Raw genomic sequence first — 72,089 nt, forward strand, 5'->3', positions numbered from 1 at the left:
GAACAGAAGTAGAGTCTGGAGAGACAATAAATGATTGACATTGTTCTTTGTTATTTTGCATTGCTCCCTGAAAGGTTTATAAATTGAACTTGAAGTTAAGGGCTGAGCTAGAATCCTTGGGTTAATTATCTGCTCAAAGAGCAGAGTGGGGCTACAATTATTGATTCAACACAACTTTGATATTGAATCAGACATTGTTTAAGTTTCCTTATGCACAACCTCAGATCCAAGGGAAACACAAGGAAGTTGGATTGAATAGCTTAAGCACATGACTGAATAAAGGAATCTTGAAATAAATCAGTGCAGGACATGTGCCTATTTGACCCACATATCCTTTGGGTAGGGAAGGAGTGCTAACGTCGCAAAAGATTTGATTGATTGACCTAACTGAAGAGACACATTTCCCCGCTTAAGTCATGAGATCAGTGGAAGGACAAAACATCATTCCTGGTTAAAGAATTCACCTTTCTCACCAGGTAATGAAGGCACACTGTCTCTGTGGATCGAGTCGTTGGTCACTGTTTGAACCACCTCCCCAATAGAGCTATTTCCCTTTTGTGTGGCCAGAGGTTCTGCTTTTCTCCAAGAATGGTAAGGGTGAGCTGCCTTGTTTACTGCTGCCGCTGCTGCTCCTATAGAAATGTCACAGAACAACACAGATGTATCGTTTCAGGACACAAAAACAGGTTCTCAGCATTTGTGATTTACACAGACTTCCTTCTCAACCTAAACCCATCAACATAGTTTTCTTCGATTTCTTGTATTCCAAGGTCCTCCTTGAATTCATCTGTTATTTGCTTCAATTATTCCTGATGAAGTAAGTTTTACATTCAAACCCCTTTTTGGTAAAGACTTTGTCGCTCTCTGCAAATTCGCCATTAGATTTAATAGTGATTACAATTATATCCCCAGATCCAGTGGATTCTGTCATTCGCAAGCAGAAACATCTTTTCCATGTCTACTCGATCAAACGTAACTGGACCATGTCACTCTTTTTCAATGAGACAAGACTGCCCAATCTTACTTGATGAATTCAAATTCAGTTTGGATATAATTCCAGTAACTATTCTTTATCTTCCCTACTGCCTCTACATCCATATTACAATATGAAGATCAGAACTGTTTGCAGTGCTCCAAGGGTGATCTGTCCATGGTTCTACACATATCTCACACATTTCCATTCTGTCGCCCCAGAAATAAACGCATGATCTACTTCTCTATCTAACCTCACAAACCGGTGCCATTTGCTGCCAGTGACTTATTCCTATCTCCAGATCCCTCTGCCCTATTTAAGGACATATTTCCAAAGAGGAAGTGGTCTCTTTATTCTTTTGATCACCTCACACATAGGTGGAGGTTAATCTTCCACAGCTTTGACTGCAATATTCCCTTAACCAAATCCTCCCAACAGTAAGTCTTCCTAAAAACAAAACTCCAATATATTAATGCACTTAATCTCGTCAACTATTTCTTATTTGAAAAGTACTAACTGTCCAGCTTAGTTTTGAAAAAACATCCTCTGCCACAGTTATTAAAATGTCACAAGCTGAACTACAACCACTATTTGCATTCATATTCATTGCAGCTCAAGAATGAGAGGTGGTATCATTGAGAGTCTATAAAATGATCCAGGGATTGATCAAGTAGATGCAGAGAAGATGATTCAATCTACAATGAGTCGTGGTAAGTTTACAATAAAGGGAAAGTTGGAGGAATTACTTCTCTCAGAGGATGGTGAATCTTGGGAATTCACTACCTCAGAACAATGTGGATTCTGGGACATGAAGTAAATTTAAATAGGAGACACACAGGGTTTTAATTAGTAATGGGTTGAAGAGTTAAGGAAGGCTGGCAGAAAAGTGGTGTTCAGGCCAAGATGAGATTCACCATGACTGTATCAAATGGCAGAGCAGGTACAAGGGGCTGGATTAATAATCCTGCTCCTAATTATGATGATCTTATGTTCTTATTTCAAAAGGAGGAAGTAAGAGGAATGGACAAATACAAGGTGTTTAATGGGCATGGTATTGGAAAGACTATGGTGAGAGGCTGTTTGATTCGGTGAGGAAAGGCACAATATCTCTACAGTAGTGTCAGCAGACCAGCTGTGCCCAGCACAGAGAAAAGACTGTGATGTCTCCTTTGCAGCATCTTACCCCACCTATCCATTTCTAGCCTCTACCTTATTCCCCCCTCCCTAGCTTTCAACCTGAAGCCCCTTCACCAAAAACCTTGCAGCCTCTTTCTTCAAACCCACCATCACCGAATCCCCCACCATCAACATTCTGGGGGTTTACCATTGACTAGACATTGAAGTGGACTTTCCATATAACTACAGTAAGTAAACCACCCTCCAAATCTCTGAAGCCTGTCCACCATCTACAAGAATCAACTCAGGAGGGCAATAGGATATTCACTACTTGGCTAGGTTTGGGCACAGCTCCAAGGACACTCAAGAAGCTTGACAGTGTCAGGAAAAAGCAAACTGCTTGATTGGCACCACATTCACTCCCTTGTCCACTGATGCCCAGAGCAACACTATGTTCTATCTACAAGATACATTACATCAGTTCATAACACTTCAATAGCATTTTCCGAACCTATGACCAATACCAACTAAAAGGAAAAGGGAAGCAGATTCATGCCAACATCACCTCCAGCAGGTTCCCTTCCAAGCCACTACCATCTGGAGTTGAAAATCTTTCAGCAGTCCTGAAGTGTCATTGAGCCAAAATTCTGGAATTCCTTCCCAACAGCACTACCAATAGGCCTACAACCCACACGGACTGCAGTGATTCAAAGAGGGGGCACACAACCACCTTCTCAAGGGCATTAGAATGAGGCAATAAATGTTCGCACAGCCAGTGACACCCATATTCTATAAATTCTTTAATTCCTTAACACCTCCTCCTTCCTTCCACAACACCCTACCCATATACAGCTGCACTGCGCAAACACAAAGCCTTGAGCAGCATGTGGTAACCCACAAGGAGGCCCAAGCTACATTCAAGCGGTGCTCAGACAGGGTTTGTCCTGAACGAACAATCATCCCCAGTGATTCACACACAGTAGTCAACAGTGAAACTATCAGTTGCCAACGTTTTCACAAAGAGATTGGTTGGGACATGGGATGAACGGCCAGTGGAAGTGGTAGATGCAAGTAGAATTACAACATTTAAAAGACATTTGGAAAGGTACATGAATAGGAAAGGTTGAGGAATATGAGCCAAATGCAGGCAAACCGCACTGGCATAGCTTGGGAAATTTGATTGACATGGATGAGTTGGACCGAAGGGTTCATTTCCATGTTGATGACTATGATTCTATTCTTTTCAGCCACAGTGCATTTTGAAATTGTCCTGAACTATGGTGTAATTGAACAAGTTAATGGAGGCTTTTGACACCAGGGCCATATTACTCTGTAGGGAAGGTGTTGAGTAGTAGCTGCAATTTAGTGGACATTTAATAAACAACATAATGAAGAAGTATAGAAGGAAATAACTACAGGTGGTGGAACCTGTACTGAAAACAGCAAATGCTGGAGCTGACAGCAGGTCAGAAAGCATCCATGGAGACCAAGCAAGCTAACGATGTGTCTCGATGACTCGATCAGAGATCTGATGTAGAATCATCTGGACTCAAAATGTTAGCTTGGTCTCTCCATCGATTTTTTTTTAAAGAAGTTCGTGGGATGAGGGTGTCATTGGCTCAGCAGCATTCATTGTTCATCCCTAATTGCCCAATGGGCAGTTAAGAGTCAAGCTCATTGCTGTGTGTCTGGAGTCACATGTAGGACAAATTAGGTAAGGATGGTAGCTTCTTACTTCAAGCACGTTAGTGAACCAGATGGGTTTTCCGTAACCCGATAAAGGATTCATGGTCATGAGATTCTTAATTCCAGATATTCACTGAATTCAAATTCCACCATTTCCTGTGGCACGATTCGAACCTGGTTCTCCAGAATGCAACCTGGATCTTTGGATAAACAGTCTAGCAGTAATACCACTCAGCCATCGGCTCCCTCCTGTGATCATCAGTATTAGTTGTTTTCAGTTCTCAAGAAATATGTTATGCATTAATTTTGAACTCTGTAAAAGCATCCACAGTGAACACAAAAAGTCCATCTCCAGTTATGATGTTTGAGTCTGGATGACTCAGTCAGACTGGCTAATGAAGCATTTTAATATCTGGCAGTTTCTCCGCAGTTTTGGCTGGCGTTGGGCTGGTCTCATTAAATCTGCGATGAAACAAACAAAGAGATAACAGTCGATACTCCCCACTAAATCTCTAAATTCAATTGCACCACAACCAAAGTAATTTATTTTAATTCAAAAATGTTTCAGTGAAAGACATTTCAGCAAGCTCACCACCTCCTGTCTCAGTTTAATGGGAAATGGGATCAATTCTGTAGCGCCTACTGTCCCAGTGGAAAAGGCCACTGGTTTAAGCCCTTGAACAGGCTATCAGCTGATCGGAGTTTTCAATCTTGTTCTTTGACAGATTGCAACATGTTTTGCACAAGGGGGCATGCAGACAGGACAAACTTCAATTATATTCAACACAAGAAAAGGCAATTCCATTTAAGTGAGGCAGATTAATTGAGATCAGGCCTCAGGTGAGGATACAAAACAGTCAAGTTTGGAATTCCCAGAGACCATCAAGACTGTCCATTCAATTACTGAAGTTTGTCTCAGTATTGCTTTCCCAATCAACCTATTTCAATGCATTATGACACCTCTGCAGCAGGTGGGACAGTTCCAGGCCTTCTGGCTCAAAGTTGGAGACACTAACACAGCATCACAAGAGCACTGTGTTTTAGGCTGAGTAACTGGTGGATTAATTTACCCAATTATCTTACTAATTCGGAAGATACTGTTACCATCCTAATGCTGGGAAATAAGCAAGGTATTAATGGGAGCAAAGATGTTACAACAGTCTCTCTGACAAGGGACAACATATCTTCCATCTGTTGTTTTGTTCATCCTTCGATAGTTTGAAATTTTTAAACCTTCTGGTCAACTATCATCTTTGCAGTTTTGTACATCTTTTCTTTCAATTTGATGTCACTCATAATTCCCTCAGCTATGCACCGCTGTTCATCGTGCATTTATTTTACAAGTTAATATATATTGTTGAGAATAATAAAATAACTGAATATATTCTTCTGCTTTAACATTCTAACTATAGTCCCATTCCAGTTTAGCGAACTACTACCTTATCCCCTTGTCACTGCCTTTCAGTTTAGATACTAGTTGAAGAACCAAATTCCTCACCCTAAAGCTAGATTCTATCATGCTGCATTGCATCTTACCAAAAGGGTCTTTTACTCTGAGCTCATTAATCAATCATATTATCAGGTCTAAAATAGCTGTTCCATGATTGGTTCCAGAGCATCTGTTCTGTGAAATTGCACAGAGCAGTCGACCTCAAACTGCTTCAGAAGGTAATGTACAATACTATTTTAACAAACAGAGAACCCTCTGAATACCAGGATTCTGTTAGATCCCCAAAATTACTCAGAGCATGGAATCCCTACATTGTGGAAACAGGCCTTTCAGCCCAACAAATCCACACAAACCCCCCAACGAGTATCCCAACCAAACCTATTCCTCAATGTTTACCCCTGATTAATGCACCGAAACTGTGCATCGCTGGGCACTATGGCAATTTAGCATGACCAATTCACCTAACCTGCAATTCATCGGATTGTGGTTTTGCAGCCCTGGTTCGCAGTTGCTTCATGAAGTCTGAATGTTGTTGCCTCTATTAGTCCAACAGCACTGTCACTGACACAGGAGCTGTTCCCCCAGATGGGTTTGTAGCAGTCAGAGATCCTGCAACAACCTGCCCACATGCCAACCCAGTCAACTCAATCAAAAAGAATTAGTACAGCACAGATTAGAAGACAACTTGCATCACATTGTGCTTTTGAAATCAGAGGCCCATATTCAACCCATCACAACTGTGCCACCTTTTTAAAATAGCTATTTGGCTAGATCCCTGCTCTCACAGTAATGCAAATAATTTCTTTTTGCAAGTATTCAAATTAATTTTGAAAATTAACAGTGAATCAGCTGCCACCTCCTTTGCAGATGATCTCAGCTCTTCCTTGAAACAGGAAAAACCCAGTGAGAACATTAAGGCATCCAATGTTTAAAAAAATCACATGCTCAGTCACTGTAATATGATGAGTTTTGTTTTACATATTTCTTAGCAAAAGTTAATTTGAAGCAAAAAGGAGAACGCGAAGAGAAAGGTGAACCGCCCATGGGTAACAAAGGCAGTCAAAAGCAGTATCCACAAGGAAAAGAATGACATAGCCGCGGATGACTGAAAAGGGAGAAAACTGATCATGTAATAAAATTGACAAGAAACAAAAATGAATGGCAAGAGTTGTACAGGTATATAAAAATTGAGTATCTAAAATCAGCATCGAACCCTTGGAGGTTCTGACTGTGGAATTGATAATGGGTACAAGGAAACAGGAGATAATTTAAACCGATATTTTACATTGATCTTCATGAAGGAGGATACCGTTATCATCCTAAAGGTAGCAAATAAGCAAGTTAATCGTGAGTAGAAAAATGTTATAACAGTCTTTGTCACAAGGGACAACGTATTGACCAACTAATAGGACTAATGGCAGACAGGGCCTAATGGCCTGGATCAAACACTTTTAGGGCAACTGACTGCAGAGATATTCAAGGCATCAATTGGAATATTCCAGAATCAAGGGATACAGGAAAAATCCGGTGGATTGATGCGCCTGTTCAAGAAGGGAAGGGAGACAGAAATCAGGAAACTATAGACTAGTTAGTTTAATATCTGTTTTTGTAATATGGCAGAGTCGAATATTAAAATAATAAATCGCAGGACATTTATAAAAGCTTATCATTGAACATGGTAGACTGGGTTTTGTGAAAGAGACACTATGACAAATTTGCGACAGTTCATTGTGGAGATAACAAGCAGGGCTGATAAAGGGCAATCCAATGATGTTCTGTATTTGGATTTTAAAAATGCAAATGATAAGGTGCTACAGAAAAGTTAATTCCATAATACAGGAGCTCACTGTTTCAGGGGTAACGTACTTGCATGGAGTGAGGATTGGTTAACCACACTGGCTGTTGCCGAGACCTCACTTGGAGTACTGTATACAATGTTAGTTCCCATATTTAATAAGGGATAAACCAGTAATCGAGACCACTCAAAAAATGATTCAGCTAGCTGCTTCTAGGATGAAAAGGTTGACCTATCAAGAATAGCTAAACAGGTTAGGTCATTATTCAATAGAATCTCGACAAACAGATTACATACAGTGTGGAAACAGGCGCTTTGGCCCAACAAGTCCACACCGATCTGACGAACCACAACCCACTCAGACCAATTCCCCTACATTTACCCCTTCACCTAACATTACAGGCAATTTAGCATTGCCAATTCACCTAACCTGCACTTTTTTTTGGATTGTGGGAGGATACCGGAGCACCCTGAGGAAACCCACGCAGACAACGTGCAAACTCCACACAGAGAGTCACTCGAGGCAGGAATTAAACCCAGGTCTTTGGCACTGTGAGACATCAGTGCTAACCACTGTGCCACCCACATAATATAAGGGGTGATCTTATGGAAACAAGATTCTGAGGAGCTTGACAGGGTAGATGTTGACTCGATCTTCTAGCACCAATGAAGTCTCAAACTAAACATTACATAAGGGAACATTCATTTTGCAAAAAATGTAAAGAATTTTTTTCTCTCAGTGAATGGCCAGGATTTTCTAGCCCAAACAATTGTGAAATGTTAAATGTGGTAGGGGAATGGATCTGGTTGGGTTACTCTTCAGAGGGTTAGTATGGCTTGTTGGGCTGAAGGGCCTGTTTCCACACAGTACGGAATTTATGATTCTGTCTCAAATTATTCTAAAAGAGGGCAGATAGATTTTTGAAATATTGAGCAGTTGAGGGCTATGCGGATCAAGCATAAAAGAGGTGTTGAGGTCTGGGTTGGCCCAGCCATGATCTGACAGAATGGGGGAACAAGCTGAAGGGAATGAATGCCCTACTCCTGCTCTGATTCCTTGAGGCTCCATTTCATGCTTTTTTTTATCTCCAAAGAAGAGTGTGATACGATGTGCTGAAGACCTCAGATGTTGTGAAAATGGTGTATTTATTTTCTGGTTCAGATGGCATTGGTTCATCAATCACAGCTATGCAGTCATGAGAGGGAAGGCAATTCCCTCCATGAATAAAGGAAATCTACTGCAGAGCTCACACAAAGCGATCCTTCCCCTCAGTGAACTCTCCCATCACATCACCCAACATATCAGCAAAAGCAGGACGCACTGCGCATGCTTTAGCCAACAATGGGACCCGGGTTGATTGATGTCAGCACCGGACCAATGAAAGGACGGTGGGCGGATCTGGAGGACCTGGCGGGAGGTTGGTCCTCCAACCAATCAAAGCGAACTAGGGGCAGAACTAGATAAACCACGTGATCACCATCGCGCGCAGTGGAGAGTCGCTGTAATGAATTCTCAGGAAGTTATGGAGCGAAAGGATATGGTAAGGAAAGAAACAAATAAACAGAGGGAAACGGGAGAAAAACTGTGTTGCTATGAGGGGAGAGGTTTTACAAACATGTTGTGTACGTCGGAAAACACAAAGTTAAACGTCCCAGTCCCGTGTTTGTAGTAAACGGGAAATTGCCTCAGTGTGGCTGTCGGCCTGAGTGAGGGCCGCCATCTTTATTGGGGACATTGATTCACTGGATACGTGCGCGGCCGCCATTTTTGTAGGGGTAAAGGTGCAGCCAGGCGCATGTGCAGCCTTTAACTGGTACAGAGTCATTGGGCAGGATTTACACAAAGCACATTCAAACTCAGAGAAATGGATGTTTATTTCTGGATTTGTTTCGTCATTCATTTAAATGACTTGCTATTGGAACTGTGTTTGCAGGTCATTCAAAATTGGAGGTATTGTGCATCGTGAAGAAGGTCACCTCAGGTTACAGTGAGATATTGATCAGATACGGATTAATTTAGATCAATGTGAGGTGCTGCATTTTGGAAAAGCAAGTCACGGCAGAACTTATACACTAGGGGAAAGTGAAGACTGCAGATGCTGGAGATCAGAACTGAAAAATGTGTTGCTGGAAAATCACAGCAGATCAAGCAGCATCCAAAGATCAGGAGAATCGACATTTCGGGCATGAGCCATTCTTCAGGATTCTTGAAGAAGGGCTCATGGCTGAAATGTCTATTATCCTGCTCTTTGGATGCTGCCTGACCTGCTGTGCTTTTCCAGCTACACGTTTTTCAGCCCAGGACTTGTACACTGAATAGCAAGGCCCTGGAGACGTTTGCGGAACAAAGAGACCTTGGATTGCAGGTTCATAGTCCTTGCAATTCAAGTTGCAGGTAGATAGGATGATGAAGAAGGTGTTCAGTATATTTTCCTTTATTGGCTAGAGCATTGAGTATAGGATGTGGGAGGTCATGTTGCTGTACAGGACATTCGTTAGGCCACTTTTAGGAATATTGTGTGCAATTCTGGCCTGTTTCCTATCAAAAGGGTGCTGTGAAACTTGAAATGTTTCCAAAAAGACTTACAAGGATGTTGTTAGGGTTGGAGGATTTGAGCTACAGGATGAGTCATAAAAGGCTGGGGCTGTTTTCCCTGGAGTGCCATAGGCTGAGTGGTGATGTTATGGAGGTTTATACAATCATGACGAGCATGAACAGGGTAAATGAACAAGGTATTTTTCCTAGAGTAGTGGTGTCCAAAAGTAGAGGACATTGCTTTAGGGTGAACGGGGCAAAAATTCAAAGGGGGCTAAAGGGCAACTCTTTCATGCGGTGGGTGGAATGAGCTGCCAGAGGAAGTGGTGGAGGCTAGTACAATTAAAACTTGTTGAAGGCATCTAAATAGACACATGATATGATTAGGAAGCGTTTACAGGGATATGGGCCAAGTGCTGGCAAATGGGAACAGATTCGGTTCGGATACCTGGTTGGCATGGATGCGTTAAACTGAAGGGTCTGTATCGGTGCTATACATCTGAGTGTGGGATCATAATAGCCTATACATCTCTGCTTCATCTCTGGGCTCCCTTATGAGCACTTTGTCAATATCTAGCTTGCTCAGTATCGAACAATGTGTGTATTTTTGGTCTGTTTAGTATTTTATGATTACTTTTACAGACATTTTTGTAAGTTAATTTTTCTCTGCCGCCCAGCCCCTGACCATGTGTTGCTTATTAAATTTTTTTCTGGAAAATCGTTGACAGTCAAGAATTCTTTTTTCCAATAAGCAAGTGTATTTTCCTTCCATTTCTGACTATCAAATTCTGCACAATTTTCATTCCCTGTAATCTGTTTTGCACTCCCTGAAACAACAATTGTGTTTCTACTTCCACAGAAACCAGTGATTAATGCCAAAGCCCTGTTGCTTGTGGAGAGGGTGATGTTTGACTTTCTTGTACAGCTGCAGTTTGTGTGGTGAAGGTACTCCAACAATGTGGTTAGGTAAGAGACATTACAGAGTATTCATTACAGCAACAGTGATGATTTGAAGCTAATATCCAAATCAAGAACAGTTTGTAGTTTTATCATCATGCTAAAAATTTCACAAAAATATTATTGGGAACTTTAGACAGAAGGTCTGATGATATTAGGTCAGGTGACCAAAAGCATTGCCAAATAAGCAGGCTTTGAGGAATGTCGTAAAGGGGGAATGCAGACCTGTGAGGTTTTGGTTGCGAATTTCAGAAAATGATGCTTTGGCAACTGTAAAAGCAGCCATACATGTGAAGTAATGAATTAACAGATCATTGGGAGTCTCGAACAGAATGGGTTGTCGAGGTCTTCAAGGATGTGTGGTGTGGCGAGCTAGGGATGATCACAACATGGAATTAAATCTAGGGTGAGAATTTTAAATTGAGGGATGTGGGCCAGATGCTAGCAGCTGGGACGGAATTGGGATGGAATATCTGGTCGGCATGGACGGGTTGGATTGAAGGGTCTGTTTCCATGCTGTACATCTCTGTGGCTCTATGTTGTTGATTATGAATAGGAGCCTTTTGATGGATCAATAAGTTTTGGTACGAGGGAGTACTTGGGCAGCAGAGATTTAGTTTTTCTTAAGATTACAGGGAGATTGAATGTGAGAAGCTGGCCAGGAGTGTGTTTGGATACTGAAGTCTGGAGATAACACAAGGCAGATGAGAGTATATGAGCTGAGACAAGGGTAGAATCAGCGAGAAATCTTACATCTTGGAGTGGGACTAGTCTGTCACCCTCACCTTGCCTCTGGGATTCAGTTAGTTGCCAGATTGTGAATCAGGGCGGTAACACTGAGTGGCCCTGGTGGAGCCTAAGATGAGTGTCACTCAGCTGGCTGTTGCAGAGCAGCTGCTGCTCGATAGCCCTGTTAATTACATCTTCCATCACTTTACTGCTGATCGAGTGTGGACTGATAGATGGAAATTGGCTGGGTTGGATTGCCCTGTGTTTTTGTGTTGAACATTCCTGGGCAATGTTTCACATTGTCAGTAGATGCCAGTGCTGGAGTGGTACTTGGCTTGGTGGGTGGCAAGTTCTAGAGCTCAAACCATCAGTAATATTGCCAGAATATTGGTAGGGCCCGTAGCCTTTGCACTACTTAACCATTTCTTGATGTTATTCAAACTGAATCAAACTGGCTTAAAACTCACATCTGTGATGTTAGAAACCACTGGTTAAGATGGATCATCCCACTTTGCACTTCTGGCTGCAGATTGCTGCACATGCTGTCATCTGATCTGGTGCGTGGATGTATGAGGCCCCTCCATCAGTAAGAGTGGGGATATCTGTGATGCTTCCTGCAGTGAGTTGTTTAATTGTCCATCACCATTCACTACTGGGTGTGGCAGAACTGCAGAGCTCCGATCTGTTCCATTGGATGTAGGATCACTTAGCTGTGTTGGTTTCTGCTGATGCTGTTTGATATGAAATAGCTTCAGGAAATGGTTTAAGTAGAATCCAAAGAGATTAAACAAATATATGACGGACAAAAGAACTGGACCAGAGAATAGGACCCCTTAAAGATTAACGAGGCTGTTTATGGAACCACCGGGGGGTGGGAAAGATATGCAAATATTTCACGTCATTTTTACTGGTGAAAGATATGGAAGCTCGAGAGGTTGGAAAAATAAACAGAGAGAACTTGAAAAGTATCCATGTTACAGTGGAGGTGTTACTGGTAATCTTGAATCGCATCAAGGTGGATAAAGCCCTGGGACCTGATCAGATGTAACCCGGAACTTTCTGGAAATCTAGGGAAGTGATTGTTGGGCCTCTCCTGAGGTATTTGTATCATTGGTAGTGACAGGTGAGGTGCCATTATTTTTAAAAGGTGGGAAGGAGAGGCAATGGAACAAGAAAACAGTGAGCCTGAAGTCAGTGGCAGGCAAGTTGTTGGAAGGGATTCTGAGAGACAGGATATCCATCTATTTGGAAAAGTAAGGAATAATCATTGACTGTTGTCAATGTGGAGCTGAAAATGTGTTGCTGGAAAAGCGCAGCAGGTCAGGTAGCATCCAAAGAACAGGAGAATCGACGTTTCGGGCATCAGCCCTTCTCGAAACGTCGATTCTCCTGTTCCTTGGGTGCTGCCTGACCTGCTGCGCTTTTCCAGCAACACATTTTCAGCTCTGATCTCCAGTGTCTGCAGTCCTCACTTACTCCTGTTGTCAATGTGGCTTTGTACGTGCACAATCGTGTCTCACTAACTTGAGTGAATGTTTTTAAGTGACAAAGAAAATTGATTAAACCAGGCTGTGAACGTTGTTTATATGGACATTCGACAAGGTTCCACAAAGCAGACTGGTTAGCAAGGTTACATAACATGGAATGAAGGGAGAACAAGCCATTTGGGTACAAAACTGGCTTGATGGTCGGAGACAGAGAGTGATAATGGAGATTTGCTTTGTGGACTGGAGGACTGTGAGCAGCAGTGTGCTACAAGGATCGATTATTGGGTCCTTAAATAAATGACTTGGATGTGAATATGAGGTATGGTTAGTGGCTTTACACAAGACACCAAAATTGGAGTTGTAGTGTACAGCGAAGAAGGTTAGTTCAGAATACAACAGGATCTTGATCAGATGGGCCAGTGGAGCAAGGAATGGCAGATAGAGTTCAATTTAGATAAATGGTAACTGTTGGATTTTGTAAAGGCAAATCGGGGCAGGACTTATACACTTCCTGGTAAGGTCCTGGGGAGTGTTGCTGAGCAAAGAGACCTTGGAGTGCAGGTTCATAGTTCCTTGAAAGTAGAGTCACAGGTAGGTAAGGGAGTGAATGCAGCGTTTGTTATGCTCTCTGTCATGTGTGGCTGTTCAGGACATTGATTAAGGCTCTTCTGGAATTCTGTTTTCAGTTTGAATTTCCCTGTTCTGGGAAGGATGTTGTGAAACGTGAAAAGGTTCGGACAAGATTTACAAAAACGTTGCCAGGTTTGGAGGATTTGGGTGACAGGGAGAGGCTGAATAGGCTGGGGTTAATTTCCCTGGAGAGTCCAAGACTGAGAGGTGACTACATGGAGATTTATAAAATCACGAGGGGCATGGATAAGGTGAGCATCCGGGGTTCTTTTTCCTGAGGTTAGGTGGGTCCAAAACTAGAGCACATGGTTGAGAGGGCAATGATTTAAAAGGAATCTAAGGGCAACGCTTTCAAGCTGAGTTGTGGTGTGTGAATGGAAGGAGCTGCCCGACGCAGTAGTGGAGGCTGAAAAATCACAACATTTAAAAGGCATCCGATTAGGTACGTGAACAGTAATTGTTTTGATGGATACAGGCCAATAGCTGGCAAATGGGTCTTCAGTAGTTTAGGATTCCGAGTTGGCATGGACGAAGTGGACCGAAGTTCTGTTTCTGTGCTGTATATGTCTATGACGTTAATAAACTAAGATGCGTTCCTCTTTTGTGGAGAGGAAGCTGCAGCATAGATAATTGTCCTTGGAGCTGAGAAGGTGAAGCAGTGATTTCGACCTGGTGCAGATTTGGTTCCATGGTCTTGAATTTGTGGAGAGAGATGAATTGTTAGCACTGTCACAACGTTTAGTAACTACTTTCAATTAATTGGCAAATAATACAAAGTGAAAATGTGAACATTATTGTACTCAGTAAGTTCTGAGCATCTGGAACATTCTGAACGACACAGATTCAGCAGTTATTCTGAAAGAGACTTGGAATTTTAATTTTTAAGGAAAGGTTTGGGGGGCTGTGGGCAAATAGGAGGGGAATTGGGACAGATTTGCAGCATCTCCAGAGGAAGAGAGTACAGCCCCAATGGGCTGAATAGCACCCAGGCCCTGTCATCTGTGATACTGCACCATTCACTATGAATGATGAAGCTCATACCAGGGCAGAGAGAGGGATTAGCCCTCCAATCTCGTCACAATGGGGCCCGGCTGATTGATGGCAGCTCCAGACCAATGGGAGGAGAGTCTGTATGGTCTTGCAGCCAATGGGAGTGAATGAGAGGTGTGGCCAGCAAGATGACACATATCCATGAGCTGTGCAGGTGCAATGTCACTGGGTTGGGGTGGGAGAGACAGCAGAGACTGGGACAGAGGCTGTTGGACCTGAAGTACAAACTCCCGGTAAATTAAAACCAAAAGAACTGCAGATGCTGTAACTCAGAAACAACAACCAGGAGGTTCTGGAAAAGCTCAGCAGGTCTGACAGTATCTGTGATGAAAAATCAGAGTTAAAGTTTCAGACCCAGTGTCCCTTCCTCAGAACTGATACAGAGAGAAAAAAAATGTTGGTTTATATGCAGAAGGTAGGGTTTAGGGGAGGATGTAAGGAGTAAAGGATAGGTGGGGATAGAGCGAGAAGAAGGGTTGGATACAGGAGTGGATAACAATCTGGCTGGGGGAGGGCGACTAGCTGTTAGTGGAAACTGTTAGTGGCTAACCATAGGTAGTGTGTAATGACAGGCTGTGAGAACAAGGACTGGTGTGTGGGGTAGGGGGGCAAGGACATGAAGTTGCTAAAATATGGTAAGCCACTGACTGTCTCCGTTGTAAGCTGTTCTCCACAGACATCACTCCATGATTGGAGCTGCAGAGGACACAGCTGCAGATGGGCGGCACTGTGGCACAATGGTTAGCACTGCTGCCTCACAGCGCCAGAGACCCGGGTTCTATTCCGACCTCAGGCAACTGTCTGTGTGGAGTTTGCACTTTCTCCCAGTGTCTGCGTGGGTTACCTCCGGGTGCTCCGGTTTCCTCCCACAGTCCAAAAATGTACAGGGTATGTGAATTGGCCATGCTAAATTGCCCATAGTGTTAGATGTAGGGGAATGGGTCTGGGTGGGTTACTCTTTAGACGGTTTGTCTGATCTAAAAACGTCTTCAATATCCTTCCCAACCCCCTCTGTACTCCTCAAAGATGTATCTTAAAATTGTTCTCGTAAATCAACGTTTCCAGCATTCGTGAACCACTTCAGGAGATTTGTCGGTGTGAAAGGCTCCATACAATGCAGTCGTTGTTGTTAATGTCTGACATTATGAGAAACAGGAATGCCGCGCTCTCTTATACCTGATGAACAGCAGCAAAAGCAGGAAGCACTGAGCATGCTCCAGCCCACAAAGGGCCTCTGGTGATTGATCTCAGTGCAGGACCAATAAGAGGATGGGGACGGGGCTGGAAGACAAGGTAGTGCCGGTTGGTCTGAGTGAATGAGGGGCGTGGCTACACTCAACCACGTGATAAGCTTCTGGATTAGTAGTGCTGGAAGAGCACAGCAGTTCAGGCAGCATCCAAGGAGCAGCGAAATCGACGTTTCGGGCAAAAGCCCTTCATCAGGAATAAAGTGATACCACGTGATAAGCTTCACTGGCAGCACTGTGATGTTGTGACCAAGGCATTGGAAATGTGTAAAGTTGCAGGGCATGGTTAAGGAAAGACATATTAACCAGGAAGAGAAGGAAATTTTAATGGAACGTGCTGAGACGTTTTACAGAACTTAGTGCACATTGGAAAACACAAATTTGAAAATCCCAGGCCTGTGTTTGTGGCAAATGGCAAAATGCTTCAAATGGTGAAAGGTGTGAGTGATCGCCGCCATCTTTATTGGGGGCAGTGATCCACGGGACACGTGTGTGGCTGCCAACTTTGAGAGGGGCAAGCTGTAGGGGGACGCATGCGCAGCCTTCCTTGGCAGGGAGTGATAGGGCAGGATTTACACAGTGTCAGAGTCAGGATGTTTTCAATGTCAAACAGTGTGATGCTAGAAAAGCACAGCATGTCAGGCAGCAGCCGATTGGTGGGAAGGATTATTGAAACGTAGGACAGGTCAAAAGGGCAGTGCCGAGTTGGAAGGCTGGATCTGGGATAAGTTGGGTGGAGTGGAAATGAGGAAACTGGTGAAATCCACATTGATCCCATGTGGTTGGAGGATCTGAACACAGATGATGAGGCGTTCTTCGTCCAGGCATCAGATGCCTGGGATTTGGCGGTGGAGGTGGCCCAGGACCTGCATATCTTTGGTGGAGCGGGAACGGGAGTTAAAGTCTTTGGGCACAGGCTGTTTGGCTTGTTTAGTGTTTTTTACTGTTACTTTCACAGACCTTTTGTAAGTTAATTTTCCTCTGCTGCCCAACCCCTGACAATGTGCTGCTCTCTCAACGGACTAAATTTTCCACATTATCTTTGACAGTGAATCATTCTTTTTTTCAACAAAAGAGTGCATTTTCCTTCCATTTCTGACCATCAAATTCTGCAACATTCTCACTTCCTGTAATGCATTTAGCACTCCCTGAAATATCAACGATGTGTTTCTCTCTCCAGAGACCCCAGTGATTAATGCCAGAGTCCCATTGCCTGTGGAGAGCGTGATGTTTGACTTCCTTGTACAGCTGCAGTTGGTGTGGTGAATGTGCTCCCACAACTAACTTGGGTAAGAGATGTTACAGATTCTTCACTCAGCGACAGTGAAGAGTTGACAATGTGTGTGCAAATCAACCATGGTTTGTATTTTTATCATTTTTATAATTTCACAGAAATTGAGAATTTCTGACATATCCCCATTCTGATGGGGATATTGGGTCAGGTGATCAAAAGTATTGCCAAATAAGCAGGTTTTCAGGAATACCTTAAAGGAGGAAAGCAAGTCTGAGAGGGTCAGGGTGCGAATTCCAGACTGTGTTCCCTTGACCGGGTCGAAACAGCCAGACCGGTGAAGCAATGAATAAATGCATATTTGGGAGTCTGAAAGAAAATCAGTTGTCAAGGTCTCTCAGGTTGTGTGGTGCAGGGAGACAGGGATGTTCACAGCCAGGAATTACATCAAGGGAGAGAATTTTAAATTGTTGCTTGTTAATAGGAGCCTTTTGATGGATCAACAAGTTTTGGTACAAGTGAGCACTTGGGCAGTAGGGTTTTAGATACTCTTGAGATTACATGTAAGTTGAGTGTGGGAGGCTGGCCAGGAGTGTGTTTGGATAATGAAGTCTGGAGATGACACAGGGATGGACGAGTGTTTCAGTAAATGACCTGAGACCAGGGTGGAGTTGGGTGATGTCACAGATGTAGAAATACCAGTTTTGGAGTCGGACTCCTCCTCATCACTCCCCCTCACCAATTCACAAATACTGTTCCTTGTTCTGTCTGTCTTTTCTTGTTATGTACTTCTCTCCAATTCTGCTAAGAACTAATATTTGACCTCACGGTTATTGGAAAATCCTGCTCCATCTCCACTCTCCCTTTCCTTTCTGAATTCCTCATATGTGGTGTCCATCCAGGATCTATCTTTGTCCCCCCCCTGTATCTCACCTACACACTGCCAGGAGGTGACATCGTATTGGTTTCCCATGTACACTGACAATGCCCAGCTCTCTCTCCCGATCATCCCTCTCCATTGCTCCACTGTTACCCATTCATTAAACTGCTTACCACACGCCTACAACTCGATTGGCTGCAATTTCCTCCAATGAAACACTTCAATGGTTAAACCCATTGCCTTCAGTTGCTATTACAAATTCCTTTCCCTTACTGCTGAGCCCCTCACTCTTACTGGGAAATGCTTGAGGCAGAACTTCACAATATTGCTCTCATATTCTGAGCCCAAGGTGACCTTCTGATCAGACATCTACACAGTTGCAAACACCAGGAATTCAATCTCTAAAATGTTGCTATTCTCCACCTCACCCCAGCTCCATTGCTACTGAAACACCTTACCCATGTCTCTGTTACATTAAAGTTGACAAATCTAAAACAGAACCCTTGATTCTGCAACTGACCCAGAGTCTGGTTCCAGGTTCTCTCATGATGGGACACATCCTCTCAGTATTTACCCTGTCATACCCCTTAATAAGCCTATATGTTTCAACAAGATCCCCTCTCATTCTCCCCCAAATCCAATGAGTCAAGTCCCAACTTGTTCAGCCTTTTCTTAAAAGATAGTCCCTGCAAACCAGGGATCATCCCAGTCAATCTTCTCTGAATGCTTCCGATGAAGTGATGTATTTCCTTAAATAAAGGGACCAAAATTTCTCTCATTACTCCATATGTGGTCTCACTCGTACTATATAAAGTGGCTCTCAGGTATATACTGCAAACTCTTATACTGCAAATCCCCTGAAATCAGGAATAATAATCCATTCCCCTTCCTGATGACCTGTTGTAACTGTGTGCTAGCTTTCTGTGTTTGCTGCAGTTACCCCCTGGTCCCTTTTGTGTTGCAGGTTTCTACAGTTTCCATCATTTAAATAGTCCTATGTTCTTTTATTACCTCCTCCAAAATGAACAACTTCACATTATCCCAAGTTATGTTCCATTTACCAACTTGTCCACTTCTCCGAATCCCTCTCTGTAAACTGTTTATAATCCTTTTGGAAGTTTACTGTTCTACATTTTCTAGGAGATTCCCCCCTCATACTTCTAAATCTTTCCAGGGAGCACCGGACAGTGGGAAGCATGCTGAGTTGCTGTCTTTTCAGAGAGACTCTTTGGAGTGATTGGGAGGATCTTGCTGCCCATTGGTCAGAATGGAGACAACTTGCCTATCGAGTTGCATGAGACTTTCACCCCCCATGTCTTATTGATGAGGCACAGTGGCAGCACGGAAGGAAAGAAAAGGAAGAAAATCCTGCTGTCCGCATCTCACTGACTCTTGGAACATTCTGTCCCATGTGTCAAAGATCTGCCTTGTTCAGTCACATGAACTCCCAAGGTGGAAACTCATAGAAACCCACATAGATTTCCCGCTGAACTGACTACTTGTCTCCACAAGGGGTAATGTGTACGGTCATCCTGGACCAGGAGGAGGGGATGGTGTGAGTTTCTAACCTGACCTGACAGTGACAGATTTTATAAACTTGTATTACAGGATACTACAGGTGGTTATTCAGATAGGAATCTCAGTCATTGTAACGCCAAACTCTGATTGAATTACCCCAGGCTGAATTACCCATATTGTTCAGGGATGTGCAGGCGAGGTGGATTAGCCATGGGAAATGCAGCATTACAGGTTTAAGGTAGGAGGCTTTGAGGGTCAGGGTGGATGTGATGGGCCGAATGGCCTGCTTCCACACTCTCAGGATTCTCTGATAATTCTACTAGTTTTAGAATAGTTACAGAAAACAATAAACCAGATCTAAACGGTGTTCTAAATTGGACAAAGGCGAATTTTGACGGTACAAGGCGAGAACTTTCAATATTTCTTTGCTATTCCCAGGTAAAGGGACAGCTGGAAAGTGGGAACTCAAGAACAGAAGGAAGAGGAGCAGGAGTCGGCTACCTGGCCCCTCAAGTCTGCTCTGCCATTCAATAAGATCAGGGCTGATCTTTTCATGGCCTCAGCTTCACTTTCCTGTTCTCTCACCATAACCCTCAATTCCTTTCCTGTTCATAAATCTACCTTTTGACCTAACGATTGTCAAGTTGATAACGTCAACTGCTGCACTTAGCACCAAATTCCATAGATTCACAGATTTATCTGAAGAAGTCCATCCTGAACTCAGTCCTAAATCTGATATCCCCTTATTTTGACTCTCTGCTCCCTAGTTTGCTCTGTCCCCAGTGGAAATTACATCCCTTCATAATTTCATTTTCTTTTCCTATCCAACCCCCCATACTTCGAAATTCCAATGAGTATAGAACTAGTTTTCTCAATCTCTCCGCATACGCCAACCCTCTGAAATCCTGACTCAAACTAGTGATCCTCCACTGCACCCTCTCCAGTGCCAGTACATCCTTCCTGAAGTAAGGAGACCAAACCTGTACACAGTACTCCAGGTGTGGCCTATCCAACACCCTGTACATCTGCAGCATAACCATCCCTCTAGCAATGAAGGACAATATTCCCTTCACTGCCTTATTTACCTGCTGCACCTGCCAACCAACTTCCTGTGATTCATGCACAAGGAAACCCAGCTCCCTCTGTACAGCAGCTTGCTGCAAGGTTTTACCATTTCATCAGTTAGCTGTTAGTCCGACCAAAATGGATGACCTCACATTTCCCAACATTGTCCTCCATCTTTTCGACCCTTACCCAATCACTTAACCTATCCGTATCCCTCTGCAGACTTACATTGGCCTCTACACACATTGTTCTACCACTCAGCTTAGTGTTGTCTACCTTTCATTAATCGATGCTGTCTGCTCTGAGACAATTTCTATCCAGATAGCTCACTATTTCTTCCTTGAGAGATCAGGCATTTCCCCCATTACAGAAGTTATGCTAACAGGTCCATTTTAAAATGTTGGCATCACATTTGCAGCTATCTAATCTGTCAGAACCGTCCCAGAGTCCAGCACATTTTAGTGAATTATCACGAGTGCGTTTGCTATTTAGCCGCTGCCATCTGTTATAGTCCCCTGGGATGCACTCCATCAGGGCCAGACGACCCATCTACCTTTAGGCTGCTACCTTTCCCAACACCACCTCTTTACTAATAATGATTGCTTCTCTGTCCTCATCTGCCATTGCATCCATAGGCCCGCAACAACGAGAGTACACAGACAGTATGTTCCTGTTAAGGCCAAGGCTGGGAGGTGTAAGGAATGCTGCCTGTCGAGAGAAATTGAGGGCCTGGTCAAGAAAATGAAGGAGGGATATGGCAGGAACAGACAGCTGGGTTTGCGGGAATCCCTTCAGGAGTAAAAGGGCAGTAGAAGTATAGTCGGGGGAAACCATGAGGGCTAAAAGGGGACATGAGATAGCTTTGGGAAATAGGTTTAAGGGAGAACCCAAAGAGATTCGACAAATACACCTAGGACAAAAGAGTAACAAAAGAGTGGGCGGCACGGTGGAACAGTGGTTAGCACTGCTGCCTCACAGCGCCGGAGACCCGGGTTCAATTCAGGCGACTGACTGTGTGGAGTTTGCACGTTCTCCCCGTGTCTGCGTGGGTTTCCTCCGGGTGCTCCGGTTTCCTCCCACAGTCCAAAGATGTGCAGGTCAGGTGAATTGGCCATGCTAAATTGCCCGTAGTGTTAGGTAAGGGGTCGATGTCGATGTAGATGTAGATGTAGATGTAGATGTAGGGGTATGGGTGGGTGCGCTTCGGCGGGGCGGTGTGGATTTGTTGGGCCGAAGGGCCTGTTTCCACACTGGAAGTAAGTAACCAGGCAGAGATTAGGGACCCTGAAAGGTCAGCAAGGCTGTCTGTGGAACCATCGGAGGTGGGAGGATTTCATGTCAGCTTTTACTTAGAGGATGTGGAAGTGAGACAGTTTGGAAAAATAAATAGTGATAACTTGAAAAGTGTCCATATTACAGAGAATGAGGTACTGGATATCTTATAATACATAAAGCTGAATAAATCCCTGGGACCTGATCAGGTGTGTCCCAGAACTTTGTGGAAAGTTAGGGAAGTGATTGCCGGGCCCCTCGCTGAGATATTTGTATCACCAATAGCCACAGGTGAGGTGTTGTAAGACGGGCGCCATTATTTGAGAAAGGTGGTGAGGAAAGTCCAGGGAACAATACACCAGTGAACCTAAAGTCAGGCAAGTTGTTGGAAGGGCTTCTCACTGACAGGATTTGGATGTTTTGGAAAGGCAAGAAATAATTAGGGATAGTCAGCATGGCTTTGTGCATGGAAATCACTAACTTGGTCTTCAGAAAGATGTTCAACAAGTTAAACATAACAGACTGGTTAACAAATTTTAGAAAATTGGCTGGTAAATTGGAGACAGAGGATAGTGGTGAAGGTTTGCTTTTCGGACTGGAGGCCTGTGATGAGCAATATGGTGTAAGAATTGGTGTTGGGTCCACTGCTTTTCATCATTTATATAAATGATTTCTATGTGAATTTAGGAGCTATGATTAGTGACTTTACATAGACACCAAAATTGGAGATGCAGTGGACAGGGAAGAAAGTTACCTCAGAGAACAATGAGACTTCAATCAACTGGGCTGAGGAGTGGCAGATGGAGTGGAATTCAGATAAATGTGAGATGCTGCATTTTGGAAAAACAAATCAGGGCGGGACTTATACATTTAATGGGAAGGGCCTGGGGAGTGTTGCTGAACAAAGAGATGTTGAGGTGCAGGTTCATAGTTCTTTGAAAGTGGAATAGGCAGGGTGGTGAAGAAGACGTTTGGTTAACTTGCCTTTATTGGTCTGTGCATTATGTATAGGAGTTGCGACATTATTTTGCAGCTGTACAGGACATTGATTCAGCCATTTCTGGAATTCTGCTTTCAGTCCTGGTCTCCCTGCTATCGGAATGATATTATAAAACTTGAAAGGATTCAGAAAAGATGTGCAAAGATGTTTCCAGGGTTGTGGGTTTGACCCATACAGAGAGGCTGAATAGGCTCGGGCTGTTTTCACTGGAGCATCGGGTGCTGAGAGGTGACCTTCGAGGTTGATAAATCGTGAAGGACATGGATAGGGTGAACAGCTAGGGTCTTATTCCCAGGTTAGGGGAGTCCAAAACCAGAGAGCACAGACGGGAGGTGTGAGGGAAAAGATTTAAATGTCATCTAAAGAGCAAAGTTTTCAAGCTGAATATGGTACGTGTATGGAATGAGCTGCCTGAGGAAGTGTGGAGGCTGGTACGATTACATTTAAAAGGCATCTGATTGGGTACGTGTTTAGGAAACTTAGAAGGATATGGGCAAAGTGTTGGCAAATGGGACAAGATTAATTTAGGATATCTGGGCGGCATTGATGAGTTGGACCGAAGTGTCTGTTTCTGTGCTGTGAATCTCTATGACACTAATAAATTCAAATTAAAATAGATTTCTCTTTTATGGAGAGTTAACAAAAGACCTGACAATTCTCCTTGGAGCTGAGAAGGTTAAGCAGTGGTTTCAACCAGAAACAGATTTGTTTCCAGGATATTTAATTTACAGAGACACTGAGAGAAATTATTGTCACAATTTTTAGTAACTACTTTCAGGTAATTGGCAAATAATGCAGCTTAAAAATGTGAAGGTGATTTTATTCAGTAGGTTCTGAGCATCTGGAACAGTTTGAACCACAGCTGGATGCAACTTTTGTTATTGTCAAAACAGATTTGGAATTTAACTATTTGAGGATAAATGTGGAGGGCTACTGGTAAATGGGAGTGGAGAAAGGGCAGATTGGCAGCATCTCCAGAGGAAGAAATAACAGCCCCAATGGGCTGAATAGCCCCCAGCCCCTGTGCTCTGTGATACTGCCCCATTCACTGAATGATGAATCTCATCCCAGGGCAGAGCCACAGTCATGTACAGCAAAGAAACAGACCCTTTCGTCAAACTAGTCCACACCAACCAGATATCCCAACCTAATCTAGTCCTATGTGAGAGCAGTTGGCCCATATCACACTACGCCCTTCCTATTCATATACCCATCCAGCTGACTTTCAAATGGTGGAACTATACCAGCTGTCACCACTTCCCTGACAGTAGATTCCATATACGCACATGAAAAAAGTTGCCCCTTGTGTCTCTTTTATATCATTCTCCCCTCACCTTAAACCTATGCCCCCTCGTTCTGGACTTCCTAACCCCAGGGAAAAGACCTTGTCTCTGTATCCCATCCACGCCCCTCATGATTTTATAAACCTCTGAGGTCACCCCTCAACCTCCTACCACTCAAGTCACAATGGGACCTGGCTGATTGATGGCAGCTTCAGACCAATAGGGGAGTTGGTGTAATCCTCCCGCCAATGGGACTGAATGAGGGGTGTGGCCAGCAGGCCAACACGTGACCATGAGCTGTGCAGGTGCAATGTCACTGTGAGGGGGGGACTCAGTGAGTGTGAAGGGAGTGGGAGAGACGGGAGAGACAGCAGAGACTGGGAGAGAAAATGAGTTTGTGTACTGAGTGGGTTGATAAACACACTATGTAGGCTGCTAGACCTGAATTACAAACTCCCAGTAAATGAAAACCAAAGGAATTGCGGATGCTGTAAATCAGAAACAACTGGAAGATCCTGAAAATGCTCAGCAGGTCTGGCAGCACCTGTGAAGAGAAGTCAAAATTAACATTTCTGATCCAATGACCCTTCGTCAGAACTGATGTTCCTGAGAAACAATGTCGGTTTATATGCAGAAGGTAGGGGTTAAAGAGTAAATGATAGGTGGTGATCGATTCCAAAGAACGCGATGGACAAAGGAGTGGATAACGATCTGGCTGGGGGAGGGTGAATAGCTGTTTATGGAGACTGTTAGTGACGAACCATAAGTAGTTGTAATTGCAGGCGATGTAATAACAGGGCCTGGTCTATGGGATGGGGGCTAGGACACTCGTACGTAGGAGACTTAGGACTTAAAATTATGGAATCCAATATTGAGGCCAGAGGGCTGAAGGGTCCCCAGGTACAAGATGAGGTGATGTTCTTCCAATTTGTGTTAAAGTGTCCCGCTGAATGTGCACAGCACGTCAGGCAGTATGCAAGGAGCAGGCGAATTGACATATTGGGCATAAGCACTACTTCAGGAATGTGAGGGTGGGGAAGAGGACAGATAATAGGATGGGTGTGTAGGGCTGTTGGGAAGGTATTTGGGAAGGCGATAGGAAAATGCAGGTGGGGGTAATGGTGAGAGGGTGTAGTGAATAATTGGGAAGGAAGATGGACAGATGGGACAGTTTGAGGCCGGTGCTGAGTTGGAGGATTGGATCTGAGATAAGGTCGGGGAGAGGAAATGAGTAAATGTTGCCATGTTGTTGAAGGATCGCTCCATCCCACCTATTATTTACTCTTTTACCTCTATCTCCTGCAGTCCAAAGACGTGTAGGTTAGGTGAATTGGCCAAGCTAAATTTCCCGTCGTGTTCAGGGATGTGAAGGTGAGGTGTGTTGTTCAGGAGAAATTTAGAATAATAGAGTAGTGGAATGAGTCTGGGTGGGATACTCTTCGGAGGGTCAGTGTGGATTTGTTGGACCGAATGGCCTGTTTCCACACTCTAGGGAGTCTAATTTTCCCAGCTGCCATCGGTTCTGAGGAAGGGTCACTGGACCCGGAATGGCCCTTGGTGTGTGCAGGAGCCGGAAATTGGGAAGGGGGAGTGGCAGCGGAAACCGGGAGAAAATGATTCAGTTTAGACTGGGAAGTTTTATTTACACATCTGTACAGGACGTTAGTCCTGAATTAGAAACTCTTGGTCCCATGTTTCCAGCAAATGGGAAAACGGCTGTGGGCCTCAGTCAGTGATAGGTCCTGGGTTATGACTGCCATTTTTATTGGGTGCACGGTACAGTAAGGTGCATGGACATGTCCTCTTCCTGGGTGGGGGAGGGGTGATTTGAAGACGAGCGTTTACACATCAGACACATACCAGAGAAATATTTGTCTTTCCAATTCATCCTGCACTGGCTGAGATTTGTTTTGTGAATTCTTTTTATGGGATATTAAATGAGAATAATTGAGGACAGGATCTCAAAAAAGCAGATTTCTGCACTCAGCGGAGTCATCAGGATCTGGATATCATTAGCATTTTCCTGTGGAAGGAGAAAGGGTTGTCTGTTCTGTCTCTGGGAAAATATCTCCAATACTTTTGTGAAGCAACATGCAGAAAGATGTTCAGATTTGTGGTTGAATCGCCCATGGGCGATTTGGCCTGAGTGGGAGCACAGATTTATCCAGATTATACATAGTCTCTTTGCAGGAACTGTCAGATTTAGTCCCAATCACTCACTTCATAATGTTAACCTGTAAACTCCTAATTTTCAACTTCCTTCGAAATTTTCATTAAAATTCTTTGTGAACTCAAATTCCAGCACATTTTCAGATGGAATGCTCCAGGTTCTGACAACTGTCTGTTCATCCAGAAACTGCTGAGGTCCATGTTGACTCTGGGGTTACAAAGGGCTGAGCTGAAAGATGAGATGCAGTTCCTGAGCTCCCATTGCGATGCATTGGAACAGGACAGGAGGCTGGGGGCAGTGTAGGTGTGAGCAGACAATGAAAATGACAGCGCTGCACTGAGTGTTGCTTGACTCAATGAGTGTGTTTTGGAGTTGGATGAAAACAGAGGGAGGTGAGACAGGGAGAAGTTGAAGCTGAAACTCTGGTTTAGTTCAGGCCATTGAGAAATTCACATGGTCCCAATGGGAACAGCCAATTTGTAAGTGATACCTGCAGAGTATTTGTTAAGTTTTTAAAATATAACGTATCAGCTTAAGTAAAGATTGGGGCTTTTGATATATAATGGAAATGTTTGAAGTGAAGGAAGGTTGAAAGCTCTTTTAAATTCTCTTAATGGGAGTAATTAGCTGAATCTAGAGAGACGTTGTGACAGGAGCCCTCAGACCCATGGTGTGCTCCTCTTGTACAATGTGGGAAATAAGGGATACTTTCAGTATTCCTGACGGCTATGTGTGCAGGAAGTGGGCCCACCTACAGCTGCTGGGAAACTGCTTTTCAGACCTGGAGTTATGAGTGGACTCACTGTGGAGCATCTGAGAATGTTATGGACAGCACATTTAGTGAGTTCGTCACACTGCAAGGTGAGGGTTACACAGGCAGGAAGGGAATGGGTGACCATCAAACCAAATAAAAGGCTCAGGAAGGCAGTGCAGGAATCCCCAGTGATCATCCACTTCTCAAAAAGATACTGAATCCTGCTTGGGATTCTGTTGGGGGTGAATGCGTGGAGTGGCTTCTCGGGAAATCAGCAACAGCCAGGTTCATGATACCACAGATAGCTCTGCTGTACAGAACCGGAGGAAAGACAGTGGCAGGGTTATAGTGACAGGGGAGTCAATGGTCAGGGGTACAGGCAGGCACTTCTGTGGCCACAGACATGAATCCAGGATGGTACGTTACCTCCCTGGTGCCAGGATCCGTGATTATCATGGAGCAGCTGCAGGACATTCTGGAGCTGGAGGGTAAAGTCAGTGGTTGTGGAACAAACCGATACCAATGACATCACTAAACAAAGGGATGAGATCCTGAAAGCTGGATATAGGGAGATCAGGGATACAGTAAAATGTAGCTCCTGAAATAAAATAATGTCTGACTTACTCACAGTGCCATGGGCTAGTGAGAGCAGGAATAAGAGGATAGATCAGTTGGAGGTGTGACTGGCGAAATGGTGAACCAGAGAAGGGTTTAGATTCTTCAGGCACTGGGACCGTTTCTGGGTGGGTCCTGTACCAGCCTGACCGGTTACCCCTGGGCAGAGCTGGGAGAAATCTCCTGGTGGAGGCTTTTGCCACTCCCATTGGTGCAGTTTAAACTCGTCTAACAGGTGGATGGGAACTAAAGTGTAGGCTTAGATGGGTCAGATTCAGGACAGGGAATGGGAGGTAGAATATTAGTGAGGTAGTCAGCGGCTCAGAAAGCCAAAGGAAAGGAGGATTAAATGAAGATTGAGTCCCTCTTCATCCATCAGTCCGACCATCCCAGGAATTATAGTCAGCAAAATATGGAGCTGTACAGCTCTCTGACTCTAAGTGCTTGAGCAAAATGGGGGAAATCCACAATAAAAACAAGTGCTGGAGATCCTCAGCAGGTCGGGCAGCATCCGAAATGGTGACAGATGCAGGAAACATTGCAGCCTTGAAGAAGTGTTGAGATGATCACTACAATATCGGTTACACGCTGAGTGCCAGAACGTGGGACTAGAATTAATAGATGCTTGATGACCAGCATGAAAACGATGGGGCTGGAAAGGTGACATTTCGGGTCAGGACTATTCATCAGGGCTGACAAAGAGTTCCGACCCAAAACATCAACCTTCCTGCTCCTGTGATGCAGCCTGACCTGCTGCACTTCCCCAGATCCACATTGTATGGACTCTGACTTCCAGCATCTGCAGCCCATAACTATCTCCACATCCCAGGACTCAGGCTGGTGACCCTCCTTTACTCTGTCAATAACCAGGGTAGCCTTCCTTGGGAAAGGGGAACAAAGGTATACACAGTACTCCAGGTGTGGTCTCACCAAGGCCCTTCCAGAAAGGGATCCCTGCTACTGTACACGAATCCTCTCACGAGGAAGGTCACCCATCATTTACATTCTCCACTGCTTCCCACTCCTGCCTGCTTCCGAAAAAGAGGGAATCGCAGAGAAACATGGAATCAAATGAGTCAGAGTCTCTGGTATAAAACTGTTGAACACAATGCCCCCATCTTCTACATAACTGGCCATCAAGCGCACGTGCATGGTTTGATCATCTAACCACTTCTTCAAGGCTGCAATGTTTCCTGCATCTGTAAGCGTTTCAGACGCTGCCAGACCTGCTGAGGATTTCCAGCACTTTGTTTTCTCTGTTGTGCAGTACTGAAAGGGGGGATTTGCAGTTGAGAAATTCAAATTGAACTTCATGTTCAGTTTGGATAGTTACTTGATCCGTGCCGATCTGAATATCATTGACCTTTTCATTTGGATGGAAAGGTGTGCATTCTGTCCGTGGGCAAATATTTCAAATGTCAGTGTGATTGGGGACAAAGTACTGAGACAGTGAAGTCCATGTTAGCGTGGGGACTGTGGAGAGAGATTTCATTGGTTTTTGAATGTCTAAAAAATCATGGCACGTTTCCCAGGAACAATTAAGCCACTGGATTTGTATGAGGGCAATTAACCATGAAACGAGAAGACAAAAGGATTCCTGCATCATAAACGAAGCTATGAAAATGGGATTGCTGTAATGGAGTGAATTATCGATCATGGATTGTAATCCATTGGCGTTGTCCCGTCAGTTCCAGTGCCGTGGGGAAACACTGGAAATGTGACCAATGCAGTGTAGGTTTCAGTTATTAAACTGGAAAAGGTGCTGAAGAAATTTACAAGGATGATGCCAGGGCTCAGGGGTCCGAGTTACAGGGAGAGGTTGGACAAGCGAGGGCTTTTTTGTTTAGAGCAGAGGAAACCGAGGGGGAATATTTTATAGAAGTTTATAAGATCATGAGAGGCATGGGTAAGGTGAATGCACTCAGTCTTTTTCCCAGCGAACCAAGGACTGGAGGGCATCAGTTTAAGGTGAGAGGAGAAAGAATAAAAGGGAAGCTAAGGGGCAACTGTTTCCACCAGAGGGTGGTACGCATATGGAATGAGCTGCCATTGGAAGTGGTTGAGGCGGATACACGAATAACATGTAAAAGGCATTTGGACAAATACATGGATAGCAAAGTTTCAGAAGCAGATGGGCCAAGTGCAGGGAAATGTGGTCAGCGTGGATGGACATTCTGATCGGCATGGGACATTTTGGGCCAAAGGGCCTGTCTCTGCTGTAGGATGCTGTAACTAAGTGCATTTGCTATTTCTCCCACGAACTCTGGTATCCTGGGATGTATTCCATCAGGGCAATGAGACTTGTTTACCTTTAGCTCCATTAGCTTGCCCAGCTCTAACTCTTTCACGATAATGGTTATTATCTAGGTCCTCACCTTCCTCATTCTCCTTATCAATTACTGACATGTTCTTCGTATCCTCCATTGTGAAGACTGACTGCTGTGTACACATATTTCTGAACCCTGCTGGATAGGAATAACTAGGTACAGAACTCTGAGAGGTCTTCTTTGAGTATTTATTGATGAGACTTGGTAGTTACCTGGGGATTTTACGTGCAAAACGCCTTTAGGCAGCATCAGGTCCAATGTACGGCTCCCATTCTTCTACCGTTGTGATTTGTGACTTTGCATAGAGACGGTCTCTCAGGATTATCTCCATGGCAACAACAGTTAAAAAGTCTAGTTCAGTTCAACTCTGTGGTTAAACCACACACCCCTCCCCCCACGCCCCCGTGGCTCCCTCAAGTACCTGACAGGCGCTTCAGTTTCAGTGGGGCTGTCTGTCAGGATTCTGATGTGGAGGAGCCGGGGTTGGGGTGGGGTGGACAAAGTTAAAAACCACACAACACCAGGTTATAGTCCGACAGGTTTATTTGGAAGTACAAGCTTTTGGAGTGTGCTGTGATTTTGAACTTGATCAGGATTATCTCTATGGTAACAGTTAAATGCTTCAACAATTACAGAGGCCATATGTTCACCAAACAATAGGTTTCCCTCTAGCAGTGTAAACTGCTATTCTGTCCCTGGGCATTGCTACTCATCACTATTTATACCCAATCCCATCAAGCTTTCAGTTGACCTTTGAAGTTTACCTAATCTCCTAATTTCTCCTTGGTCATTGCCAATTTGTATGCCTTCTATTTCAATTTGATAGACTCCCTTATTTCCTTAGACACCCATGGCAGCTTACCCCTTTTCCGACAGTCCTTCCTTTTCACTGATATATACTTTTGCTGAGCACTTCGAAAAATTGCTTTGGTATTCCTCCACTGTCTGTAAACTATCCCCCCCATAAAGTCTTTGCTCCCAGTCGACATTACCAACTCCTGCCTCATCCTATTGTAGTCTTCTTTGTTTTAGCACAGGATCTTGGGACTGGATTTAATCTTCCCGCTTTCCATCTGTGTTCTAAATTCAACCAGATTTATCACGCGTCTTTTGTCAGATTACGAGGTGAGGCGATGTTTCCTGGGTGTTTTGGTTTTCATTATCAGTAACCTTGGCTTTGTAATAAATTACAGAATAAATATTCACAACAGAGTATTCTGGACAGTGTGAATGTACCACACAGTCTATAACTATAAATCACTGTTACCCCTCAGTTTAAAATTGCAAAATCATTATCTTCTACACACTTCCTCGCTATCTCAGTTTTGAATACTTTTCCACTTGACTATCCTCCATTTTCCGAAAATCTCCTTTGGTGAAGGTGGTGAGTTTTGGATTCCGCTTTCCAGTTATTACCGTAAGAAGATAAGCACTGGGCACAGGAGAGGCAATGCAGCCTTTCGAACCAGCTCCACCATTTAATACGGTGATGATTGAGCTCACCTCGGTCTCAGCTGGCTTTTCCCGCCTTTTCTCTCTCTCTCTCTCTCTCTCTCTCTCTCTCTCTCTCTTTCTCACCCTTCAGCTCATTGCAAATTAAAAATCTGTATCTGTCCATTAAATTTGCTCATTGTCTTGGCATCCACTGCGTTTTGAATAGGGAATTCCACAGATTCATAACACATCGAGATAGGTACATTCTTCTTCATGAGAATAAAATAGAATCCCTACAGTGCAGATTCATCCATCGAGTCCACACTAATCCTATAATTCAGACTCACCCATTCCCAGTATTTCCCATGGTTAATGGCTTAACCTGCACATGCATGGACACTGTGGTTTAGCATGGCGAATCCACCTAACCTGCACATCTTTGCACTTTGGGAAGAAACTGGAACACCGAACAAAACCATGCAGCCACTGGGAGAACGTGGAAACTCCACACGGTCACCTAAAGCTTGAATCAAACCAGGGTCTCTGAAGCTGTGAGGTAGAGGTGCTAGCCACTGAGCCACCTCTGCCGAAAACTGCTTCCCCTTATTGACCCCTCCACCCCGCAATTGACTGAATCTATATTCCTTACGTCAGAAATTGGGTTGTCTAACCAGATGTCTCAGTCAAACCCAGTGACAAGCCATATGTCCTGTCTGTCTGAATGGGGATCCTATAAACAACATCCTTCCACCCCACACGTTTCATTCACTTTCCAGAGACAAGGCTCCAGTGACTTCATGGGGACTGCAACTTCCATAATTCCTGAGGCAGGGACCACAGGTGTATTGGGAAACACGGCACTGTATATGTACAGAATGTGGGCGGGTTTTGGCGCACATGTTTTGGGGTAATTAGTGGAAAGTATTTCACACTGTGATTGGCTAGAGGAGGGACGTATCTGCTTGTAGTATTGATCAGTTGGGGGGTCAAAGTGTCACCCCACCCTCGTGGGACCACTCTCCATCCCCAGTTCGTTGTAATGCTGGGAATAAACTAATGGGAAACAAGGAATAATCTGACCCATTCTCCCAGACTGAAGGTTCCTCTTCTGTCCAGGATCTGCCACCTCCCTTTCTGTTTCCGTTTGTTTCATTCTGCTGTTTCATTATTGACTTTCAGCAACTGAAGGGAAAGGAAGTGAACCCAGAAAGGGTGCAGAGTCGAACCAGGGACGGGAAGTGGTGGCATGGATCTGTTAACAGTAACTCCATGAGAATGAGGAGGGTGTACATTAGGGGCAGCAGAGTCAGAACGGTAGGAGAGAGTAAGTGGGCTGGAGGGTAACAGCTTTGGGGGAAGAAAGGGGAAAAAGGTATTCCAGAGAAACTAGAATTGTCTGTTCTGAATTTCTAATCTGTGCATATTCCTTTACACAGGGTGCTAGATGGTGAAGATTTGCAGGCTGAAATCTCAAAATCATGTGCAGATCGTGATTTAGTTAACCAGCATTTGAAGAACCAAAGATGGAGAATCACTCAGACAAAATCCTGCAACACTCTCCCTCCCAGCATTGTCGGTCTATCTGCACCAAATGGACTGTGAATGGTTCAAGACAGCAGCTCACTACCACCTTCTCATCCCCAATGATGGGGTATAAATGCTGGCTGAGCCAGTGATGCCCATATCCTGGAAATGGGTTCGATCTCTAGTTGCTGAACCCCGGTTGATGTTACTGCAGGATGATGAGGGACGCTGAGTGTGTCCTCCAGGAAGAGCACCATCACATTACCCCTGCCTACACCCACGTAATAACACAGCAGCATCGCTGGTATAAAAGGCAGTGAAGCCCAAAGAAGACTGAAATATAGTTCTTCAAGGTAAAGTCATGAAAGCGGATTGGAACACAGCAAGAACAGAAGACTGAGCTGGATGGTCAGCTGTTTCCCATTGAATGGTGGAGCCAGATTCAAAGGCCGAATGGCCTTCTCCTGCTGCTATCTCCCAGGTATGTATATAGTCATGGGCCCCAGGTAGGAAGAAATAGTCAGGGCAGGGATTCTGCAGGAGATTGCACTTCCACCTTAGTTTTCAGTGAGGGATGGTTTGATGGATTTTATTTAACATTTGTCTTTAACGCCAGGTTTGTGAATTTGTTTTTTTTTAACGTACAAGTTTATTCCACAATAAATAAAATTAAAGAATCGAAACTATCTGCTTATAACAGCTTTTAAAATTTCAAATGCCCTTTTAACAAAATCCTGTCTACTCCCGGACCCCATCACTTTTCAGTTACTCAAACTCCAGGGAAATATTCCTTCCCTCTCTGAACCTTTGGTTTGATTTAACTACTTTCAGTTCTCGTTCTGTGAGCTGTGACGCATTTTTCTCCCATTTCTCCTACCCAGAAGTGTTATCTCACACAGCTGAGCAACCTTCCCACCATCAACATCATTATTCCATTATTTTGTTTTTGTTAACGTACAATCACCAGCAGGAGCACACCAGTGTCATCAGTTGAATATTTCCAAACAAAGCCCATTATGGGCAAAGCAAACCATTACAAGTGACACAGTGGGAAGGGGCTAAATCAAAGTAGAGTTGGGGTTGAGGGGGTGGCGGTGGTGGTGAAGATAAAGCACTGTATCCTCTGCGGTGCCCACCTCTATCTAATGGCATAGAGAGCATTGATACACTCCACATGCCCCTCCTCCAAGGCGACCCTGAGAATATTCTTTATCCTCAATCATAGAATATAATCCCTACAGTGTGGAAGGAGAGAATTGGTCCATCAAATCCCACCAACCATCTGAAGAACATCCCGCCCAGAGCACTCCATCCCTGTAACACTGCATTTCCCATGGCTGATTCACTTAGTCTGCAAATTCTGAACACTGTGGACAATTTATGACGACCGATCCACCTAACCTGCATATCTTTGAATTGTGGGAGAAAACCAGCGCACATGGAGGGGACCCACACTATTATGGGGAGAATGTGGATACCCCACATAGGCCGTTGACCAAAGCTGGACTCTAACCTTTTACCTGGTGCTGTGAGACAGCAGTGCTATGATCACAATTTAAATCAATACAGATGAACCCTACTCCTTGTCACATTGCTGTTTGTGGTGACCTACTGCCCAGAGAGGCATCCTGAGGTTCAGAAAGTGACAATATAAATTCAGTCAACTCCAGCCCAGTTAATGTGGTTAACAACAACAACGTCAATACTCCAGCAGTGTCATCATGTACAAGGTCCACTCCTGACTCTGATGGACAGTAACTGCAGAATCAGAGTCCTGCAGTGATGTGTGAACTCTACACCACACGGAGCAGGGGGATGACCACTTCCCTGTGTACACTCACTGGGCTCTCAGTCATGTTGAGTCTCAGCAAATCCCTTGTCACACAGAGAGGGAAACAGCTCCTACCCAGTGTGAACCCGCTGGTGTCTCAGGGAGTCAGGATGAAACACTGAATCCCCTCTCATACACTGACCATCTGAATGGCCTCTCCCCTGTGTGGGCTCACTGGGGTCTCAGGGGGTCAGGATGAATCACTGAATCCCCTCTCCCACAGTGACCATCTGAATGGTCTCTCCCCTGTGTGGGCTCACTGGGGTCTCAGGGGGTCAGGATGAATCACTGAATCCCCTCTCCCACAGTGACCATCTGAATGGTCTCTCCCCTGTGTGGGCTCACTGGGGTCTCAGCAGGTGGTGCATTTGAGTGAATCTCTCCCCACATTGGGAGCAAGTGAATGGTCATTCTCCAGAGTGAGCTCGCTGGTGTTTCAGCAGATCAGAGGACTGAGTGAATCCTTTCCCACACATGGAGCAGGTGAAGGATCTAAATCCATTGTGCACCCTCTGGTGTCTCAGCAGATTGTAAGATCGAGTAAATCCCTTCCCATACGTGAGGCAGGTGAACAGCCTCTCCCCAGTGTGAATGTGTCAGTGAGTGTCCCACTGGGAGGGGTAATTAAATTTCTTCCCACAGTCCCCACATTTACACAGCTTCGCCCTGGTCCAGTTACATTGGTGTCTTCCCAGATCACATGACTGGTTAAATATTCAACAACATGCCTGACATGGGAATGATTTCTCTGAGCTAGGAATGCTGCTTTCCCCTTTTATATTACTGATAAGGATCAGGACCTGCAGAATTGGACGACTCTGCAGTTGATGTGATGTTAAAGCTGAGTTTTCCATCTGTGAACTCTCTCTCTCTGTGAAACAAGTTTTCCCTATCATTACTACAACTCCCCACACCAGCTCTCCCTTCAGCTCTCCTGAATGCCTAAATTTGGACTAATGCAAAGACCTCAGTAATGTGCTTTTCTCTCACTTGTTTCTGAAAGTAAATTGGAGCCATTTTGAATAAACGTATACACCTTACCAGCAGAACTCATGCCTACTCTGTCATTTACGATTTGTAACCTCTGGGAAATTTGTTACCATCTTCGATGACCGTTATAATGCTCTGCCCACTTCTCTGGAGCCAGGATAAGTCAATTCTAACAATTACCAATAGATTGTATCTGAACAGAATATCCCCACAACAGTAGGCGCTCTGACACTCAGTGCGCATCATTTAAGTTCTTTTTCTTAAAGCCCCTCATGTGTCTGGCAATCTAGCAATACAGTTGAAGATATTTTATACAGTAACCTTTCAGTCTCAATTGCCAGTTCCAGTCCATGAAGCAGCCAGTAACATGCCATAGTGACTTGAATTCTAACAGCAGCATTGCCTTGGCAGAAGAAATTTAGGAGAATGAAGCTGTCTTCTCTGGACTATCTAAACATGAAACACTTCAAATGAACAAAAATCTTAAAGAGATCAATATGGTAGACACAGCAAGGATGTGTGCCCTGGCTGGTGTGTCTGGAATGAAATCAGCACTAACTGTGGTATCTTTACCCAGCATCCCCTTTAGCTGCATACATGTTTAAGATTTATTTGCTGCTCTAATTCCACTCTCTTGATCACTCCCCTTTGTAACTTCTGTAATGTTGGCAGCCGTGCAAATTGATAACCTTTGATTTGATCCATCCCAAAACCTCTCTGTATCTGTGTCTCACTTTTGTTCACTGAGACCCTCATTCAATCTGATCTCTTTACAAACCCTGCCCTGATATTCCCTTCGAGTGCTCAGAATTAAATGTTCACAGAATTGTTAATGCTGAAAGGAGGCTGCTTAACTCATGAGCTCTCCAAAGGTAAGAGGGCTGAGAGGTAAATAAGAGGGGTGTGTGGGGTTGGTGGGATGGGAACTCGGAAGGCAATAGGTAGATGTAGATGGGAGGTAATGATGAGAGGGTGGAGTGGATAATTGGGAAGGAAGATGGACAGGTGGGACAGTTCAAGAGGCCAGTGTCGAGTTGGAGGGTTGGATCTGAGATAAGTTGGGGGGGAGGGGAGATGAGCAAACCTTGATGCCATGTGGTTGAAGGGTCCCAAGGTGGAAGAAAAGGTGTTATTACTCCAGGCTTCGGGTGACTGGGATTTGGCAATGGAGGCAGCCCAGAATCTGCATGTCCTTGGTGGAGTGGGGGAGGGCGTTGAAGTGGTCGTTGAGAGGGTGGTGGAGTTGTTTGGTGCATGTGTTCCAGAAATGTTCTCTGAATCAAGTTGACGTCCTGACTCCCCAATGTAGAGGAGACCACATCGAGAGCAAAGGATAAAATAGGTGAGGTATCTGGACGTGCAGGGAAATCTCTGCTGGATGTGGGAGGATCCTTTGGAGCCGTGGATTGACGTGAGGGGAAGGTGTGGGCACAGGTTTTACGCCTCTTGAACTGGCAAGCAAAGGTGCTGGGAGTGTAGGGTGGGTTGGTGGGGAGCATGGATCTAATGAGGGAGTCGCAGAGGAAATGGTCTTTGTGGAATGCTGAAAAGGGTGGGAAGGGAAATATATCTCTGATGGTGCGGTCTGATCGAAGGTGGTGGAACTGGTGGAATTGGGTTGTATCTGGGTGGAAGGTGAGAACTGGGGGGGGGGGGTTCTATCCTTGTTGCGGTTGGAGGTGTGGGGTTCAAGAGTAGAGGTGCAGGAAGTGGAGGAGATACACTGGAGAGCATTGTTGATCACAGGGGAGGGGAAATTGTGAATCCTTGAAAGAGGAGGCAATTTGGTATGTTCTGGAGTCTTCTGCCAGCTTGCATCAAGTTTCACTGGAACACTGCAGTAAGCTTGAGACAGAGATGTTGGCCAGGGAACAGTCTTGTGTGTTAAAATTGTAGGCAACTGGAAGCTCAGGGTCTGTTTTGCAGCAGGACTTCGATCATCAGCCACCATTTCCGCCACTGCCACTGAGATGCTGCCAGACACAGGTTCTTGTCCCCTCCATTAACAGCGATGCACCCTCCCAGCAAGATCATTCTCCACTCCTTTGTCTTTCCAAATGTTCCTGTCTCTCTTTGCACTCCATCTCAACCTATTATTTACTCTTTATCCCCTATCTCCTGCAGTCCAAAGATATGCAGGTTCAGTAAATTGGCCAAGCTACATTTCCCGTAGTGTTCTGGGATGCATAGTTTAGGTGCATTATTCAGGGGAAATGTAGAGTAATAGGGTCGGGGAATGGGTTTGGGTGGGATAATCGTCGGAGGGTGGGTGTGAGCGTGTTGGGCCGATGGCCCTGTTTCCACACGGGAGCTGGGAAAATTTAGAATTCCTACAATCGGATCTAAGGAAGGGTCACAGGTACCAGAATGACCCTTGGTGTGTGAAGGAGGTGGGAACAGGAAAGAGGGAGTGGCAGCGGAAACCAAATGAAATGTATCAGTTTAGACTGGGAGGGGTTTAATTACACTCTGTACAGGTCGCTAGTCCGGAATTAGAAACTCCTGCTCCCACGTTTGCAGCAAATGGGAAAATGTCTGTGGCCCTCAGGCAATGATAGGTCCTGGGTTATGGCCACCATCTTTATTGGGGGCAAGGTACAGCGAGGTGCATGGACATGTCCTCTTCCTGGATGGGGGCGGGGCGATTTGAAGAGGAGCATTTACACATCAGACACATACCAGGGAAATAATTGTCTTTGATATTCATCTTGCACTGACTGTGAGCTTTGTCTTGTGATTTTTTTTATCAGATATTAATTTAGAATAATTGAGACCGGGATCTCAAATGTATGTTTCTACAGTCAGCGGAGTCATCAGGATCAGAATATCATTGGCATTTAACTGTGGAACGAGAAAGGTTTGTCTGTTCTGTCTGTCGAAAAGTAGCTCATATTTTTAGGTAAAAACAATGTCCTGTGGCCCAACATTTCAACTCCCCTCCCACTCAGCAAGGACATGGAGGTCCTTGGCCTCCTTCACCGCCGCTCCCTCACCACCCGACGCCTGTAGGAAGAACGCCTCATCTTCCGCCTTTGAACACTTCAACCCGAAGGCATCAATGTAGACTTCACCAGTTTCCTCATTTCCCCTTCCCCCACCTCACCCCAGTTCCAAACTTCCAGCTCAGCACTGTCCCATGACTTGTCCTACCTGCCTATCTTCCTTTCCACCTATCCACTCCACCCTCCTCTCTGACCCATCACCTTCAGCATCACCCCACTCACCTATTGTAGTCTTTTCGACATTTTCCCCACCCTCACCCTCCTCCCATTTATCTCTCCACCCTGCAGGCACCCTGTCTCTGTTCCTGATGAAGGGCTTTTGCCCGAAACGTCGATTTTACTGCTCCTCGGATGCTGCCTGAACTACTGTGCTTTTCCAGAACTACCCTATTCCAGACTCTCATATTTTTGTCAAGCAAATAGCAGAAAGATGTACAAATTCATGGTTGGATCACCCTTGGGGTATGTGCTCTGTTCTGGGCCGTGCAGCCCGGGAAGGAGATATTGGTCTGAGAGGGAACATAGATTTATCCAAACTACACCTCGACTCTTTGCAGGAACTGTCATGTTTAGATCCAGTCAACCACTTCATGACTTTCACCTGTGAACTCCTTACTTTCAATTCCCTCTAAATTTCCCATAAAATTTCTTATGGACTCATATTCCAGTAACTTTTCAGGTGGAATTTTACAGATTCTGACAATTATCTGTTCATCCAGAAATGGCTAAAGGCCATGTTGACGCTGAGTGCTGCTTGGCTCAATGAGAATGTTTTGGAGTTGGGTGAAAACTTAGGGAGATGAGTCAGGGAGACGGTGACGCTGAAACTCAGTTTTAGTTCAGGCCATTCAGAATTTCGCATGATCCCAATGGGAACAGCCAATTTGTAAGCGACACTGCGGAGTATTTGTTAACAGTTTTTAAAGTAAAATATATCAGCTTAATTAAAGATTGGGGCTATTGATTACAATGGACATGTTTGAAGTGAAAGAAGGTTGAAAGCTCTTTTAAATTCTCTTAATGGGAGTAACTAGCTGAATCTAGAGAGACATTGAGACAGGAACCCTCAGACCCGTGCCGGGCTCCTCTTGTACAATGTGGGAAATAAGGGACGCTTCTAGTGTCCCTGACGGCAATGTGTGTAGGAAGTGTGTTCATCTGCACTACTGGGAAACTGCTTTTCAGACCTGGAGCTGTGAGTGGACTCACTGTGGACCATCTATGATACTGAGAATATTATGGACAGCACTGCAGGTGAGGGTTACACAGACACAAAGGGAATGGGTGATCATCCCATCAAGTTAAAGGCTCAGCAAGGGAGTGCAGAAGTCCCCAATGATCATACCCATCTCAAACAGATACTGTATACCGGTTGGAATTCTGTTGGGGGTGAATGGGTGGGGTGGTCTCTCGGGGAAATCAGCAACAGCCAGGGTCATAACACCACAGATAGCTCTGCTGCACCGAACAGGAGGAAAGACAGTTGCAGGGCTATAGTGACATGGGATCAATGGTCAGAGTAAGGGCAGGTACTTCAATGGCCACAGACATGAATCAAGGATGGCATGTTACCTCCCTGGTGCTTGGATCTGTAATAGCATGGAGTGGCTACAGTGTGTTCTGCAGCTGGAGGGTAAATAACCAATGGTTTTGGAACACACAGATACCAACGACATCGCGAAACAAAGAGATGAGGGCCTGAAATATGTACAAAGGAAAATCAGAGGTATATTAAAATGAAAAGTAATAATGTCAGACTTCCACCCAGTGCCACGTGCTAGTGAGAGCAGGAACAAGAGGATAGATCAGCTGGATGTGTGGCTGGAGAAATGGTGTACCAGAGAAGGGTTTAGATTTTCCAGGCACTGCGACCATTTCTGAGCTAGGTGAGACTTGTACCAGCCTGACTGGTTACCCCTGGGCAGGACTGGGAGAAATCTCTTGGTGGGGTGATTGCCAGTTCCATTGGTGAGATTGTGACTAGTCTGGCAGAGGGTTGGGAACTAAAGAGTGGCTTAGATGGGCCAGATTCACGTCAAGGAATCGGAGATAGAGTATTCGTGATGCAGGCAACAGCTCAGAAAGACAAAGGAAAGGAGAATTAAATGAGGATTGAGTCCTCTTCATCCATCAGTCCTGCCATCCCAGGGGTGAGAGTCAACAAGATATGAAGCCTTGTAAATGTCTATGACTCTAAGTGCCTCAGCAAAATCGTGGAAATCTGCAATAAAAACAAAAAAAAAAATTGCTGGAGATCCTCAGCAGGTCTGGCAGCATCTGAAATGGTGACAGTTGCAGGAAACATTGCAGTTTTGAAGACGTTGTATAATGCCATCCCACAACGTCCACTACTCCAGGCAAAATGTCCTCAGCCCCTCCTAATGGTTCACATGTTTCAATACTGGCAGCACCCTTATAAATCTTTTCTGAACTTTTTCAGGTTTCCCAACATCTTTCCTACAGCAGGGAGACTAGAATGAAAAGCAGTCTGGGCATTCCAAAAGTGACTGAGCCGATAAACTGTACAACCGAACCATGATCTCCCAACTCCTATACTCAATGCACTGCCCAATAACAGCTAGCATAGAAAACAGCACCTTCACCGACCTGTCTACCTTCAGCCCCACTTTCAAGGAACTATCAAACCACTCTGCACAGTGTATTTGTTCGTCAACACTTCCCAGGAACTTGTTATTATGGTGCTGAGTACTATCTTCCTGAAATCAGGGAGACTAGAATTGAATGTAGTATTCTAAAACTGGCCTCACCAATGCCCTGTACAGCCACAACGTGACCTTCTAACTCTTATACTCAGTGACAGAATCCATACAGTGTGGAAGCAGCCCATTCAGCCCATGAGACCTTACCAAACATCGGAATAGCATCCCACCTGAACCATGTAACCCAGCATTACCCCCAGTTAATCCACCTAACCTGCACGTCTTTGGATTTTTTGAGGAAACCAGAGCGCCCAGAGGATGCCCGTGCAAACACACAGTGGGAGAATGTGCAAACACGACAGAATGGAATCGAGCCCAGGTCCCTTTATTGATGAGTGCACAGACCAATAAAGGTCAGCGTCCCAAATGCAGTCTTCAGCACCCACTCTCCCTGAAACTCGACTTTCCAGGAACTATGCAATTCTGAGCTCTTCAGAGGGATTGAAAGTGAGGAGGAGAAAACAGGAACAGGGTTGAGTTGTAGATCTATAAAATAACTCTCTGTTCCCCCCTCTCTGTTTCCCTCCCGATCTGTTCCACCCCCCGTTCTCTGATTCTCCCCTGCCTCTGCCTGTCCTCCCCTGCCCCCATCTCTGTTCTCACCTGTGCGACCACTCTCAATCCCCGCATCCTCTCTTTCCCCCCACCCTCAGCCCACCCTCTCTGCCGACTCTCCCCTCCCTCTCACCTAGTTCTGTATAACCCAACCACAGGGAAAGGACCTTGTCTATTTGCCCTACCCATGACCGGCTGATTTTATAAATCTCTATCAGGTCACCCCTCAGCCTCCGACGCTGCAGGGAAAACACCCTATCCAACGCTGGCAGCATCCTTGTAATTCTTTTCTGACCCCTTTCAAGTTTGAGAACATCCTTCCGATAAGAAGGAGACCAGAATTGCTGGAATATTTCAAAAATTGTCTAATCAATGTCCTGTACAGCCACAATATGACATCTCAACACCTATACTACATTCTCTGACCAATAAAGGAAAGCATACCAACTGCCGCCTTCACTATCCTATCCACCTGTGACTCTACTTTCGAGGAACTATGAACCTGCACTCCAAGGTCTCTTTGTTTCGCAGCACTCCCCAAGAACTTGCTATTAACTGTAAAAGTCCTGCTAAGGTTTGCTTTCCTAAAATGCAGTATCTCACATTTTTGTAAACTGAACGCCTCAGCCCATTCGCCCATCTGATCCAGATCCCGTTGTACTCTGAGGTAATCTTTTTCACTGTCCACTACACTTCCAATTTTGGTGTCATCTGCAAACATACTAAGAATGCATCTTATGTTCTCATCCAAACCATTGATATAAATGGCAAACAGTAGTGGATTCAGCACCGATCTTTGTGACATTCCTTTGGTCACAGGCCTCCAGCCTGAAAAGCATCACTCTACCACCACTCTCTGTCTTCGACCTTTGAACCAGTTCTATATTCAAATGGCTAGTTCTCCCAGTATTCCATGAGATCTATCCTTGCGACCCAATCTCCCATGAGGAACCTTGTCGAACGCCTTACTGAAGTCCATGAAGATCATGTTCACCGCTCTGCCCTCATCAATCCGCTTTGTTACTTCTTCAGTAAACTCAGTCCAGTTCATGAGACATGATTTCCCACGCACAAGGCTGTTATTGATATCCAGGACTTAACTCTGTACATTGGGGTCTGTGTCGCCCAGTTATAGGAGGTAATATTCTGGATAACGTTCACGTACACCAGCTTTGTGTTTGTGACTGTGTATTGAATCTTGTTAATAACACCAACACAGGTGAGTTCCTTTTGAAAGGCAGTCCCTATATCCCTACCCCCTCCCACCTGCTCTGTCTCCTCAATCCCCACCGTAGACAGTAAGTACGAGGAGCTCATGGAATTTCCATGTGTGAGGTTGAGCAAATCTTCCTTTCTTTCCACTAGCCCACTATGAAATGGTAGTAGTATGCTTTCCTCTGGACCAAGAGGATCGGGTTCAGAGTTTGGTAACAGCGGCTTTGAAGAGGATGATTGGAAAACCTGCCCAAGCCACCAGGCCATACTGTCTCCCAGCTGTCCCTGCCCGAGTCTCCAAACAGAACCTTCCTGTAGTTTCTCTCCTGTCAGACACTCCCATTGCTCAGTTTGTCCAGTATTCCCTCCTGCTGCTGCTCTGATCCTGTCCCTCACTGACCTGTCCATCCCCCAGTGTCCTCCACATTCATTCATTGTTTACAATCCCATTATTTCCCATCCTCCAGCCCCAGCCCCTCAACATTATTGGGCAGCAGCTGATAACAATCCTCCAGGCTCCTGTGTGATCGAGAGCATGTTCCATAGGAAGGGAGATCAGTGCACGGGCGCAGTGCTGACTAGTTGTTGGCGTATGTGAAGGGCGGGTCAGTGCCAGGGAGGGAGGCTGTGGATGTGTGGGATTAATCTGTCATTAGCAGCTCCCTTCCTTCTTTCTTCTGAGGACACGACCCAGGGGAATAGCCCTTTGCCTGGTGTCCTGACGAGTGGTCAAAGTATCAATGGGGGAGCATTTTGCAGCAAGTTGTCAGAACTCTTATCAATAGTCAGGATTGTTATGGAAAATGACAAGGATGGGCCTCCAATTAGAGTTCTAATTTGGTTAATTTTAGTTCAACCAGATATGATTTGGCCAGTGTGTGCAGAATGGTTCTCATCAGAGAATGGGGGTTCTGGGAGATGGGGGGAGGATTCACCAACACCCTGGAGGCTCCAAGTCAAACTCATTGATTTGGTTCTTAGTTTGCAGACAGCAGCTCGGAAACTGAATTCAAGGCGAGGAGAGAGATTGTGAGAACTGGGTGTGGAGAAAAGGAGGGATGAGATTGGTTTGGATTTCAGTTAACAAGAGAGAAATTGTGAGACTGAGATTTAAAGCTTTGGGGGAACAAGGAAACTACAATTTAATACTATCATTGTCTTATAAAGTTCCATCCTGTATTAACAATGGTGACTTGTTTTCTCTGTTGTAGGGTACAGAAAGGGTGGATTTGCGGATGAGAAATTCAAATTGAATTTCATGTTCAGATCTGATAGTTACTTGATCCGTGCCGATCTGAATATCATTGGCCTTTTCATCTGGAAGGAAAGGTGTGTATTCTGTCCGTGGGCGAATATTTCAAATCTCGGTGTGACTGCAAAAGTACTGAGACACAGCCAAGTCCATGTTAACGTGCTTTGAGGCTTTGAATGGAGGCTGGTTGTCAGTGTTATCTCCGTGGCAACGGCAGTTTAAAAAGTCTAGTTCAATTCAGCACTTTATATTTAAACAACACACCCCTCCCCAACACCTCCGTGGCTCAGTCAAGTACTTGACAGGTGTTTCAGTTTCGGTGGAGTTGTCTGTCAGGATTCTCATGTGGAGGAGCCGGTGATGGAATGGGGTGGACAAAGTTAAAAATCACACGACACTAGGTTATAGTCCAACAGGTTTATTAGGAAGCACTAGCTTTCCAAGCACGATGTAATTTTTAACTTTATCAGGTTCATCTCTATGCTGACAGACTTCTTCAGATAAGTACTTCAACAATTAAATAGGCCATATGTTCCCCACGCAATAGGTTTCCTCGAGCAGTGTAAACTGCTATTCTTGCCCTGGGGATAGCTGCTCATTTGTATACCCAGTCAAAATCCCATCAAGCTTTTTGTTGATCTTTAAAGTTGTTCTAATCTCCTAGTTTCTCCTTGGTCTTTGCCAATTTGTATCCCTTCTGTTTCAATTTGGTAGACTCCCTTATTTCCTTAGACACAAATGGCAGATTACTCCTTTTCCTATAGTCCTTCCTTTTCACTAATATATAATTTTGCTGTGCACTTTGAAAAATTACTGCCTTATCCTGTTATCGTCTACTTTGATTAAGCACAGGATCTTGGGATTGGATTTAATCTTCTAGCTTGCCATCTGTGTTATAAATTCAATCAGACTTCTCACAAGTCTTTTATCAGATTACGACGGGAGGCGATGTTACCTGGGTGTTTTGGTTTTCATTGTCAGAGACCTTGGCTTTTGTAAAAAATATAGAATAGATATTCACAACAGAGAATTTTGAATGCTGTGAATGTACTACGCAGTCTAAAACCATAAATCACTGTCTCCCCTCAGTTTAAAATTGCAAAATCATGATCTTCTACACACTTCCTCACTATCTAAGTTTGGAACGCTAATCCACCTGACAATCCTGCATTTTCCGAAAATCTCCTTTAGTAAAGGTGGTGAGTTTTGGATTCAGCTTTGCAGTTATTACCGTAAGAAGATAAGCACTGGGCACAGGAGAGGTAATGCAGCCCTTCGAACCAGCTCCACCATTTAATACGGTGATGATTGAGCTCACCTCGGCCTCAGCTGGATTTTCCCGCCTGCTCTCTCTCACCCTTCATCTCATTGCGAATTAAACATCTGTATCTCTTCATTAAATTTGCGCATTGCCCTGGCATCCACCACACTTTGAATAGGGAATTCCACAGATTCACAGCACATCGAGACAAGTACATTCTTCCTCATGAGAATAGAATAGAGTCCCTGTAGTGCAGAAACAAGGTATTCGTTCATCGATTCCACACCAACGCTAAAATGAGCATCCCATTCAGACCCATTCGTTCCTGTAACCCTGCTTTTGCAATGGCTAATGGTTTAACCTGCAAATGTATAGCAAATAAGTATGGCCAATTCACCTAACCTGCACTTCTTTGGACTGTGGGAGGAAACTGGAGCACCCAGAAGAAACCCACTCAGACATGGGGAGAGCGTGTAAACTCCACCCATTCGCCTATGGCTGGAATCAAACCCAGGTCCCTGAAGCTCTGAGGCAGCAGTGCTATCCACTGAGCCACCTCTGCTACAAATCTACTTTGCCTCATTAACCTCCCCACCCCCACAATTGGTTGAATCTATGTTGCTTATGTCAGAAATCAGGTTATGGAAGCAGATGTCTCAGTAAAACCCAATGACAGCCCATATGTCCTGCGTGTCTGAATGGGGATTCTATACACAACAACATCCAGCCCACACTTTCCAGAGATAGGGCTCCAGTGGCTTCATGGGGACTACAGCTCACACAATCCCTGAGGCAGGGACTACACGTGTGAGGGGAAACCCGGCACTGCACATGTACACATTGTGGGCCGATTTTGGAGCATGTGCTTTGGGGTTACGAGCGGAAAGTATTGCACACTGTGATTGGCTGGAGGAGGAATGCATCTGCTTGTAGTATTGATCTGTCGGTGCGTTAAAGTGTCATCACACCCATGTGGGACCAAGTTCCATCCCCAACTCATTGTAATGCTTGGAATCGACCAAGGGGAAACACAGAAGGATCTGACCCATTCTCCCAGACTGAAGGTTCCTCTTCTGTCCATGATCTGCCACCTCCCTTTCTATTTCCGTCTGTTGCATTCTACTGTTACATTATTGACTTGCAGCAACTGAAGGGAAAGGAAGTTAACCCAGAAAGGGTGCAGAGTCTAACCAGGGAGGGAATTGGTGGCATGGATCTGTTTATCAGTAACTCCATGAGAATAGGGAGGGTGTACATTAGTGGTAGCAGAGTCAGAACGGTGGGAGAGAGTAAGTGGACTGGAGGATTACAACTTTGGGGGGAGAAAGGGTCAAAAAATATTCTAGAGAAACTAGAATAGTCTGTTCTGAATTTCTATTCTGTGCATATTCCTTTACACAGGGTGCTAGATGGTAAAGATTTGCAGGCTGAAATCTCAAAATCATGTGCAGATTGTGATTAAGTTAACCAGCATTTGAAGAACCAAAGATGGAGAATCACTCAGACAAAACCCTACAACACTCCCCCTCCCAGCATTGTCGGTTTATCTGTGCCAAATGGACTGCGAGTGGTTCAAGATGGCAGTTCATGACCATCTTCTCAAGGGTATCTAGAGATGGGGAATAAATGTTGGCTGAGCCAGTGATGCCCATATCCTGGAAATGGTTCTATATCAACTTACTGAAACCCAGTTGATGTTATGGCAGGATGATGATGGACGCTGAGTGTATCCTCCAGGAGCAGCACCATCACATTACCCCTGCCTACACCCACACAGTAACACAGCAACGTCACTGGAAAAAAAGGCAGAGAAACCCAAGGAGGACTGAGATATAGTTCTTCGAGGTAAAGTCATCAAAGGGGATTGGAATACAGCAGGAACAGGAGACTGAGCTGGATAGTCAGCTGTTTCCCATTGAATGGTGGAGCAGGAACGAAAGGCCGAATGGTCTCCTCCTGCTGCTATCTCCCAGGTATGTATATAGCTATGGAGCCCGGGTAGGAAGGAGTGGGCAGGGCAGGGATTCTCCAGGAGATTGCACCTCCACATCAGTTTTCAGTGAGGGATGGTTTGATGGATGTTATTTAACATTTATCTTTAACACAAAGTTTGTGAATTTGTTTTTTTTTAAAGCAAATGTACAAGTTTATTCCACAATAAATAAAACTAAAAGAATCGAAACTATCTGCATATAACAGCTTTTAAAATTTCAAATTCACTTGGGAACAAAATCCTGTCTACTCCTGGACACCACCACTTTCCAGTTACTCAAACTCCAGGGAAATATTCCCTCCCTGTCTGAGCCTTTGGTTTGATTTAACTACTTTTCAGTTCTCATTCTGTGAGTTGTGAAGCATTCTTTTTTCCCCATTTCTCTTATCCAGAAGTGTTATCACACACAGCTGAGCAACCTTCCCAGCACCAACATCATTATTCCATTATTTTGCTTTTTGTTAACATATAATCAACAGCGGTAGCACACCAGTGTCATCAGTTGAATATTTACAAACAAAGCCCATTATGTGCAAAGCAAACCATCACAAGTGACAGAGTGGGAAGGGACTAAATCAAAGTAGATTTGGGGGTGAGGGGGCAGCGGTGGAGATGAAGCACTGTATCCCCTGCGGTGCCCACCTCTATCTCAAGGAACCGAGAGCATTGATATACACCACATGCTCCTTCTCCAAGGACACCCTGCTGCGTCGCCTTTATCCTCAATCGTAGAATAGAATCCCTACAGTGTGTAATTTGTGACTGAAACTTTATTTTCCTGATCCTTGTGAGTGATGCCATCAGCAGAAACAGGTCCTGACCTGTGAGGAATTTCGGTTGGAGTATTTGTATTTACAAATTCATTCTCACTCTCACGTACAGTGTGAAATTGCTGTAAAACAAAAGGAATGGAATGAGTGAGAACCCACAGAAACACAAAGGCAGCGTTTGTACCTGAGCTGAATGAACCTGGCATGAGGAAAACGTGACGACAATCAAAGCTAGTTAGAGTCACACAATCCCTTAGGCACACAAACAGGCTATTCGGTCCATCGAGTCGGCAATGACCTGCTGTCTCACTCTACCCTCATAACCCCACATTAACCATGGCTAACCCAACCCACCAAAATTGTACACGACAGACCATGTTAGCATGGCTAATAGAGCAAACCTGCATATCTGTGGGAGGGTCACAGATTACATCCAAATGCTCAGAATTGTGGATGAAGGCTCACAAATACTTTTGTCTAATGCAAATGCTGTATTTTTCAAAATAAAATCTGGGGGGCACTGCAACCAGAAAGATTTCCAATTATCTCTAGAGGAAGAGAATTCAAAACTCGAGCCACTAACCCAGGGGGTGCAGTGTAAGTTACAGAGATCTGGGAACCATCAGAAATGTGACAGGTTGTGAGTAAGGTGGGGGTGAGACAAGGTCAAAAAGACAGTCTGTCACACGGGGGAAGGAAGGAGAGATTAAATAGCAGAAATGGTAGTCCCTCAAGGCCCCGGGGAATAGAGTTAGGGCTGGGAAAGATACAAGGAAACAAGGTGTGCAGCTGTCAAAGATATAAATTGAGAAAATAGAGTATAATAACGTAGAGGGCAGAGTTCACAGTCTGGTATTTTTGCTCTCATTGGTGAGTACAGAACGCCGTAAAGCTGGGGTAGTTCTCTGATAGCCAACACATACAGGATAGGCCAAGTGGCCTCGACTTGTGCTATAACTCTCTGATAATTTTATTGTGACATTTGGAATTCAGGTCAGATGAGGTTTAACTTCTCAAATTGGACTGGGGTTTAATATTCTGGAGAAATGTCAAATAAATCGCATTGATCCCATTCTGCAGACTTTAGTCCATAGCCCTGCATGTTACAGCATCTCAGTTACATCCATATCCTTTTATTCTAATGTGATGCATGTTACTGCCTCTATCAGCCCATCAGTGAGTTCCTGCTCCCCACCATCTCTGAGGGAAATGAATTCTCCCTTCCTCTTTTTTTTCTGAGAATTAACTTCAATCTAAAACCTTCAGTTCCTGACAGCTCTGTTAATGAATGGCTGTTTCCTTTCCACTTTTCCTGGATTCCTCAGCATTTTATTACTTCAATTAAATCTCAGCACATCTTCCTTGTATACACACCCCACCCCCAGCCTACCCAATCTTTCGTCAGAGCAGAATTTGTCCAATCTGAGTAACAATCTGATCAATCTCATCTGTACCCTCTCTGGTCAGAACACAACAACCCTGGAATGTGGGGACTAGGAGTGAGTGCAGGACTTTAGCCATGGTCAGACTAGTGTTCCTGACATTTCCAGTGTCACCTCCGTGTTCTTGTGGTTGTCGCTGACATAAGAAGTATCCTGGTTTTCCCGCATGGAAATGCATGTGCACTCCATGGGACTGGGATTCCCTGCCATGTGTTTATTGTTAACTAATCCTAAATTAACTTCAGATTTAAACAAGATTATCTGCTACCCACCAATCAACTTCTTTCATTATACTCAAGTCACCTTACTTCTTAAAATCTCTTTAAAATTATTGCTATCTAAACACAACAGAGTTTAATTTGATGAACAATTATTCAGGTGTATTCACTGTTACAATCACTTGAAGACTATCTTTACCTTCAGCTACATCTGGTGAATTGAACACTGATTGTAATTGTATGAATATCAAATGGACTTGGGTTTTATGCTAATTAATCCAGTCTGACATTCTTGTTGATTAATATCTTGCAGGGAACTGTCCTCAGAACTCCAGCTGTGCTTTGACTTCAATCACAACTGGATGTGGATGGACAGAGATCTTAGATCTGTTCTGTTGTTTCCTTTTGCTTTTCTCTGTCTATCACTTGCTGCTTGTGCTGTTTGGAATACAAGTAATCCTCTTTGGTAACTTCATCAGGTTAACAGCTCATTTTTAGGTATTCATGCTGCTGTTACTGGCATGCCCTCCTGAATTCTCACAGTTGATTGAGGATTGATCCTCTGGTTTGATGGTAAGAGGTAGGTTGGGGGATATGCTGGGCCGTGATTCTGCAAATTTTGTTGGCGTACAATTCTACTGCTATTAATGGAAGTAAAGAGCGAAACCCTTACACTGTAGGCCCTATATTCAAGAAGCTATATGCAGTATCATGAACACTGATAGGCCAAGAAATGAAATGAAGGACCATCACTGTACAATGATACAGGATCACAACTGCAGCAAGGGGAGATTAAGAGCCAACTTGACATAGGAGTAGGGAAAGAAGCAGCTGATCAGATTGTCTCCTTCATCGTCACAAAGGGACTCTGTGAGATTATTGTATTGTTGGAGGTGAGGATGGAGGAGGTTGGGGAGATAAAGAGCCCTTCAAAATAAACTAATCTGCCTGAGAGTTATGTGATCGACATGATTGCCATGCATTTAAAAGAAAGCTCATTGAAACTGTTTTTATTCACAAAAGATAACAAAACTGACACTGTTTCCAATCATCATCAGAAAAAAACCCGAGAATACACGGTTCCGAGATGGATGTTAATAGCCCATCATCATTCAAACTCCTGTAATCATTCAGCAAACTTATGCATGATTAATCAGTCCTGATGAACCAGAAAATCACTGTTCACTCTGTGCAGATAAACAGCGATGTGGGGAAGTACTGGCCGAGTGGTATTGTCGTGAGACAGTTAATCGAAAGTCCCAGGTAAAGTTCTGAAGACCTGGGTTCAAAGCCTGCTGCAGCAGATGGGGGAATTTGAATTCAATAAAAAAACCTCTGGAATTTCAGAATCTAATTGTGGCCATTAATCGGTTGTCAGAAAAACCTATCTGGTTCACTAATGCCCTTTCAGGATGGAAGCTGCCATCCTTAACTGGTCTGGCCTACATTGTGACCTCAGACCCACAGTAATGTGGTTGACTCTTACCTGCCCTCTGGGTAATTAGGGATGGGCAGTAAATGCTGCCGGGCCAGCGACACCCTCATCCTGTGAATGAATAAAGGAAAATAAAAGTCTCTACCCAGTGTGAATCTGTACATGTTCAACAATGTTGTGAACATTTCCAAAACTTAGTTCGCTATATACAAAACTTTATGAACATTACAACTGCCAAAATTATTGTTCACTCCTTGGCATGAACAAGAGAAAAAATATCCTTCTCCTGTGGTTATGAGGAAATTCCCTGATGTTTCAGTAGGATGGATGCCTGAGGGAATCCCTCCACCCCACACACAGAGCAGGTGAATAGTTTCTCCCCAGTCTGACTGGTTTGTCCAGTTTCCCGGTGGGATAGGTAAAGAGTTCCCTTCTGGCATTCCCTACATTTCCAGTCTCTCCCTGGTGTGGCTGCACTGGTATTTTGCCATTTCAGATAAATGCTGGCAGACTCTTACACACACCGTGTAGGTGTGTTACTGCCCAGTCTAAATGCTGCTGTTTTCTGTTGGAAACCTTTTGATAATTTGGTACCAATGATCTGTTAGCGGCTGTGGAACCCCCCGCCCCCCCCCATTCCTGAGGAAGGGTTTACGCCTGAAACATCGATTCTCCTGCTCCTCACATGCTGCCTGACCAGCTGTGCTTTTCCAGCACTACACTTTTTGACACTGATAAACAGAATGGCTGTCAGAGCTGGATGTGGTTTTGCCTGAATCCTTTGACCCAGCCCTTCACAGGATTGGGACAGTTCAAGGCACGTCTCTATGAAATGGGATGGATTTGCAGATTCCAAACAGGCATTATGTAGTAACTCCTTGCACCAGGATATAGATATCATCGCCCTGGTGACTGTGGAAGGAACCATTGTTCATTTCCACAATCTGTCAGAAAGCATTTCAGGTATTGGTGTGGCTGTAGATGTTCTGAGATATTTACAATCCTGGGTAGACCATCCTGGAGCAGGTGTTCAGTTCAGTGTACCCTAACTGCCCGCCCCCCAACCAACAACCCAGCATAAAGCAGTAAACTATATCTCCTGCTGTGGAAGGACAGCCTGCATTAGTCTGAGAATGAACACTGAGCAGATTTACCTCAATGATAATTTAAGCCCATGAAGGCAAGTGACCAGAGCAAGTTAAGCAAGTCCAAATAAAATGCATTATACCACAAAAAGAGGCCCATCAAATCCAAGCTGGCTCTCTGTAGCAGAATCCCAAATTCGCATGCCCCATATGTCCCCTACACTCAGCAAGTTCATTTCCCTCAGACCTCTTATCATTGTTTTTAATCAATCATTGATCTTCTCTACTTACATCGCTATAACAGGCAGCATGTTCTGCATATTTCCAGCCAATGCAGTCAGCAGGCACACTTGCTCATCTCCCGCTGTCTCAAAACCTTACATCTAATCTTAATTCTTGTGCCATCTGAATATCATTGACTTTTTCTGTTGGAAGGAAAGGTGTGCATTCCATCTGTGGATGATTATTACAAATGTCGGTGTGACTGGAAAAAGTACTCTGTGGTTTATGGCTTTGAATGGAGGCTGTCTATTGGGATTATCTCCAAGACAATAGCATCTCATGTTTATCCCCCTCCATCCACGCATCAATGAATTTAATATACGCTGTGATGTCAAAGACTTCTTCTGCAACCTCCGTGCTCAGTTTTACAATCAGGACTCCTGCACAACTTCCCAGGACCCCTTTGCCAGCCTCCAACACACTCCATCCACCTGGACACCCCGTGCTGGCCTATTCCCTGGCCTAGATGCCTACATTTCCAACTGCCGCTGAGACATTAACTACCTCAACCTGTCTACCCCCTCCCCCACTCCAAACTCTCACCATCGTGACGCACCGCACTCCACTCCCTCTGCTCCAATTCAAACCTCACCATCAAACCAGCAGATAAAGGGGATGCAGTGGTAGTTTGGCGCACTGACCGCTACACTGCTGAAGTCAGATGCCAACTCGAAGTTACCTCCTCCTTCCGCTCCCTTCACCATGACCCCACCCCTATTACCAAACCGTCATCTCCCAGATCAAACAGAGCCTCATCACCTCAGGAGATCTGCCAACCACAGCTTCCAACCTCATAGTCCGGGAACCTTGCACCGCCCGATTCTAACTCCTTCCCAAGATCCACAAGCCTGACCACTCCAGCCGACCCATTGTCTCATCTCCACCTACCTTCACACTGTCCTATTCCCCCTAGTCCAGGAACTCCCCACGTATGTTCAAGACACCACCCACGACCTCCACCTCCTCCAAGACTTCTTTTTCCCCGGCCCCCAACGCCTCATCTTCACCATGGATATCCAATCCCTCTACACCTCCATCCGCCATGACCAGGGACTCCAAGCCCTCCGTTTCTTCCTCTCCCGATGTCCCCAACAGTACCCTTCCACTGACACTCTCATTCGTTTGGCCGAACTGGTCCTCAACCTTAACACTTTCTCCTTCAAATCCTCCAACTTCCTCTAGACCAAAGGAGTAGCCATGGGCACACGTCTGGGCCCCAGCTATGTCTCTCTGTTTGTTGGCTACGTAGAACAGTCGATCTTCCGTATTTACACCGGCACCACTCCCCACATCTTCCTCCGCTACATTGATGACTGCATTGGCACCACCTCATGCTGCCGTGAGGAGGTTGAGCAATTCATCAACTTCACCAACACATTCCACCCCGACCTTAAATTTACCTGGAACATCTCTGACACCTCCCGCCCCTTCCTGGACCTCTCCATCTCCATTAATGACGATCGACTTGGCACTGACAGTTTTTACAAACCCACTGACTCCCACAGCTACCTGGATTACAACTCTTCCCACACTACCTCCTGCAAAAATGCCATCCCATATTCCCAATTCCTCCCCTGTATCTGCTCCCAGGAGGACCAGTTCCACCACAGAACACACCAGATGGCCTCCCTCTTTAGAGACCGCAATTTCCCTTCCTATGTGGTTAAAGATGCCCTCCAATGCATCTCGTCCTCATCCCGCACCTCCGCCCTCAGAGCCCACCCCTTCAACCGTAACAAGGACAGAAGACCCCGGTGCTCACATTCTACCCTCCTGACTTTCGCATAAACCAAATTATCCACCGACATTTCCGCCACCTCCAAACAGACCCCACCACCAGGGATATATTTCCCTCCCCACCCCTTTCCGCCTTCCGCAAAGACCGTTCCCTCCGTGACTACCTGGCCAGGTCCACGCCCCCCTACAACCCACCCTCCCATCCTGGCACCTTCCCCTGCCACTGCAGGAATTGCAAAACCTGCGACCACACCTCCTCCCTCACCTCCATCCAAGGCCCTAAAGGAGCCTTCCACATCCATCAAAGTTTTACCTGCACATCCACCAATATCATTTATTGTATCCGTTGCTCCCGATGCATTCTCCTCTACATTGGGGAGACTGGACGCCTCCAAACAGAGTGCTATAAGGAACATCTCAGGGGCCCCCAGCACCAATCAACTACACCGCCCTGTGGCCCAACATTTCAACTCCCCCTCCCACTCTGCTGAGGACATGGAGGTCCTGGGCCTCCTTCACCGCCGCTCCCTCACCACCAGACGCCTGGAGGAAGAACGCCTCATTTTCCACCTCTGAACACTTCAACCCCAGGACATCAATGTGGACTTCAACAGTTTCCTCATTTCCCCTTCCCCCACCTCACCCTAGTTCCAAACTTCCAGCTCAGCACTGTCCCCATGTCTTGCCCTAATTGCCTATCTTCTTTTCCAACTATCCACTCCACACCCCGACTTATCACCTTCATCCCCTCCCCCACTCACCCATTGTACTCTATGCTACTTTTTCCCCACCCCCACCCTCCTTTCACTTATCTCTCCACCCTTCAGGCTCTCTGCCTGTATTCCTGATGAAGGGCTTTTGCCCGAAACGTCGATTTTACTGCTCCTCGGATGCTGCCTGAACTGCTCTGCTGTTCCAGCACTGCTAATCCAGATTCCCCCCCAGGCCTTCCCCATCTGGCACCATTCCACGAAATCACAGAATGTGTAGTGCTGCTCGCTTACGATGCCTCTCGTCATTGTGTAAGGTACCAATGATTTATGTGCTCATCCCTCAATTTAGTAAACTGCATTGCCTGCTCACAATCTGATCTCATCAAGACTGGGGAGAGAAAAACAACACAGGTGACAAAAGTGTATGTACCTACATTCTGTCTGCAAGCAAAAAAAGACCCTGAGCTTACAGGTTCCTGTCACTGCAACATCCCACTGTGTTCCCATGCCTCCATTTCAGTTTGATCTGCTGCAGAGCTCCCGCATAGCACAGAGCAAGTGGGAAGAGCAGAAAGTCATTTCCTGCTGAGAGACCGTGCAATCTTCAATACCCAGTTTCGAGTTCAATCATTTTATACCCTGTGCACCTTCTTTCACGTTCCTGCCCCACCTACACATACCATTCGTTCCAAAGGCGGATCGTTTGGCTCGAAAATCTATCCCAGGATGCACTAGACCTGCTGATTTTGTTCAGATATTTCTGCTTTTTCTTTGGATAACTTTATTCAGTTCTGATCGCCAGCCTTCAGGAAACGTGTGTTTGCACGGGATGGTGGTCAGAGGAGATTTACCAAGGTAGTATCTGAGCTCGACCATTCCCCCTGCGAAGATGGCTGCAGGTGCTGGAGCTCAGAGTCGAGAGTGTAGTGCTGGAAAAGCACAGCATGTCAGACAGTATCTGAGGAGCAGCGGAATCGATGCTTCGGGTGCAAGCTACCGCCATTCCATTACCAGCCGATGCCTGGAGGAAGAACTTCTCATATTCCACCTTAGGACTCTGCAACTACACGGGATAAATGTGTATTTCAACAGCTTCGTCATTTCACATACCCCTACATTGTCCCAGTGCAAAGCCTCCAACTAGGCTATGCTCTCTGTACACGGCCATCAATCCTACCCCCCCCCCCGCCCCGAACTATCACATTCTCCATCACCTTCATCCACCTGTCGCTTTCCCAGCTACCTGACAACCAATCCTATTCCCCTCCCTCAACCCCGACTCAAAAGTCTCATTCCTGATTAAGGGGTTATGCCCGAAACATCGATTCTCTTGCGCATCGGATGCTGCCTGACTTGTGCTTTGAAAGCACTACACTCTCGCCACTGCAAAGATAGATGAGCTAGACTGGGGCTCTTCATCTGAGAGTGGAGAAAGCTGAGAGAGAAATTGATTAACGTGCACAGAAAGGCGATAGACATTAGTGACAGGAACAAACTTCTTATGGGAAGGGTTAATAACCAGGGATATAAATGAAACGCTAGAGAGAGGATGTTCAGGGAATATTTAGGAAGAATGTTCACATCCTGAGAGTGTTGTTTGTCTGGAAGTCACTTTTGAACGTGTGGTAAAGCTAAGAGTCATCAAAACACTTCAGGTGTATTTAGCCGAACATTTGAGGAGCTAGCGCATGCATGGATAAGGACCAAGTACTGGAAACTGGGGCGAGGATAAACAGATGTTTGATGAAAGACTTGAACACCAGAACTCTGGGTGCAGTAAAATGGAGGCTAGTACAGCTCTGTGGTACAGTGAAAGACGTGTTGGACTTCTACTGCATTTTTAAGATTGGGATTCAAAGTTTGTGGGTTTGAGTCCCACCAGAATCGGAGTTTAGTTCAGATTTCAGCTGAATCAATGATTGTTCTGCTGATTCATCATCAGTTCCCATCGTCTGGACTTCTCCTCCCTGCTACTGGCCAGAGAAGATTCCTCACTTTCTGGATGGTGAGTTTTGAGGGAATCATATCACTTGAAACAAGATCAGCCCAGAATCGGCTTCGCATTCACAAAACCCACTGCAGAAGCCCACTGTCTCGAAACACATTTCCCTCCCACAGTTGCAGAGGTTTTCGGTTTATTCAGTGTCTTTTTTCCCTTTGGGCGACAGGTTGATGTGGATGGGCTGGTAAAAGACATTGACGTGTTCGGTCAGCCATGATGATAACAAATGGCAGGGTAGCGCTGGCGAGCGAAATGGCCCCCTCCTGTTCCTCTGTGTCTGTGCTGTTTCTGACAGAGGGTTTTAAACAATAACATGATGAGGACCCTGTGAATCTACACCATGGAATACCAAGGTCCTCCCCTTTAACCCACTGCTCTTACAGCTGGAATACACAGCTCTTGTTGTAGCTTTAGATCAGACAGTGGACGATTCTCCCAGGCGATCTGTCAGACTGCATGATCCTTCACACAGGTTTCCAACTGGTCACATGAAGCAAACGGCCGTGCAGGTATTGGGGATTCAGGGACAGATTTCCCCTTTGCCTGGCTAGAGTTCTAGCCATGGTAATAATCATGAATTTGGGAAATTCAGTATCTTACTCTGGATTCTTATCATTTTATAATTTAAACTGAAATTCAATTTACTCTTGCATGACATTCTGAGATCTTCAGTATTCATGAAAACTGTGCATCATGTCCTTGGATGTAGCCATGATGAAGATTGATGATGAGCGCATTACGTTTCATGTTGTCTGTAGGACCTTGCAGAAGGATGTTAGTGAAGTGTCGTTGAATCGAATCCTGCGCCAAATTGAAGCCGACCGAATGAGAATCCCTGTGACAGCGACAATATAACATTGTCTGTAAACAACGCAGCGATAGACAGAAATCCAGTTTTCAATCGAGTCTATTTTGCGCATCATTTTTCTGTGTCCCATTTCTGAACCTGATGCTCGAAAAGTCACAGGTCCATATCAGTTCCTCCTCTTCTGCCTAAACTTCAACTTCAGAACCACAGCAAAATTAGAACATGCGGGTCTAAGGTCCCAGAGGTACGAGTAGGGCATGTTATCGGCTTGTTGCCGGCGGCTCCAGTGGAGCAACTGATCAGTGCTTGGTACTAAACAGCGTGTTAAAATGCCGCAGTTGTAATTTCAATCCTTATCTAAAGCTGGTTTTACTGACGTTGATCAGGAATTATTGGAGCATCAGACTGAAGCGTAGTTGAAGAATAATGTCGAATAAAGCAGCATCTAATCTAAAACTCCAGTTTCTGATTTGTGGGATTATTCTGTCTTTGGGAAAGGTATCAATTATTAACTGTAAAACTGCACATATTCCCCAGGTAACTATTCCATCTGTGGATCGAGAAACAGAGGTGATATTTTAGCTTGATGACCTTTTTCAAATCTCTGACACTGCACTGGATTACATTCTTGAAAAGGCTGTTCAACTCGTTTCATATCATCCTGTTTGCTGCAAACTCACACAGCTCATTAAACCGTTCGAAAGGAATTAGATTTATCTCTTTGGGTAGACTGAATATTGTTAGTGAATCTGGTAAAGTCATGACAAATATTTTTGCTGCTGTGCAGAACAGAGAGTTCGAACAGGAATAAGGACAAGTCTTGTCGCTGGATTTTTCATGAGGAGATCAGTGAGTATTAAATGGACTCAGTCCCGTTCCTGGTCATTGTGACCAAATGTTCAAGGCAACAGATGGCTTGACATCGACAGGTCCGTTCCTACTCACTAGAGTAATAATTGTATTACAGATCACATGAGTAGTGGAGATGATGATGCTTATGGCAACCTGAGAGAGTGTGGTAATTAATCCCACGTTGTTAGTCTCACTCTATACCATAAACCAGTTAGCCAGCGGACTGAGCTACCCGGCTTCCTTTTAATGCAAAGCTAAAACAAGCAGCTCAGTACATTCACACTTTGTAATAGTTCACGTCGAACCAGCTGCTGCACCTTTCAACACCACCAGCTCTTCTTATACATAACATGTTCAGTTGCAGGTGTTATGCAATTCCTTTCCGATGAACGCTAAACAATTCGTGAGTGTGTCACCTTTGCCTCCCCATCCAGGCAGCCCAGAATCCCTGCCCCGGTTAAATTCGCTCCTTGTGTGTCTGCATGTGGCCTTTCAAATATGCTGGAATCATCTTCTAAAATGTTTTTTTCTTTCTGAAAAATCATCACCGATTTCAAAAATTCAGGATAAAGAGTACCTGCTGCAAACGTCTTTGTCGTTCCTCGCTGGTTTTGAAGCTCTAACCTCAAGTTATACACTCACCTGAACGGGGTAATTTCCCTCTTATTTGCCCTTACCAACCTCACATCCGCTAGAAAACCTGCATTAGGACACAACTCAGTCATTCCTGATTTATGTCGCATGAATCTTCATCTATTCCACTATCCCATTAAACCCCTTTCTTTTCTTTTCTCGTGTCTTTATCTCCCAGTAAATCTCATTCCCGTCGTCTCTAACGATATTGTATCAAGGGAACTCTGACCGTATCCTTCTTAACCAAATTGAACCCCCCCAAACCCCGTGTATTTCATCATGTCTTTATATCCCAGTAAATTTCGTTCTGAGAAATGATGTTTGGTCTATTTCAACTCATTAAAACTTACCACTTTGCAATGCAATCTCATTAATGGTACAGGAAAGATGAGGGCTATTTCACTTACAGCTGAATTGTTGTCTGTAGCAACATTGGGTCAAATTGCAGTCACATAGGTGACTGCTGTTCTTATTTTCATTTCTTCTCAGCGTGTTCTGAAGTAACACAGTGAGAAATCAATTTATATTTTAGACACAAGTAAGGGGGCATGTTAAATCTGAGGTTATGAGAATAGGGCAGTTTTGATTAACATAGACCAGAGATTGTTCAAATCCCAGGCACATCAGATTGATAGAGAGTGATGTTGAGTGAAATAGACTGTCTTAGCAAATCCCGGTGTTATGAAGTTGTGGGTTTAACGTACGTTTAATGGTGCTGAAATGTCTGGCTGGCACAAGGAGTCCAGAACAAGGCAACAAAATAATATTTGCTCGAAACAACTAAGAACTGTGTTACATGGATACAAAAAACAAATTCGAATTTGGACAATCAGTTTAAATTATGCCCTAATTAGGTTTGAATTTGGTATTTTTACAATGTTAAAACCAATGAAACGATCCAACGTTGTGTGGGACAAATATCGGACATTTTGAACAATTACCCAGAGCGGCAAAGAATAGCAAAGAGAGCAGCTAAAAGACCAACAGATGTAGGATGTTAGTAAAATCTCTAAGAGGTGCCTATCTGGAGAAATAGATTGCATAGAAAAAAAGCATCAACACCGACCTGGAGAAAAAATCTACAGAGGAAGATACAAAGACAAGATTCGACAACTAGCAAGTTTTTAAACTTTGAATGGTTTTGTAAAAGTTATTGGGGTTGAGGTTGGGGAAGGTATTGTAGAGCATATGGTTTAGAGAAAGGAGTTGATTGTTCTCTGTCAGTAAAAAACAATAAAGTTGTTATTTTTAACTTTAAGTAGTGATTATTGTGTTAGTTCTTTGCCTGTTGAATTTTAACAGAAGACAGCACGGGGTGAATCATTTCTGTCTTGTTGGTTTACATTAGCAGAGGAGGTTTACCCCGTCACGTAACACCAGTTCCTGTGGTTGCTTTATTGTTTCGCTCATTTGTGCATTTTGCCTCATTAACGATTTTGAAATTGTCCCCTCTACACAAAGGTTCCGTTTATTTGTACCATTGTACAAATGGAACAGGGGGTCTCGGCGACAGGGCTCCCTACAATAACATTCGACGCTGATTCAGTCTATCTATCCTGATATTGATCCATGGAAACAGCACTGTGCACTCTCCTCCAGTCTGGAAAACGATCCCTACACAGATAATGTTGCATTCCGCTCTCAAGGGGCTTTTCATTCCATCACTTTTAATTCCTCACACAATCCGTTTCAACAGGTTTTGTCACTTAGTCATTCCATTGTTTGTGCTCAAATCCTGTGAGCAGAGGGTCACAGTTGGAGCGTACTGAGCCCATAACTCTGAGGGCTGACCATACTCTGACAACTGTACACTGCTGTTCATCATTCCACTAACAGCAGGTAGATGTGTTCTGCAAATTTTCACCCCTGTTTTAAGAAGCAAGACAATCAGTTCCTGGTTCCATCTTTTGTTGTCACACAGACTAAGATTGTAAATGCTGGGAACATGCACTGGTCGGGACTGTTTGCTCTAGCACATCCATTTTCTCCCCAGGAGGTGGTAAGATGATGGTCTGAATCGCCTTTTTCTGTTCCCTGTCACTCTGGGATGATGTGAGCTGTGAAATCTACTCTCTGAGCTGGGGGTAACGTGATAAAGCTTATACACATCAGGTGCAATGTGCCTGAGCGATAGGACTCGCTGCAGTAACATTCCATGCTGATTCAGACAGCATAGTCGTCCTGTGAATTAGAGAAGGACACAGAAACTCTTCCCAATGACTGAGAGAGATTCTCTCTTTCCCTGCAGTTCAACACATTCCTATTTATCTCAGATGGCGTTATTTGTTCAAGGTTCCCAAAAGGATATGAGGTCCTGTGAATGCGTGATCTCCATTTTGTTCCACTTTCCAGAATTTCCATAACTCCCACTCCCACTCGCCCCCTCCCGCGCTCCACAAGCCCGTGTTTGATAGGAAGCTGAAGAGCGGACTCACATTGCTCTCCCACGACACTGATTGCCAAGAAAAGATTAGTTCATCCAGCTGCCACTGGTGGGGGCCCACTTGCGGGTAAAGTGGCTCGCACTGTCTCTGGGGAATCTGAATTTAGAATGGCAAGGAACTGTTATTAAAACTCAAGTACTGCCTTCACTCCGAAGCAACAGAATTGTTTTTTTTTAAACAAGCAAATTCACCTGATTTATGGATCATGCTTCTGTTGCGGGTCTGGCTTGTTGGTCTTGGCTGTGATATCACCTCGGGTGGGTGATGTAAGTGCGAGAAGTTAAACTTGAGCCCTGGAGTTTTGCATCCAGTTCCATGTTTGACTCAGAAAGTATAATTTTGATGAGCTCGAGGTCAGATCAAGGTACCAAAGCTTAAAGACACACAACAGCCGTTTCTTGTAGGCCGTTACTCGGCGGAGAAATGGATTCTCTAGCTTCAAATGATGATGATCCTGCTAATGTGGATTTTGCCGAGTGCACGTGCTGTGCGGAGTAACTGAAAGCCTTAATCTGTTCAAAGTTTTGTTTTTCTCATGGTGTGATCTGCATGCCTTTGATTCCTATGATCTGCCTTTACTAATCGCAAACAAAGGTTTTTACTGTACTCAGGTTCATGTGACAATCAATCAATCAAATAGCGTCAATCAGTCGAACCACACAGACATTTCCTCGTCGCACAGAAACCCACCAACACTCGCAAACAAAATCTAACAAACCTAAAAGACCCGGTACAACCCATGGACAAAACTAACGTAATCTACAAAATTCAATGCAAGGACTGCCACAAACACTACGTAGGACAAACAGGAAGAAAGTTAGCCACCAGGATACATGACACCAGCTGGCCACAAAAAGACACGATCCTCTCTCCCTCGTAGCCCTACACACGGATGAAAAAAAAACACAATTTCGACTGGGACAGCACATCTATCCTGGGACAGGCTAAGCAAAGACATGCCAGAGAGTTCCTCGAGGCCTGGCACTCCAACCACAACGCCATCAACAAATGCATAGATCTAGATACCACGTATCAACCACTCAGAAAAGGAACAGGAAATGAAATCACCACAAATCCCAGGAACGCAATCCAGGACAAACATATAAATAGAAAGCAGGAGACAACAGCTTCGCTTCATTTGGAGGTCGCCACTGATGATATTACCTAGCCAGGTAATGAAAGGTCTGGATATCAGACCTACAGCTCAGCGAGCAAACGAACACGCTACATTTCTTTATTGTTTGATGCCAGCACAGCGAAGGCGGGCTGCATGGCCTCACTTTGCACTGTGACATGTTTTGGGATTCTGAGTAAAATCACAGTTAAACCAACTGAATGTGAGAAGTTTCTCACAGGTTATATTGTCACAGCCAAAATACATCTGTGCCACAGAGTATCACACAGTAATAGTGAAGACCTTTTGAAATCATCCTCTGTGATTCATGCCACACGCCAGACGAAAAGTTGAAGACTGTGTGAAACTTCTATGGTCAGCGCTAACAGAGCTAACAGGGGGGAGAGTATTCGGCTGATAGTCCTAAAATTAATGGATTGAAAACATCCTCTGCTCGTTGACCATTCCCGCTTTCAGTGTGTGTACTGCCCCTGCCAGTGTTTCTCTATAAAAGAGCTGCATTCCACGTATTGCATGTTGTTTCACTTTCTGCTTCCTTTCTCTTAATGTATCTGAAATGAATATTTCGTACTGATACACCCGGGAAATTTACACAATTGAAAAAACACTCTTGTGAAGTTCTGGAAGCTCTTTTCCTGTTCACTGTCTGTCTGCTCTGATCTGATTCGCAAAATAACTTGCCAGAGCTGGTGCGATATATCAGATGCAGAGTGCTCTATGCGCATGACGCCCTGCAGTTATTCCCCACGCTGTTTCACACAGCAGTGTCCTCCCCGTGAAATGAAAAGCCATGAGTGACAATTGGTCAACTTGTTGGAGACCACATTACTATACGGACACAGCTTCACCTTATTATGACATACATCACCAACTATGAATAACCACAGAGATATACAAGCGACAGAGAGTCGCCATGGACTCGATGGGCTGAACACCTTCAGTCGGCGCGTGAGTGACGCCACACGTTGATGCTGCCACTCTTCCTGTCTCTGGGACAGAGTGGCTGATGGTGAAACAACGTCTCATTTTTAACCTATCGTGGGCGTTAGGCAGTCTGCAGCCCCGCAGTTGAGGGCCGTGGGGATGACTCTCAGTGAGTGAGGATTTCACTCGGATTGTCTTCATCTGAGACAGTTGGGGCTCAAGTGTTCACTTCTGTCAGATTGCAGCAAAGAAACCAATGTCACTGCCAATAATAAAGGTCATTTAGAACGTTGGGACAGGTCTCCCTGGAGAGCAGAAGGACGAAAGCTGGCCTTGTTAAATCTTTCCAAGACATGAATGGTTTAGAATGAGGAAATAAGGAAGGGAGAATGCTCGCTACGCATGAAAGGGTCGAGAACGATTCGGCAGAGTTTTAAAGTCATTAATAAAAGAAGAGAAATGTACATGAGGAGAAACGTTTTCACATAGGGATTGGTTAGGGTCTGTAAATCACTGCCTGACATTGACAAAGATGCAGTTTCAATCGAGTTCTTTAAAAACTAATTCGATGTTCATGTTGAAAGTAAAAGTGTGCAGAGTTACAGGGAGAAGGCAAGAGGATGGTACCAAAAGAGAAACACATTTACCTCTGTGGAGAGCCAACACATCTAAGGTGGTTTGTGACACATTTGTGATTCTGAGTGGAATCACAGTTCGACCGACAGAATGTAGGGAGTCAGACCATGGCGATATTGGCAAAGGCGGGACACGTCTTCACAACCGAATCTTAGCTCGCACGTACATGTCACAGGGAGGATGGCGTTGTCTGAAAATCCTGCAGGGCGTCCTGTGGTTTCATCAAGGGCAAGTAGTGTCTCACAAACTTCACTGATTTTTTGAGAATGCGACCAAGCATGTATATGAGGGTAGGGCAGTTGACGTAGTATGCACAGACTTCAGTAAAGACTTTGATAAGGTTCCACATGGTAGGCAATTGGAGAAAATGCAGCGACATGGAATTGAGGGTGATTTTGGAGGTTGGATTAGAAACTGTCTTTCAGAAGGAAGGCAGCGAGTCGTAGTTGATGGAAAATATTCCGCCTGGAGTCCGGTTACTAGTGATGTGCCACAAGGATCTGTTTTGCAACTTCTGCAGTTTGTCATTTGTGTAAATGACTTAGACGCAGGCATAGGTGGATGGATTAGTAAATTTGCAGACGACTCTAAAGTCGGTGGCGTAGTGGATAGTGTGGCAGAATGTTACAGGTTGCAGGGGGATTTGGATAAATAGCAGAATTGGGCTGAGAGGTGGCAAATGGAGTTCAATGCAGCTAAATGGGAGGTGATGCACTTTGGGAAGAATAACAGGAAAGCAGAGTACTGGGTCAATGAAAAGAGTCTTAGTAGTGTGGATGCGCAGAGGGATATTGGAGTCCTTGTACATAGATCCCTGAAAGTTGCCACCCAGGTGGATAGTGCTGTTAAGAAGGCATAAGGTGTGTTAGGTTTCATTTATAGCGGGATTGACTTCCGGAGCCGCAATATAATACTGCAACTACACAAAACACTGGTGCAGCCATACTTGGAATATTGTGTGCAGTTCTGCTGCCCATGTTTCTGGAAGGATGTGGAAGCATTGGAAAAGGTGCAGAGGAGATTTACCAGGATGTTGCCTGGTCTGGAGTGAAGGTCATATGAGGAAAGGTTGAGAAACTTGTACCTGTTCTCATTAGCAAGAAGGCTAAGAGGAGATTTGATGGAGACATAAACGATTATCTGAGGCTTAGATAGTGTAGACAGTGAAAGTCTTTTTTCCAAGGATGATGATATCAGTGTGTACAAGGGATCATAACTACAAATTGAGGGGTGATAGATTTAAGACAGATGTTAGAAGCAGGTTCTTTCTTCAGAGAGTATTTAGGGCGTGGAATGCACTACCTACCAATGTAGTTAACTCACCCAAATTAGGTCGATTTAAACAATCCTCTAGTTAAGCACATGGGTGATTTTGGGATAGTATAGAGTGACGAGCTGAGAATAGTTCACAGCTTGGCAAAACATCAAGTACCAAAGGGCCTGTTCTGCGCTGTATTGTTCTGTGACTATAGTGCTACAAGAGATTTCTACTGTCTTAACCAGAGTGACAGATCTTGTATTTTGGGCTTACGAAATGTCACTCATCTCTACCAAACATGTATGAGGTAGAACCAGGACAATAATATGATGCTGAAACAGGAGGGGAACAGGTAGCTCCATACAAAACCTTCTCACATATTTTCACCTCCAAAATCGAGCACCTTCCACAAAAGCACCTCGATATCCCACCACAACACTTTGCCCCATAATCATGGTATCTGGTTCTGCACCAGGAGTGCAACCGTCTGTTCAGGGGCCCTGAAACACTTGCTAAAGACTAAAATCATCTGACATTGAGAGCCCCACCACATTGCATGTATTTTCTATCGTTTTAACTCTGTTCCTGACTTCCCTTGTTTTTCCTAATAAGCCTGTTCAAAGTTGTTATTACACACACCTGCACAAGCTGTGAATTTAACCCAGGCCTCTCAGTACAAGATTCGGGGTATTTTCACTACATCACAAGTACATCATCATCGACTCTAACTTTTCTTGTCCCTTAGCCTGTGAGTCACGCCTAAATCAACTCTGCAATTGGGAGGAAGGAGCAGAACTGGAGGACCGAACAGCGGCCAGTACTCCAAATAGAGTGAATGAGGAGCGGGGCCAACGCATTCTCGGGGAGTGAACGCTTCAAGATTGGTCAGAAAGCAAACTGTCATTCTCACTACATAGTGGAGCATAAATCAATGTGAGATTTTAAGAAATAGTTGGAATGGAAATCTGATAACGTACATGTTTCCAATTGATTTTCACAACTCGAGTAAGAAACTTCTTTTCAAACTCCCAGAACAATTGGTAATTTACATACCTGGCTATTCTGGTTGGGTTGGGCCGAACAGATTGTTTGCATGCTAAACATCTCTATGACTTTAGTTCGAGAGAGCGATTGTTAATGTCAAAGATTTCACCCATGTTTCCGTGCGGATATGAATATTGTCTATAAACTCACCAATAACCTCAGACGCATGCGCAGTTTGGTTTCTATGGACAGCATGCGCAGTGTCACATTGATCATTACAGAGAGAGAGATAGAGAGAGACGTGGAGCTGCTTTTCCGGCAGCGGTTGCGATCTGCTTCAGAGAGCAGCGCCCAGAGACGGTATGTAGGAGTCTCGCTGGGAGAAAGGAGCGGAGAGAATTCACAAATCCCGGAAAAATCGTTAAAAAGACCCTCAATGCCCGGTTTAGGAGGTTGCGGTCTCTGATCAGGGAAGTGGCCCTGGGTCACGGCCGCCATTTGTTTGAGGGAAGAGGGAGCGCGGGCCTCAGGGCCGCCATCTTGAGAAGGTCAAGGTGCAGGAGGGTGGGGCTCCCGGGGTCTATAGAACAATCAGAGGAAAGGGAAGACCCATTGTTGTTGATTAATTCCACGAACACAGCTTCACCGGACAATCCCGCAGGAATATCCTCTCTCAGTCCTGCTGGGATGTTTCACCCAGTCAGAACCAGCAGCTCTCCTCCTCTCTCAGCACCCCTTCTGTCCTTCCTGCAGCATCTGTCCTCTGGAACATTGAGCTTCCTGACCTGTCCCTCCCTGAGCTGTTGTTCTGTAATACCTGTGATATCTCAGTCCCATCTTAGATTCCTTCACTAAAGACTTGAATGCACCTGTTGGATTTTTCTTAACATCAGCAATTGTTTAATACTCACTTACAGGTTTTTAATTACATCTTTTTTGAAGCAATTAATTCACATTCAATCATTTGCAATGGTGGGATTTGAACCTGTGTCCAGAGAACATTCGCTGAGTTTCTGCATAAATTACCTCACAGTAATACCACAGGGCCATCACTTCCCCTGCTGACAGGTTGCTCATCCCAGTGCAATATGAATCAAAACCACTTCTTCCTGCACAATTATTTTATACTGACACCTTCCTGCATTCTGGTGATATCATTCAGCATCTCTCCATCACACTGTGGGTCTAATTGCTGCCTCTGTCAGTGCCTCTCACTCTTGCAGCTACTCCAGGTCCTGAGCCAACAGAATTCTCCATTCCAGAGAGACGAGGCTGCATAGGCCAGGGATGGAGCTTGGGATTTTCCAGATCTCTGTGGGACACAGTGCCATTCCCAGTGTAGCACTCACTGCATCAGATAATTCCCCATTCTGTCGATTTCTCTGTCTCCTGTACATACTCAGGAAGTTCCTGACTCAATAGACTTCCCAACTGCTGGGTGTCTCATCCATCACCTCATTGAAGATGATTAGTCAGCCAGAACTACGAAGGGCAGGGAGATATGGAGCCTTCAATAAATCCTGCAGCGAGGTAAGATCATTCACAGTGTACAGAGAGCAATGAGAGGGCTCCAAACATTGCCTCACAAAACATGACACAGATACAGTGCTGGAGGGGGAGCACGGTACAGACACACACCAGACTCAATCACCACCCCTACTTTAAGTATTATTGTACTCGGACAGCATTGGGAGTGTCACAGTTCTCAATCCAGGCCTGAGTTGTCTTAGTGAGCATCAGTACAACAGAAAGGAAAGCAGGCCTCCGACGAGAGGGTGGGAATGCTGCCTGGGAACTTTCTGTTCTGTGGTACCTCTCCAATGCTCTATCTATGCATGTCTTGTGGATCAGTGACTTTAATCATTCTAACGCCAAAAACAGTTCCTATCTCTGTCTTCTCCTCCCCTCTCACCAATCCCTTCACATATTTGAATTTTGATCCAGTCCAGGCTACCATCCATATCTCTCTAACATGCTTCAGTCTTGACAACATGTCTGTCTGGATAGTCCCTCTTCCAATAACTGAGACGTAGGGTCTGTTTCTGTGCTGCATGACTCTTTGGCTGAACTTGTTCATGCTGCCCAACTTTCCTAAATGTGATAAGTCACGTTTCCCTGCATTTGGCCCATGGCCCTTCAAACCATCTACTCTCCATGTTCCTGCCCAAGTGTCTTTTTCATGGTGTCATTGTACTTGGTTTTAACATTTCCTCTGGCAGTCCATTCCGTCTAAGCACCATCCTCTGTGGAACATGTTGTTCCTCAGCTCCTTCTTTAAATCTTTGCTCTCTCACCTCACATTTATACCCTCTAGTTTTGGACTCACCTATCCTTGGCTGTTCACCTTACTTATGGCCAGCACGCTTTTACAAACCTGTATAAGGTCACCCCGTAGCCTACCTCTGCCTAGGTGAAATATTGATGACAATGTTACAAATATCTCCAACTCATGTACTCAATGCTCTGACCCATGAAGTGTACCAAATGCTGCTTTAACCACGCTGTCCACCTGTGATGCCACTTCCAAGGAACAATGTCACTGCACCCCTTGGTCTTTCTCCATTCGAGCACACTGGCCAGGGCCCGACCATTAACTGTGTTAGTACTCCCTGGTTTGTCTTAACAAAAATCCAACATCTGAATTAAATTTCATCTTTCACTCCTTGGCCTAGTGGCCCCATGGATTAAGACCCCTTTCGATAACTGTAATACCTGCCCACTATCCCACTAATCCTGGTATCCACAAACATACTAACAGGGACTCCTATATTTTCACTCATATCTTTTATGTAAATGATGCACAATAGTTGTCCCAGCACCAGTCTTTATGGAACACCGCTGGTCAGAGGATTCCAATCTGAACAACAACCCTCTAGCACCACCCTCTGCCTCCCACTGTCCTCCCATTTTGTATGCAGATAGCTAGCTGTCCCTGATCCCTTGGGATCCAACCTAAATAACCAATGTATCATGCTCAACCGTTTTCATTCCCTTGCTGAATCGAGAAAGGGTGTCTTCATCTCTCTCCTTGCTCACATAGAGTCATAGAGATGTACAACATGGAAACAGACTTTTCGGTCCAATCTGTCCATGCCGACCAGATATCCCAACCCAATCTAGTCCCACTGGCTATTACCTGGCCTATATCCCTCCTCACCCTTCCTATTCATGTACCCATCCACATCTTCAACAAACGTAGTTAAGTTTATGAGACATGTTTTCCCATTCACAAAGCCATGCTGCCTGTCCGTGCTCAGTCCTTGTCTTTCCAAATGCATGGGTATCGTACCTCTTTGAATGATCTCCAATAACATACCCACCCTCATCGATCTGTTGTTCCCTGGCTTTCCCTTGCATTCTGTATCAAATAATGACACATTATATTTCGAGTCATACAGCATGGAAGCTATTCAGCGTCAACTGAATAAAATCTAAAACTAATCCCATCCCACCTGCCTGTTTCTGGATCATATCCCTTCAAACCTTTCCTATTCCTGTACTAATCCAAATGTCTTTTCAATATTATTATTGACCTGACATTCACCCCTTGTTCGCAAAATTAATTCCACATGCAAACCTCCCATGTGCAACAATTTTCCCCTCATGTCTTTCTTTTTAATGTCTCTCCTCTAAACTTAAAAATGTACACCGTTTTGAAACTCCCCTGTCCACGGTAAAAAATAACTATATCTATCTCCCTCATTATTGTATAAACTTCTATCAGGTCGCCTTTCAACATTCAGACCTCAATGAAAAATTCCAGTCTATCCAGCCGTCCCTTATTACTGAAACCTTCCACACCCAGCAGCAACTTGGTACATCTCATCTGAACACACTCCAGCTCAATAATATCATTCCTGTAACTGGGCGACCAGAACTGGAAACAGTATTCCAGAAGAGGCCCCACCAATGGCCTGTACAATCTAAACGTGACTTCCCAACTCCTATACCCAAAGGACTAAGCAATGAAACCAAGTGTGGCAGCACCTTCATAACCATCCTGTCTCTCCATGTCGCACACTTCGAAGAATTATGTGTCTCTGTTTTACAATACTACTGAAGGTCCTGTCATTTATTAAATAGGTTCTACCCTTGTTTGTTGTACCAATTGTATTACCTCACATTTATTCAGATTGAACTCCATCCAAGGGTTTTCAGCCATTTCACCCATATCCTCAAAATCCCTTTGTAATCTTAGCAAACCTCCTTCACTGTCCGCTATTTCACACTCCAGTCTTTCAGTACATCATGCACATGATGTCAATGGTACAAATATCTTTGATCATCTTGCCGCAATCTCTTTCCCAGCTTGCCAAATGTCCTGAGATACTCTGGATCAGTCTTGGGAATTCATCTACCTTTGAGTTTTACAGCCTGCAGCACCTCCTCTTCTATAATGTGGACTCATTTCAAAACATAGTTATAGAGATGGACAGCATGGAAACAGACCCTTCGTACCAACTCCTGCATGATGTTTCTAGTCCTATTTGCCAGAACTTTGCCAAAATCCCTGTAAACCCTTCCTGTTTATATATCCATCCAGATGCATATTAAATCTGTACCAGCCTCCATTACTTCCTCTGGCAGCTTATTCCATACATGTGCCACCCTCTGTGGGAACCAGCTGTCTCTTCGGTCGCTTTTAACAGTTCCACGCATACTTTTAAAGTTACTCCCTGTAGTTTGGACTCCCCAAGTCGGGAGAAAATGTCTTGACTATTCACGCCCATCATGATTTTAAAAACCGTTATAAGATAACTCCTCCGCCTCCCATGTTCAAGTGAAAATCGACCAGTTAATTAAGTATTTCCTTGTAGCTCAAACCCTCCAACCCTGACAACATCATTACTCATTTTTCTGAACCTTTTCAAGTTCCACAGCATCCTTCTGATGGCACTGAAACCAGAATTGCACACAGTATTCCAGAAGTGCTCTAGCCAAAAACTGTTTAGTTGCCAGAGCTCCTCAGTCTTTATCCACAGTAAGTCGCAAAGTGAAATATTTGTTTCGGGTCTTGTGGTTTCACACACCGTTGGCTTCATTGATCATTATGGATACTGGTTTTTTCGCTCGCTATTCTTTTGCTCTTAACACATGTGTAAACTTTGTTTGGATTCTCCTTAACCTTATCTACCAAAGCTATCTCATGACCCTTTTTGCATTTCTGATTTCCATCCAAAGTG

The 72,089-nt window shown here is 44.7% G+C and overlaps 1 long non-coding RNA gene across 2 annotated transcripts; it reads left to right on the top strand.

The window, feature by feature from the left end:
* The first annotated feature begins 8,496 nt into the window (after positions 1-8,496).
* Positions 8,497-47,731, top strand: LOC140489138 (uncharacterized). 2 transcript variants are annotated; one of them, XR_011963084.1, is made up of 7 exons: positions 8,497-8,561; positions 10,416-10,522; positions 16,837-16,945; positions 32,642-33,210; positions 38,301-38,407; positions 44,254-44,371; positions 46,957-47,731. It is a non-coding gene; the product is annotated as an uncharacterized lncRNA (long non-coding RNA). The 2 variants fall into 2 exon arrangements; XR_011963083.1 differs by lacking the exon at positions 46,957-47,731 and having other exon boundaries at positions 44,254-45,447.
* The last annotated feature ends 24,358 nt before the right edge of the window (positions 47,732-72,089 follow it).

The sequence above is a fragment of the Chiloscyllium punctatum genome, chromosome 18, assembly GCF_047496795.1.
Source record: "Chiloscyllium punctatum isolate Juve2018m chromosome 18, sChiPun1.3, whole genome shotgun sequence".
NCBI classification, from domain to species: domain Eukaryota; kingdom Metazoa; phylum Chordata; class Chondrichthyes; order Orectolobiformes; family Hemiscylliidae; genus Chiloscyllium; species Chiloscyllium punctatum.